General features: G+C 48.3%; 1 protein-coding gene across 2 annotated transcripts; it reads left to right on the top strand.

The window, feature by feature from the left end:
- The first annotated feature begins 8,797 nt into the window (after positions 1-8,797).
- On the top strand, positions 8,798-49,848 carry LOC138521315 (interferon alpha-1/13-like). Of its 2 annotated transcripts, none has more exons than XM_069634058.1 (5): positions 8,798-9,086; positions 13,923-14,006; positions 32,086-32,235; positions 32,319-32,414; positions 49,306-49,848. In XM_069634058.1, exons 1-5 carry the CDS (start codon positions 8,799-8,801, stop codon positions 49,426-49,428), a joined length of 741 nt encoding a protein of 246 aa, XP_069490159.1. In that variant the 5' UTR covers position 8,798; the 3' UTR covers positions 49,429-49,848. The 2 variants fall into 2 exon arrangements, with proteins under 2 accessions (XP_069490159.1, XP_069490160.1); XM_069634059.1 differs by lacking the exon at positions 8,798-9,086 and adding an exon at positions 13,326-13,798.
- The last annotated feature ends 19,438 nt before the right edge of the window (positions 49,849-69,286 follow it).

The raw sequence follows: 69,286 nt of genomic DNA, 5'->3' as shown, positions 1-69,286 counted from the left end.
ATATACGGACCACTGAGAAGAGGAGGAGATGGGGAGTAGTGAAGGTTACTCCTCCAGTAGCTCGGTATCCATTCCCTCTGAGTGATCTGCAACCTAATTTGTCATTTAAAATTGTTGAGAATACTTCTTAAAAAAAACATACAAAGCATCAAAATTGTTCTTAAAAATTGCTAAAGATGTTTCTTCAAACTCACCGTACAAAACTACTGACAATACTTCTTTAAACTCTGCCTACAAGTAGTTGAAAATTGACTTCCCTTTTTCCAACGAAAGACGTACTGCCACGAGAAAGCTGAGCTGAGTAGTGAAGATCAGTGATGACCGAGAACGCAAGCAGCGCTCTAGATGTTACAAGCTCATATTGGCTGGAGGGACATTTCAACTGGAAAACCAGCTGACACAGGAGAACTGGCTGGGGAGGTTGAGTCCTCTCTGTATTGACCGAGCGACTGCTGGGCGAGTACAAGGTCCATGGGGCCAGCCTGCTCAGGGGAAAAACCAAAGAAGGCAGATTGTGAAGGCTGGTAAGCCACAAGATCGCCAGAGGAAGAAGTATGACCTTCTGACACACAGCAGTACTGAAAAGTCACCTCCCCACCACCGTAGCGCAGGGAATCATGGAAAGGGAAAGCAAGATCTGTGAGAGAGACATGAACCACAAGGCAGAGGCAGTGAACCCAAAGGAGGAGAGCGGGACACCAGCGAGCCACTTCAGGTTCACCGCAGGGAAAGCAATACCAGCTACAGCAGACCGGTGAGTCCACATGAGGGAGATGGAAACACTGGGGCATTTCGGCAAGAGAACCTAAAGCAAGTAATAATCTATGAAGCAAATGAGATGGAACGAAAGTTGACATATTTCTTAAAGAAACAGACCAGAACGAGCATAAGAGATTGTCAAATTTGTGAATGTGCACGAGACGCATATACGAAAGTCATAGCAGCAGAGTATACCAGGCATTTCAAGTCACAAGTGTCTGTACAAGAGAACACTTGTCTGCATGGAAAGAAAAGGCCTGGCAGGAGAGTATACAAGGCATTGCAAGTCATAAGAGTTTTGTATGAGGAAAGCAAGTATTTGCATATGAGAGAATACTTGCAGGAGACTACAGGTAAGAACAGATTGATCAATCTATAGAATATGCTACGTGGAGTAAATCCTGACAAGGATACATCAGTAAACTACTCAAAGAGTGTAATTGAGATATTAAGGAGTAAGAAGAACCCTGGCAGGAGAGTACACCACACATTCTATCAAGTCAGCCAAGTTACTTTGTAAATGATGTTTATTTTGATCCAATGGAACTTAACAAACCGGTGTACAGCTGTGTGAAGCGAAAACCAGGGGAAGGGAACTACCCTCTGGATTTGAGAACTTTATTTGCATAAAAACTTTGTGTTGGAGTTAAGCATTCTTCTTTTGGAACATTTGCACACTTTCCAAGGCCAAAGATGTTTCCCTTTTTCACCTTAAAGTTGATTTTTAGAATGTGAGAGTCAGAAAAACTTTCGACACAGGACAGTTTGCCTTGGACATCTTGACAAAGGACGGGCCATTCATTTTGTTTTAGGTAGGGAAAATACCTCCTAGAGCAGGGACGGAGAGGCATTTTCTAAACCCATTCCTGTTTAATAAAAGTCTGTGGACCAAACCATGAATTACCTGTATCCGGGTTTCATTCCTGACTCCTCAGAGGCCTTTATGCACTTTTTCTGTCTAAGTGTGCCTTGGCATTATTCACTGAACCCACACCCAACAACATCACTTCTTTGTCGGCCATAACACACCGGTGTGCTATTTGGGACAGAGCTGTCTAAAACAGGAAAAAAGGGGAAAAGAAAGAAAGACCTCAAAAACCCTCCCTTTTGTATTGAACAGTAAAGGAGCACTATCCCTCTTAAGGGGTCCCTCAGAAAGCCAAAGACGGAGCAAGACCCTAGTGGGGCGATCACTCTTAAGTTATGGACAGGTCAACATGTTTTCAAGACTCATACACACAGAGCATGTCTGTAATGAATGCCTTCCTGTCAACCACATTCATTCCTTACCCACCTAACAAACATTTGACTACAAGAACAAAGTGCAAGTAAGTAGTGCGCCCAACAAGAGAATGTTGACTGTGTGGGCCAGGAGCTACTGCCCAAGCAAAGCAGAGCAGTGAGGAAATGCACAGAGCCCGGAACATCAGTGGCAGTGACTGCATATGCCAGGGGTGGATGCCGCGACCAGCATGCGTCATAGACTCACAGGTAGATTTAATGCCAGTAAGGCATGAAAGTAGAGGGCTGCATGGAGAGGCGCCATGAGATAAGTGGCTGAGGGTCTGTGGTGCAGGAGGTAAGTATCTTAATGGGTCTGTGGCTGACGCAGGCCTCTGGGTAAGGGAACTGGGGTGTTACAAGTTTCGAGTGCTCATGCCCGAGTGCCATTAAAGCCTGCCTTCCAGAAGTATGCAGAGGCACTCTGGAAATGGAGCCACTCGTTGGCCCTCGCATCGGAATGTAAGTGTGGCATCATCCATCATAATAATATTATTATTATTATTATTATTATTATCCTTCAGACTTGTTCCTCTCTTTGGTCACAGGGTTCCTGGGTGACTTACACTGTCTTAATAACCTACACTAGTGGGTACTTTATCTGATATATTGTCTTATAGTTCTGACATCTTCTGAGCTAGGGCAATTATATTACCCTCTAACTGCTATATCACAATAGAACGCTTATATTACAACCATCTAGTTGTTGCATCACAATCGATCTATTATAATTGTAATTCTCTATTTTTGATGTCACTTAACATTTACTTACCAATGACAAGAAGAAAAGGCTCCAGAATAGACAGCTGCAACTCTCAGGGACTCACGCTGAGCAAATGCACCCGGGAACATTTTATTGCAGATAGCTAAGGTTCTCAATATCATAAGTTAGCCTTAAATACTGCAACATTATATTCATAACTTCAATGAAAGCTTCAAACGTAGAATATCTTTTGACATTCTGCATTCTGGTATTGCATATCACATATTCGCACCCAGGCAAGGGAGCTTAGCCAAACAAGAGGCAGGAAATGTGAGTGAGAGCATACGGTGTATAGCCCGCATTTTCCTGCAACCCGATCCTCTTCCCTGGGTGGCACCATCTTGATTGTGGGGGGCAACAGGGAGCACCTCTCTGCTGCTTCACCAAGCCCCCAATATTGGCACGCACACTTCCCCCATCTCCCTCTGTCCCTCCATCCCCACTTACCTGCTGAAACAAAGCTTTGTGCTCCGGTCCAGGCAACCCCTTATGTCCTCAGGGTCCACCATGGACATATAAAAAGGGACTAGGTCCCTTTTATATTTACTATGACAGGGCCATCTTGTTTTTTTCTTGTTTTCATGGTAGATTGGGCACTCACAAAACATGCAGAGCCCGGTTCTCTCATGAAAATAAAAACAAATCCTATTCAAATAGCAATCACCCCCTTGTCGGAGAGCATACATAGTGCATAACAGCTCACAGCCCTCGCTCTGGCCTGACTAGGCTCAGGCTGGCGGGCTGTTACCACCCATGTACGCTCCCTCGACGCGGGGGTGATAGCCATAGAATATTGCACTGCCTTCAAATATACATTATACTTACAAAAATGTACCAGGGGAAAAAGGATTTGTCTGTGACCTCATTCCTTATTTATATGGTCCAGAGCTTTGCATTGGCTATGTCTAAATGTGTGGGTCATTGTTCTGTTACCAATAAAGACATAAATAATAAATAAATTAATAATGATAATAATGGGTTTGTTATTATGCATAGCAGCAGTGACATCAGTAGAAATAGTCGCAGTATGATATTAATAATTTTTGTTTTATTGTTATTGGTATTGTTTCACTATATTTCTTTTTTATTATGGTTAAGTGTAGTATTAGTTCATATTTGTATCCGTTGTTTATGCCTTGTGTCTCAGTTTTATTTGTATAGTCTGTAATGTAGTGTCAGTGCAAAGTCCCCGTCAGGGGGGGGGGACCGGAATCCCTCCCTACCTGGGGTGGGTCACTTACCAGGGTGTATGCCAGAGCCGATCCTACCTCAGAGGCGGGATGAGGAGAAGGAGTGGCAGTTGTTGCCCCACCCTGAAGTGTGCATTGTATATGTCTGCTGGTACTGCTGTCCCTTACGACGCTATGGCCCCGGGAGGATAGCTCAGCGGCAACGTGTTCGCCTTGGAAGCAAGACGACACGAAGCAACACAGGTTCGATCCCCGGGTCCGCACTTAGAAACCTCTGGGTATTTAAGCCGTTATAAATACGCAACTAAGACACACACAAAAAAATAAACACAATTACGCGTCTAAAAAAAACTTCCAGTAACAGCGCCTCGATGCCCGCGGGCTGTGTGAGTGCTTTAAAAATGCTAAATAAATAAATAAGTGTCTGTCAAACTCTTTTCTGGCTAGAGTTCTTCTGTCTTTTTCGGGACATCAACTGCCAGAATATAGCTGGGCCCAACCAAGAAACGTGAAACCAGAACTAGGGAAATGGAATCAAAACAGAAATTCAATATGTTGGGATTTTTCCTGCCAAACTGAGATGAGACACCCAACACCCAACCTACCCACACGCGATCGATCGCAGGTGAATGGTGGGACAACAGAAAATGCACTGAAAGTGAGAAGTGAGTGGATGGGAGCAGGAGACACGCAGAAATCTTCCTCAAACCAAATGTGAAGCAAACCTCACTACCACATGAAGAAAGCCACAAGGAAAATGAGTAGCATGAGGACATTGCTGCTACCCTGCGGATGGAGATGGACATGGGAGCAGGCTAAAAGACTTGTTCAATACTTCCAGGGATAGATTAGCTAGGGATTGGCCAAGGGGAACATGTGACCACCGGGGCAATCAGAGCCAAGAGGAGTGGTGGAAGGTGAAAGGCTTGGCTATAAAAGCCTAGCAAACGTAGAGGAGTAATAGGTGTTCGGTTGGGGTCAGGTGGAGCAGTGGTGGGTCAAGAGACCGGGCAGAGGGCAGACGGCGGAGTGATGAGAAGACTATGACACTGTTCGAAGAGAGTGCAGGTAAGGTTTTGTGTGTAGGAGAGAGTGGCGCCATTTGAGTGTAGTGTGTTGGGGGGTGTAAAAGCAGAGTGAAAGAAAGGGGAGAGAGAGAGAAAGGGAGGGGAATAAGTGTAGGGAGATTTAATGAGGGTGTGAGATTGAGAGTCAGTGATGGAGTGTGTTTAAACGTTGGTAAAAGGACTAGTAGTAGGGAGAGCAGAGAGAAGAAGGGAGGGTAGTTGGAAGAGACAGGCAGAGAGAGTGTGTAAGATCAGGAGACAGAGGAGTAGACATGATTATTATAAGGAGAGAGGTGAGAGGAGAGCAGTACAGGGAGTGAGAGAGAGAGAGGACAGAGTGAAGAGAGGTGCAGGCAGTGCAAGGGTGGCAGATGTGAGGGGAGTGGAGAAGGAGAGGGGAGCAGATAGGAGGAAAGCGGGTCGGGGGAGAAGTTAGTGAAGCAAAGAGGTACAGGGAGAGAGAGTGGGAGAGGAGGATAATTACAGAGGGAGGAGTGTGTAGATAGAGATAAAGAGATAGAAAGAGACTCAGAGAGAGAGAGAGAGAGAGAGAGAAGGGTAAAGAGTGGCTGAGAAAGCCCTGGTGACTTTGGGGGATACACCAGACCAGAGATATCCCTTAATAGGTTGTGGGGAGCGTGGAGGGGGTTGTTAGAAAAGACTGCAGCCTTAGGTTACTGCATCAAGATGAGAAAGCCTCAGATAGTAGGTGTTCCATTCCTTTAGAGAGCATGAGAGATTCTCAGAGTTAGGGATGCCTCGGCTAATATAGGGGGAGCCCCCTGGGAGGTCGCAAGCGACACAAGTACCCACTGTCTCAGCTCCTCCAGGCTTCCCAGACCAGCTCTTTAAGGCTTTAATAACACACTTTACACCTACTATCTTTGTGCATGTCTGGGTACCAACTCTGGTTGGGTGATACTGTATGTAAATATGTTCTATGTAAAGCACTTTGGCGAAAGCGCTGTATAAGTAACACATCATTATCTGCAACACCTGCTTCTCAAATAGATACATTGTAATGACGATAAGCAGTCATTTCATTTTTCAAAGTGTTTGCATCAGTGTGATTACTACTGGTGATAGTAGTACCACTGTGTTATCATCTCAGGAATCAGTATTTACCATAATTCGTCCAATAATACTACTACTTCTACTACTACTAATGAATATTATAATTATGATTGCTGCTTGTAGTAGTGGGAGTAGGCATAGTCGTAGTACCGTTTGGGGTGCTGCACTCATCATCTGCATTGTTATTAAGTAAAAGCAGTGGTCCCGGGTAAGTGTATTATTATTATTATCATAAACAGTATAAGACGTATCATTTGTATCGTTAAAACTATTGCAAGTTATTATTGTTATTACAATTATTGGAGTTGTATGACTATATTATTCCAAAAACATTATCATAATTAGTACTAGAATGCGTTGGTATATTTATTTTTTATTGGTTTAGCAGTTGTGTGTGTTGGTATCATTCGTAGTGTTCGTAATGATGTAATTGTAACCACTCTCGATTTAATAACCATTATTATTTAATAATAATAATAATAACAATCATAATAATCATCATAATAACAACACAGTGAAACCTATGATACTGACGCATCTCTCTGCGTGGAAAGGAAGGCTCCTGCAGTTCTCAGAGAGTGTCCCTGGTCCTTCTCGCAGGGAGGCCAGCCACATACACTGCCCATGCCCTCTCTGCAACACTACACCTGACCTCAATTCCACATTGCACCTGACCTCAATTCCACATTGCACCTGACCTCACATCCACATTGCACCTGACCTCAATTCCACATTGCACCTGACCTCACATCCAAATTGCACCTGACCTCAATTCCACATTGCACCTGACCTCACATCCACATTGCACCTGACCTCACTTCCACATTGCACCTGACCACATTTCCACATTGCACCTGACCTCACTTCCATATAGCACCTGACCTCAATTCCACATTGCACCTGACCTCAATTCCACATTGCACCTGACCTCACATCCACATTGCACCTGACCTCAATTCCACATTGCACCTGACCTCACATCCACATTGCACCTGACCTCACTTCCACATTGCACCTGACCACATTTCCACATTGCACCTGACCTCACTTCCATATAGCACCTGACCTCAATTCCACATTGCACCTGACCTCACTTCCATATTGCACCTGACCTCAATTCCACACTGTACCGCACATTGCATCTGACCTCATTTCCAAACTCTTCCTGACCTTGCTTTCAGATTGCACCTGACCTCATTTCAACACTGTACCTGACATTGCATCTGTCCTCATTTCCACACGGTACCTGACCTCGCCTCCACATTGCACCTGACCTCAATTCCACACTGCACCTGACCTCACGGTCACACTGCACCAGAACTCGCACCACTCTGAACTTGACCTTGCGTTCACACTACACCTGATCTTACTTCCACACTACACCTGACATCACATCCACACTGCACTTAACCTTCCACACTGCACCTGGCCTTACTTCCACACTACACCTGACGTCACTTCCACACTGCACTTAACCTTCCACACTGCACCTGGCCTTACTTCCACACTACACCTGATCTTACTTCCACACTGCACCTGGCCTTACTTCCACACTACACCTGACATCCCATCCACACTGCACTTACCCTTCCACACTGCACCTGGCCTTACTTCCACACTACACCTGACGTCACTTCCACACTGCACTTAACCTTCCACACTGCACCTGGCCTTACTTCCACACTACACCTGACGTCCCTTCCACACTGCACCTGGCCTTACTTCCACACTACACCTGATCTTACTTCCACACTGCACCTGGCCTTACTTCCACACTACACCTGACATCCCATCCACACTGCACTTACCCTTCCACACTGCACCTGGCCTTACTTCCACACTACACCTGACGTCACTTCCACACTGCACTTAACCTTCCACACTGCACCTGGCCTTACTTCCACACTACACCTGATCTTATTTCCACACTGCACCTGGCCTTACTCCCACACTACACCTGACATCACATCCACACTGCACTTAACCTTCCACACTGCACCTGGCCTTACTTCCATACTTCCCCGGACCTCACTTCCACACTGAACCTCTCTACACTTCCATGCTGCACCTGGCCTACACCGTACCTCACTTCCACACTGAACCTGCCTACACTTCGGCGCTGCACCTGACCTCACGTTTGAACCTGGCCTCCGTCCCTTCAAGCGGTGTTGGAATCCCCGTGCTGTCTAGGGAGGCAGGGCTAGGCGTGATTTAATAGAAAGGTCAGGGCCGGGGACAACCCGCCAATGGGCGAGCCGTGATTCGGCCTTGGGCAAGAAGGGGGGCGCACGCACTTTTACTGAAGGCTGGGGAGGGTGAGGGGGGGTGAGAAGCTTCCGCACCTTCGTGTGTGCAGCGGCGCAGAGCGCAGGAACTTCCTACCCGACTCCGAAAACGAAACCGGCCCAGAATTAGGGAATTCACGGGGAAGCGGTTGCATCCCAATTGCGAGGTTTTCACTTTTCAGACATGTTCGTTGTTTGGTATAAATGCCCCGCGAGGAGCAGAAGATGTCCGAGAAGAAGCATCCAGCGAAAGAGGAGAGCCTCGGTGCCAGGTGAGTGCGCACTCAGCCCTATCAAGTGGCCATTCCTTCAAGTGTGCATAATGGACGAGGAATGGGTGCCCTGACCTTGTTCCCATCATATTCTAGTGCTGATGACGATGATGACGCTGTCCCTGGGGAGTGTGAGAGGAGCGTGCCTGCTGCTCGGCTGGTGCTCAGTCGCCTTCTCTCTGCACTGCAAGTGGCTGCAGCCTGGGCAGGAGCGCCTCAGCAAAGTGATCCTGCTCAACTTCCAGAGGCTGGTGAGTGGGCACTCGGGGACCTGTGTGATCCAGGGGGGCGCGGGGTGCAGGCTCTCACTGGCAGGAACACAGTATCACTGCAAGTGGCTGCAGCGTGGACAGGAGCGCCTCACCAAAGTGATCCTGCTCAACTTCCAGAGGCTGGTGAGTGGGCACTCGGGGACCTGTGTGATCTGGAGGGGGGCGGGGGGATGCAGACTCTCACTGGCAGGAACACAGTATCATTGCAAGTGGCTGCAGCCTGGGCAATAGCGCCTCAGCAAATTGATCCTACTCAACTTCCAGAGGCTGGTGAGTGGGCACTCGGGACCTGTGTGATCCAGGGGGGTTGGGGGGTGCAGGCTCTCTCACTGGGAGTAAAAAGGTAGGCAGGCTGCGCCAATGAAGCTCAGCGTGCAGCTGCTTGCACAGGATGCTCTGGTGGACCGGCCACAGGCATGATGCGCACAGCTCCAGAAGGCATGATACGCACAGCTCTAGAAGGCACGATGCGCACAGCTCTAGAAGGCACGATGCACACAGCTCTAGAAGGCACGATGCACACAGCCCTAGAAGGCATGATGCACACAGCTCTAGAAGGCACGATGCACAATGCTCTAGAAGGCATGATGCACACAGCTCTAGAAGGCATGATGCACACAGCGCACAGCTCTAGAAGGCACGATGCACGCAGCTCTAGAAGGCATGATGCACGCAGCTCTAGAAAGCATGATGCACGCAGCTCTAGAAGGCATGGTGCGCACTGCTCTAGAAGGCAAGGTGCACACAGCTCTAGAAGGCATGATGCACACAGCTCTAGAAGGTACAATACACACAGCTCTAGAAGGCATCGTGTGCACGGCTCTAGAAGGCACCATGCACACATCAGCTCTAGAAAGCATGATGCACACAGCTCTAGGAGGCACGATGCACACAGCTCTAGAAGGCACGATGCACACAGCTCTAGGAGGTACGATGCACACAGCTCTGGAAGGCATGATGCACACAGATCTGAAAGGAACGATGCACGCTGCTCTAGGAGGCACGATGCACACAGCTCTACAAGGCATGGTGCGCACAGCTCTAGAAGGCACGGTGCACACAGCTCTAGAAGGCACAATGCACACAGCTCTAGAAGGCACGATGCACACTGCTCTAGGAGGCACGATGCACACAGCCCTAGGAGGCACAATGCACACAGCTCTAGAAGGCACGATGCACACAGCACTAGAAGGCATCGTGTGCACAGCTCTAGAAGGCACGATGCACACAGCTCTGGAAGGCACGATGCACACAGCTCTGGAAGGCATGTGCACAGCTCTAGAAGGTATGATGCACACAGCTCTAGAAGGCACGATGCACACAGCTCTAGAAGGCACGATGCACACAGCTCTAGAAGGCATTGTGTGCACAGCTCTAGAAAGCACGATGCACACAGCTCTAGAAAGCACGATGCACACAGCTCTAGAAGGCACGATGCACACAGCTCTGGAAGGCACGATGCACACAGCTCTGGAAGGCATGCACACAGCTCTAGAAGGCACGAAGCGCACAGCTCTAGAAGGCATGATGCACACTCTAGACTAGCAATTATTCTCTGGGTGCAGGTGACTGCCATGGAACAGTCGCTAAATCCAGCAGGCACCTCTGCAGCTTCGATATTCCGCCTGGTGCAGGTCACTCGGCAGGCACATTCTTACATGGAGCAACCAATATCCTGCAGGCATCATTGCACCGCCTGGTGCAGGCCACACTATAGGCACACAACCATAGACCTGCCATATCCACAATCCCAAAGGTTACAGTATCGTTATATCTCCTAGTGTAGTCACCTCTGTGGCATCGCTGAGGTACAGGCACACTCTGATGGACGGAGCACACTGCTCCAGACTGGTGCAGGTAACCTAATGGAAGTCAACAATGTCCTGCAGGCCCCTCTGGGGTATCGCTGGACCTCCTGGTGCAGGGCACTCTACAGGCACATTCACACAGAGCAGTCACTGCTGAGCTGCAGCACCTCTGTGACATCACTCCAGATCACGTCATTCTACAGGCACACTCACAAGGAGCAGTCACAGGTGTGCCACACCTGTGACATCACACCTGTGACATCACTCCAGGTCACGTCACTCTACAGGCACACTCACAAGGAGCAGTCACCGCTGTCCTGCAGGCACCTCTGGGGCGTCGCTGCACCTCCTGGTGCAGGGCACTCTACAGGCACAGTCACACGGAGCAGTCACTGCTGTGCTGCAGCACCTCTGTGACATCACTCCAGGTCACGTCACTCTACAGGCACACTCACAAGGAGCAGTCACCGCTGTCCTCCACGCACCTCTGTCACTCTACAGGCACACTCACAAGGAGCAGTCACCGCTGTCCTCCAGGGACCTCTGTGATGTCACTCCATGTGACGTCACTCTACAGGCACACTCACAAGGAGCAGTCACCGCTGTCCTCCAGGCACCTCTGTCACTCTACAGGCACACTCACAAGAAGCAGTCACCGCTGTCCTCCAGGGACCTCTGTGACGTCAATCCATGTGACGTCACTCTACAGGCACACTCACAAGGAGCAGTCACCGCTGTCCTGCAGGCACCTCTGGGGCGTCGCTGCACCTCCTGGTGCTGGGCACTCTACAGGCACACTCGCCTGGTCCAGTCCCTTCCTGTGAGTGTGCCCTTGGTGTGACCGGCACCAGGTGGTGCAGAGATGCCATAGCGGCGCCTATCTTTGCAGGCCCCTCTATGGCGTCCCTGCACCTCCTGCTGCTGGTCCCGCTAACGCCCTAATTCACAGAGCCTTTTCCAATGGGGGTTTGCCATTCTAAAATGCTTCTATGAATGAGTGCGCACTCGAGTGGCCCAGACACTGCAATCTTACAGAATCACGCGCAAGTCGACGGTGCACGCGCCCCCACTGCTTTCAGAGGGTGGGCTCAGTCTCCCCCCACTCCCAGCTAAAATGAGCAACACTGAATGTCTTCTTTGAATTGATAAATTAAAGCCAATCTCGGGGATGGAACCGACCAGGTGTGCAGGGGGGGCACGTCACCACTGCACTATGCAACCTGATGAGAAATAACAAGTACCTAAAGGGGACATTTCCCATTTCGGTACAACACGTTCCAGAGCAAAACTGTGGTGTATTGGTTCCTGGAGTTTAAAACATACATACTTTTAACGTTTTCAAAAACATGAGAAAACAATATCCTGTCTTGGTTTTGTGTGTGTGTTAATTTTAAGAAAGGCAAATGCCATTCGCCCTGTGCAATTTGGGTGCTTATGCAAAGTCAATGTAATGAATTGTGCATATTCCACCTTGATATGCTCATTTCCGGTGACGTCGCATCCCACTGCGTTTGTTGAGCCCCTCCACTTACATTTTTAGGACTTGACACTTGACGCTGCATTTCCTGGTGTAGGACACAGCACATGCACACCCACATGGACCAGCCGCAGCCTCCCGCCCCCCCCCCTCCAAGGCACCTTTAAAGCATCACTGGTGCAGGACACTGCACGTGCACACTCACACGTGCCGCACAGGCAACCCCAGCTCCTAGTACATGTGACGGTTTAATAACAGACCAGCTCCGTCCAGGGAACTCATCGCATCATCACTGTTAGTGCAGCGCCATCACGCGCCCTGCCTGTTGCCAGGGGAGTTGCTAGGTCTGGAAAAGACCTGGGGCTAAGCTGATGTCAGAACTATTGGGACTGGGGGCTAGCTAGTCTTTTGGCTGTAGCTCCTGAGATTCTATCCGGGGCTACAACCAAAAGATCAGGGGCTATAGCCCCCTTAGCCCCCCCCTAGCAACGCCCCTGCCTGTTGCGGTGCCACGCAGACAGCTGGACAGTAGTACCACACCCCCAGGTGCAAGCAATGGCATCCTACAGGGAGCTGTCCCACATCACTGCATCTCCTAAGACAGGACACGCCATCTCCCGAAAACAGACGCACACAGGGGGGCCGGACGCATGAAACGCACGCGCAGGCGCAGAGCATCACCCCCGCACTGCACCCCCGGTGCAGGTTAGGAGATTAGGCGCAAAGTGCAGAACAACACTGACAAGATAATGGCTGCGACAGTTAAACGCCTCTTTGGCGACGTTTGTGGAGTTTCTGATGTATGTCAGATGGTCCCACTCTGCCGAAATGTTGTATCATGTTGTTTTGGTGGAAATCCACGCAAGTGGAAGAAACGTAAAAAAAGTAAACCCTGGTAGTCCAGTGGGCTAATGCACTAACTGCAGCGATCTGTGTGGAACCGGCAGGTCACGTGTTTAGAATGAATGACCGCCCGTAGCTGTCCCTGTTCTTCATTGGTGGCCATCATTGAGCAACAGCAGCAATGCTTATTGCAGGGCTTGGTGGTTAACCGCTAGGGAAATTGGCGCCAACCGGGCGATTGCGTAGCTCTTTATAGACAACGCCCATTTCGCCTCTATAACATTGTCGGTAATTCTTTTCTTACCGAGAGGCATTCTATGCGGGCACTGTAATAATTACCTGTACACAAAGCTTGTCAGACCCTCCTAAAACAAGGAGACGAGGTTACAAAGGGTTAACACCCTAGACAGCCAGGTTGCTGTGCCATGACCATAGGGAGTCGCCTTCCAATCGTCTCCAGGGGTCTTATCTGCCTCATTCCGCACATGTCATTGTATCATTCCGAGCGGAGGGTTCATCCCCGCCTCACACTACAGACCAAAGCATCAAACGCTCGCCTGTTGCTGCAAAGGAATATATCCGCCACAGTGACGCGAGCGCCACCTGCTGGGGATATCGTGGGGCCGCACCCATCAAGCCTTCCCATCTCCCGGCCACGCCAGTGTGAGCAGCGGCGCTGGTGGGGAATGGCAGCTCTGTGGTATATTGTAAGACGTTAATATTTGCTGTCTGTCACCTCTTGGTACCATTGAATGACCTCGAAACGGCTGCCGCTGCCCCCCCTGATGCCGCCTGCTCATTATAACGCTGCTCATGTTTTGACATTTCCAGGGAGACGGCGAGGTCTTCCCCACGCAGTGCGTGAAGCAGAGCGGTTTTCCTGCCGACATCGACGCCGTCTACAATACGACAGAGGTAACGTCGAGGTTGAATGCTTGCACGAAGAGGGTATGGGAGAGGCGTTTAGGTTTCAGAGCAGCTATCTACTGCAGGAGAAATGTCTTTATGTATTTATTTATTTATTTATTAGCATTTATAAAGCGCTCACACAGCCCAGGGGCATGGAGGTGCTGTTACAGGAATATGTCTTAGTTGCAACAGAGAGGTGGGCGATGGGTTACATTAGCCCGCATACATGTATGGTTACAATGTTTAGGTGAGCGGGTTGGTTACAGTCGCCTTTCATTGGTTAGAAAAGCTTGGGTGGTTCTACCATTACAGTTACATTGTTCCAGCCTGAATAGCAGGCAGCAAGGTTACATTTGAGCTGTGGTCGTACTGTATCAACTTTTAGACAAACAGTCTGGTTTTGACGGCCTTGCGGAACGCGAGATGAGAAGGGTCACTTCTGAGGGAGTGCGGCAGTGCGTTCCAGTGTCTGGAGGCAATGAATGGGAAGCTAGCGCCACCGCCTCTTGCACGTTTAATTCTTGGGACTGGCAGTAGATTGGAATATGGGGTTCTAGGGTCTTGCAGCAGGAGGCAGGAGGGCTCTGTTAGAAAGGTAGGGCGGTGCAGTGTGGTGGAGGCATGTATGCGTGATGGCAAGTGTCTTGAACAGGATGCGCTGGTGGACAGGCAGCCAGCGCGCTTGTTGTCTGGCTTCAGAGATATGTTCCCGTTTGGAGATGCCCAATGCTGCACAGAGGGCGTTATTCTGAATAGTTTGTAGTTTGTCCAAGTTTTGTGCTGAGGTGGCTGTATAGAGTACATTACAGTAGTCTAGCCTTGAGCCTATGATGGTTCACGCAAATTGAAACAATTCCAGTCCCTGTTACTCGAGCTCGGAAGATGAGCAGCGTCACAGAGTTGCCTGAACGGCAGACGTGCTCTTTACAAATCCCAAGTAAGATAACACTAGCCAGGGCCAACCTCAGCTCTGGCAACACCCGGGGTGAAGCAAAATTTGGCTCCGACCCTCCCCTGTCAAGGCGGCGCTGGGGGACGGAGGGGACGCCAAATTTGGGGTTGCGCTGCCACACCAGCACACGGCAGCCTTTCAAAGTCTGCCCATGCTGGTGTAGCAGCAGCGCTATATTGAAATGAAAAGCGCCTAGCTCCCATGCTGGAGCGCCCTGCACTTTTGCAGAATGAGCCACACTTTTCTGTACATTCTGGTGCTTCTGAAATACAATTCTTGTTGTCAGCGGGTCCGAGTGTTGTTTGGAATCACACGAAATAGTTTTTTTCACGTTTTTGTCTTGCTCATTTTTGCCACTCTCAATTCTATCAAAACCAAAAGTTTTTGGCTGGTAGGTTTTGAATAAATCATAGCCACGGAAAGACCACATGCAAAGAGAATTCAAAAGACATGATTTGTTTTTGCTTTGTCACCCCGAGGGCCCAGACGTGGGTCCTGTGCCTGCTGGGCGTAGAGACTCAAGCTAGTCCTTACTGATGATGCCCTTTGCGGCTGAAACATGTCTGGGGATGCTTGTGGTCTCGTGCAGAAGGGATGTGACCTAGCAGTTCGTGCTGGACTACCCCCTTGCAGGTGGGACCAAGCCTGATTTGCATATGGTCTTTCCCCTTCTGTAATGGCTTGGCAGGCAAAGAATGATGGTTTGGAGGGTTTCCCCAGCAATTGCCAGAAGTTTAAGATTAATTCTAAACCTTCCAGGCATCACCTCTTTGTTTTTGCTTCCAACTCTATAACATTCGCTCAGTCCGTCCTTTTCTCACCTTTCCGGTGTTGGAGGCACTGATCTTGACATTGGTCTTCTCAGGACTTGCATGCTGGTCGTGCCTCCCTGCCTATACTCTTGTCCCACTCCGGTCAATCTATCACTTTGCTAATTGTTTTCTTGGTGGTCTTCCCCCGCACTCCCATTTCCTCCTTCTCTCACTTTCTTTTCCTATACCTCTACCCTTTCGCTCTCTCTGCCTTCTTTTCAAACATGTCCTTGAACTTTTCCTCCCTAGCTTTCTTCGTTTGTGTCTTTGAATATGCCTCACTGCGCTCTTCACCCCTTGCTGTTTCTTCTGGTCTTATCATGACTGCCTTCCTCAAAAGAGTCGAAGATGCTCCTTAGGAAGACTTTCAAGACATCCCAGCACAGAGAGAGGGCAATATTCAGGGAGATACTCCCATAACAAAGGCCTCTAGGATTCAAGGACCCAATCAGACACCTTAGACGGCCAAAATCCCGAGGAAGCTAGCCCCAAGGGCAATGGCTTATTTTAATATTATTGGTCACTAATATCACGCTTAATGCTGGACATTTTCAGCTTCTAAGTGTAGACTGGGTATTCAACCCATGTTGCACAGAATCATCATGCTCCCGGGGTGAGGGTGTTGCCCCTGAGCCATCCTCCCAGCCCCCTAATAATGCTTAGACAGCATGCTTATCTTCAAAAGGATAAACAAATAGTAAAAGTACAAACAGCTTGTACCAATTAAACCAAAGCTACATAATAAATATTTCTCTTTCATAGGTTTGTAAATAACAACAATGAATTTATGTAAGGACTCATGTTGGTTTAAGATTTTGGGTGGTAATCAGATTTTGTTTACATCAACGGCTATTTGTATTGGTATTATATATTAATTAAAACAGGGTATATATAAATGAATGTAAATAAGAGTTTGTACATTTTAGTAAATTGTAATTTTCTTAATTATGCAATTACATGCATATCAACAACAATGTATAAAAGGTTTCACATGAACCAAAGCATAAGTAAACAAATACATGAATGCATAATAGCCATTCGCAATGATCAGATAATCGGAAAAGAGTTACAACTTCCAGTACATCAATTCAGATTCCTTAAAAAAACACGTTGTTGAGGTTATAACTGAATACTTTACCAGATCCATTAGATTCTATCCATTTATAGAATAGTTAACTACATTTAAATATAAATAAATATTCCAAAGGGTCCTCTTAACTAATTGTTAATATCGTTATGGCGTGCTTCAAAGAGCTAGCAGAATGTATTTAGATCTTGAATTTCTTCCTAATCTTGTGGAGGGGTTTTGAAAATTGTGGCACCATTAGACGGTGTCATCATAAACATGGCCTTGTTGGACGTATCCCAGCCTTTGAATTCTGGAGATCTCTCTGCGTTACCGTGAGATCTACAATGTCCTCCCTCGTCCTTAATCAAAGGGCAGTGAATAGGTGACATAAAGGCGCTATTCCCCATGGAGCAGGCACAATAATCCTTGTCCACTTCCACTGAGACCCGCCTTTTTTTGTTACATTGCTGCTAAATCTGGTTTGATTGTCAATTGAATAATCAACAATTTTGACGTCTAGAGTAAGATACCCTAACAGTTAATTGTGCCTACTAGTCTTCAAATATAAGTGACATGACTGTTTGGCAGAGTATCTCTCAGATCGAAAAGCCCAATTACAGGCATATTTTCATGGGGCAATAATTGGTGCGCATCTGCAAAAACATGTAGAGACAAGCTCTATGCATGTTTTTCCCCGATTAGGGCCATTTCCCGCACGCAGGTGGAAAGGGTTGAATCTCTACGGATCCCTGCTTGCTTTTTACAACTGCAGTAAGTATGCAGACTCCATAGGAATATATTGGATTGTAATGATGGCCACCATGTGCGAAAATGGCCGCCACCATTCCTGAGTGTCAATGCTTTAGACAGCACATGATTGACTAAACACAGAGTCCTCCACTTATCCAAATGATCGCCTTTGGGAATAGAATGACCTATTCCCCTTGTTAGTTCTTTAAATACAATTCTTAAGCACCCGTGATTGCGACCCACGCAACACATTGGGAGCAAGCGCACCTTTTTTTTGAAGGGTGACCCACAGCGTCACTTAACAGTGGCTCTTCATTTTACGGTTCTATGTGATTTCATCAACAGCACTTACAGAGTGGCAATTTACTTTGTGGAACTTTATATGTGGCATTTCTTCTTTTATTAGGGGCCACTCATCCCCACACCACCCCGTTTCCCACCCCTACCGTTTTCCACCCTCTATACCCCTACTCTTCAACATATACCTTACAATTTTACCGGCATGAAGTTACTACCGCAAAATAATTTACCACTCAGTAATTCTGCCTATGAAACAACGGTACATGCTCATGGAGAGAGTGGTCATCTACCCAAACAGGGTTGCAGAAGCTGCGGGGGGACACGTGCATGCCATGGACAGAAGCCCTATTCCAGGGGAATCTGCCGCGCTTTGTACCATCACTATATGTTCCTGTCTCTGGCTTCCCAAAAATTGTTTCCAAGAAAAAGAAAATCACCAAGAAGCAATTGTGTGATGAATTGAGCACTGCTTATGCCACAACTCTGTGTTGGTACTCTTGTTCCAAAGAGAATTGCCTACCATTTCTGTGCTGAACTGCTCTTGGGCAGGACAAAGACTGATAGGTTGTGGATATTTCTCTTCTGTGTAAGGGACAGTGAGCTAAACAATCTGGTTGAGACTCCCCCGACTGAGGCCAGTTGAGAGACTCCCAGAAGCCCCTGTTTTGCATATTGAAAAACAACTTTGGATCTCACCCTAAATTACTAGGGTAATCCAGACATTGACCCCTTGCTCACTGTTCTAAGAGAGCCACAGCTCCACCTCACTGATGAGGCCCAGCCAGGCCAAAACACGTATCTGGGGTTGCTGTTGGCACTCTTGTTCAGAAGGGAATTGCCTAGCATTTCGGTGCTGAACTGCTCTTGGGCAGGACAAAGACTGATATGTTGTGGATATTTCTCTTCTGTGAAAGGGATAGTGAGCTAAAAAATCTGAACCCCCTGTTTTGCATATTAAAAAGTAACTTTGGGTCTCACCCTAAGTTACTAGGGTAATCCAGGAGTGGACCCTGTTAGGAAAGATTTCATTATTGTATGTCATTTTCCCTCCATGTGTCAACCCCCAAACCTTTTGCTGCTGTTTTACACCCTGATCTAGACTTTGCCAGAGAAGCACAGCCCTCAGCTGCACTCCTCTGGACTTTCGCTCACTTTTTATGGGGAAACTGACATGCCCTTAAGACAGTCAGTACTGGGAGACTTTGTTTCCCTTAGTCCTTTCCTCATGTTGCAACTTTTGTGCAACATGTAACAAGAGTGCAATGTAACTTACTTTACAGCACCCTTGGGTCTCCAGTCTTTCCAAAGGCCCTAAAAACTCTCGCTTGACTTTTTACGAACTGTGCAGATGTGTCATAGGCAGGACTGGTGGCAGCTATCGTTTTCATGTATTTTTAACCCTTTCTTGCCATGGTATCCACGCTTACCGCGATTAGCACACATTGGTGGCCTGGCTCCCAAAATGGCCATACCACAAGGTTCTTTCTCCTGTCCTTTGGCCATCTTGCCCCTTCACCTACCCCAGGTCGAGCCGACCCAGGGCAGTCCTTATTTGGTCATGCACTTTCCCGCGAAACCCAAAGCTTTCACGGGCTTCTGCATGCCTGGTGTGTGCCTCCAGGATGTGGGCTGGGATGTCTGGTACACATCCTGGGTGCCAGAGAGTCTGTAGTGTCCTGAATGCCTGGGACCACCGTGGTCCATGATTGGTCCACGTATGGTGTGCGTGTTTGTGAGCAGATTTCCCATTGGGTCCTCTTCATTTTGGCACGAAGGCAACTTTGGATAAGAGGAGGCTGTTAACACCACTACCATGTCGATCTCCTGAGTTCACACGAACAACGGATAAGGATCCAAGTATCCTGCAACAAGAAGCCGAGTTGAGGAACCGCTGATAACCCGCTGGAAGGTTTGGCACCCTGAGCCCGCTATCGTCCCGTGGGACCCCTCTGGATCTGATCATCCTAGAAGGTCTGCGAAGACGCTTCGACCCGTTGGAATAGTGGGATCAACTATTCTCAGCATCTTCAACAAACCGTGAAAGTAAGCCCCTTCGGAAGTGTCCCTGGGCCAACCAGTGGGCTGACCAGCTTACACGAGATGTTTGCTCTGATACCACCACCGTTTTGAGGAGGCCCTTGAAACTTGGAATACTGCTTGCTCTGTGTTCACGGCACCCTCACACCGAATTTCGTACACTATGCATTCCCAGGTCTGACGTGAGACGAGTGCGCCCGGACCGGAGTAAACGCGGTTACTGTGTTGCCCTGCTGTGGCAACGACCTGTGCAAGTTTGCTGCATTTGTGACCTCCTTGCCCCTGAAGCCTGCTGCAGTGAAGCTGGGCCGATTCCTCCTCCCAGAGCAGAGAAATCGCCACTGTCCCGTTTGGGAATCATCGCTTTATCTCTGAGTCTACACGGTGTCGAGACGTCCTGATTGTCGCATTCGAACCTGCCAGCGAAGTGGACTGTACTGGCGAAGTTTGGGTCTGCCTGCGTCGGGGACCGGTGAGTAATCCTTACCGCAACCTGTGGCCCCTAGCGCAGGAGTCCATTTTTATGCATGAAGTTGCCCCCGTGGGCCCCTTTCCTTTCCACAGCTATTGCGAAATAGCGACTCCATCCCACACTCTTAAACTGCCTCTGCCCTCAAGTGGAGGTCCTATTTGAATAGTGGGAACTTGTTCTTCATCGCCTCATCCACCTTCCTGAGCTGCTAGCGACCCTTGAAGAGACCCTATTTTGTCCATTGGCACAAGCGCGTGCATGTACTATTGAGCATAAGGCTCCTCTCTTCGTAGGGCTTGGACTGCCTCTTAGTGAGGTGCATTTCTGATGTCGAACTGGGTCTAAAGATTACCTGCACTGCCTGTTTTCCTCCCCATCTAGGTGGTCTACATATTTCGTGCTTATAATCCCTTAGACCCCTATGGCCTTGTATATATATGGTGTTGGTTGTGATGTATTGGTTTACTTTGGTATTACTGTGATTCTTTGCTATGGTCTATGCTACAAAGGCCTTGTATTAAATGTGTCTATATTTTTAATATAACACCTGTCTGGAGTAATTTGTAAGTGTCCTTGCTTTGTGTGCTCATTGAGGTCTTTCAGTCACCCTCAGCCCTCTTGAGACTTAGTCTTGACCGCCTGCCATAGCTACCCTGATTGGTCTGGCTTGTCCAGAGGTTGCCCTGTTCCAAGAAACTAGGCTGGCCTCCTGAACCTCTGCCCCTCCTGGTCAGAGTTCAGAAATCCTTCTTAACAAATTGGTGTACAGCGGTGGGATAGGACTGAAGGTATCCAGTGTTGCACATGAGTGAAGGCATTTCAAGTTATTTCAACCAGGACATGTAGTGAATTGTTGTGGTATAACTTTTAAAAGGCCATAGTCCTATCTAACAGTATGGAAACAAGTGCCTTGTTAACTTTGAAGGCTTCTAAATCCGAAACATTGAGAAAAATGTGTGCTGAGAGAGGTGTTCCCTCTCAAGGCACCAAAGCAGAAATGATCCAGAGAATCATAGATTGGCAATAAGCACAGCTTAGAGTTGGAGCTCCTGAGGACAGTGCAGAAGGAGGTGGGGCTGCTCTCACTGGTGGAACTGATGGTTATACCGCTGCACTGATCCCCAGCAACCATGAGGACATGGAGGATGGCATGTCTAGTGTTTCCTCTGCCAGTGTTGATGGGGAGGCCATGCTTGAAGTCAAGAAGCAAGAACTGCTGTTTAGGCAGAAGGTGCTTGAGTTCAATATGGCCAAACTGAAAATAGAGCAGGCAGAAAAACAAAAAGACAGAGATCATCAGTTGGAACTGGCCAAGCTTCAAGTTGCCAATGGATCCAAGGGTCCTGGACATGGGTCTGGGGCCTCCTCTCATCCAAGGTTTCCAAAAGATCTGCTCAGTGTGTATGAGGAGAAGAATGACATTATGGACTGGCTGAATACATTTGAGTATGCATGTGAAGTTCAACAAGTTGACAATGCTGATAAGATTGCCTGGTTACTTAGCAGACTGCCCCATTCTGGCTGCAGTGCCATTATGGAAATGTCGAAAGCTGAGAGAGCAGATTTTGCAATGTTGAAGCAGACTCTCATCTTAAAGTTTGGAAAGACTCCTGCCCAATACTTAAAGAGGTTCAGAGAGTATAAAAAGAAAGAAGGTGGTACTTGGGTATCTTATGTAACTGAATCCTTAAAAAATTTGACTGGCTGGGTCGAAGGTTATAAGGTTTCTACCTTTGAAGGTATGATAAGTCTTGTCATGCTGGAACATATTTTTGCATCTTCTTCCCCTGAGCTTAAGCAGCATTTGGCAGATTCAAAGGAGATAGATCATAAGAAGCTGGCCATTGCAGCAGATTTGTGGGTGTCACATAGAGTGTCCCATAAGGACATGACTCATCCTGGTAAGCAGGAGGAAGGGAAAAAGTCCAAAGACAAAGAGGGTGGGGAAACTGATAAAACGTCCTCCCATATAGGCCACAAAAAGAAAAATAAGTGTAAGACACAAGAGAACTCACAGGGAAGTGGATGTCAGCCTCCAAAACAGAACTCTGGTTATAATAAGCCTCCCTATGTAAACAGACCCAATGGATCTTGTTTTGCTTGTGGAGCAACTGACCACGTGAAGGGGGATCCCAGATGTAAGGTTAAACCTTTGGGGGTCCACTCTGCAAATCTGGCCTTCTCCTCCTATGAGGAAGAAGAGATTACAGGGGCATCCTTCTCCTCATACTCCTTCCCCAGTGGGATAGAAGCTGAGGTAGTTTTAGTTTCCCTGGGTTCCTGGGAGCCTAAAGTCTCAGAAGCCTATGCTAGGATTCCAGATAACACCAATCACTACTTTAAGGACAGTGTGCTGATCAATGGAGTAGATACTCCAGCTCTTAGGGATCGTGGGTGCAGTCGAACTGTAGTGGATTCTACCTTGGTAGACCCAGAGGAAGTTACCAGAGCTACTCTGATGCCCACTAAATTGGCTGATGGCCCACCTCTCATGTTCCCAGTAATGCCTGTAAATCTTGCTATCAATGGTACAGCAGTCAGGATTCCAGTGAGCATTCAGAGAAGTGTCCAAGGAAAGGTCTTGTTGGGCAATGATCTCAGAGCTTTAGGGCTTGTGGGAGACACTGCTGACAGACCCTGCACAAGGTCTCAAACAAGGGCAGCACTGGCCAAGACCACTGCCCAGCCAAAGGGGAAACCCACGGCTAAAGGAGTCAGAAAATCAAAAAGAGGGAAAGAAAATATTCCCCCTAACTCACCTACCACTGAGGTGGAGGTAGTTGGTCAATCACCAGGACCTGATGAGGAGGTGGTGATGCCTGAAGTATTGGACCCCAATGACCATCCTGAACTAAATGACTTATTAGTAGAAGGTGGTCCTAACAGGGAGGAATTCAGTAAAGGCCAACGTGAGTGCCCATCTCTGAAAGGCCTAAGGAGACAGGCCTGCTCCCAGCTTGAGGGTGAACCTCCTGGGAAGCATCGGATTTATTGGGAAGGTGGGCTCCTTTATAGTGAACCCACAGAGTCTACAGAAGGACACCATAGGAGGTTGGTGGTTCCCCTTGCTGTAAAACCCTTCCTCCTTCAGCTGTCGCATGAAGTGCTCCTTGCTGGTCACCTTGGAATTAAGAGGACCAAGCAAAGGTTATCCATGCACTTCTACTGGCCCAAGATGGGGGTGCAAATAGAAAGTCACTGCAGGAGTTGTGCCTCCTGCCAGTTATCTGGTAAGAGGGGCTCAACAATCCAAGCTCCATTGGTACCACTCCCATTTGTGGGGGTACCATTTGAGAGGGTAGGGATCGACATTGTTGGTCCCCTTGACCCTGAAACATCCTCAGGCAATAGATTTATCCTGGTGCTGGTCGACCATGGTATCCTGAGGCCATCCCATTGAAAACTATAACTGCCAAGTCAGTTGCAAAAGCTTTACTTGGCATCTTTACTAGGGTTGGCTTCCGTAAAGAAGTTGTGTCTGACAGAGGCAGCAACTTTATGTCCAAGTATATGCAGGCTATGTGGAAAGAATGTTGGGTCACCTACAAGTTTTCTTCCGCCTACCACCCCCAGACCAATGGTCTGGTGGAAAGGTTTAACAGAACCTTTAAAAAAAGTATGATTGGGGCTCTGGAAGAACCTCAGAGAAGAAAATGGGATCTTCTCTTACCATGCTTACTGTTTACCTACAGAGAGGTACCACAAGAGGGTGTTGGCTTCAGCCCCTTCGAACCTCTGTTCGGTCACCTTGTAAGGGGACCCTTAGCCAAAGTCAAGGAGGGATGGTAGATGCCCACTCCCTCCATCACTACTAACATAGCAGATTATGTGCTAGGGCTCAGAAAAAGGATGGTACTCCTGATGGGTCTGGCTAGTGACAAGTTGAAGGCAGGACAAGCTCTGGTGAAACATTGGTATGACCAGAAAGCTTCCACCATCAACTTTACACCTAGTGAGCAAGTCCTGATCATGAATCCCATAAGGCCTGGGGCTTTGCAGGATAAATGGTCAGGCCCTTACACAGTGGTGGAGTCACTGGGTGAGATCACCTATTTAGTGGACCTTGGAAGGCCTGGACAGGCTCCAAAAGTGTTCCATGTAAATAGGCTGAAGGCTTTCATCCAAAGAGTTGAAATCGCAGCACTGCTATTGGCTTCAGATGTTGAGAAAGAGGAGTCTGAACCTCTTCCTGACCTGTTCCCAGGCAGTCCTTCAGATACCTCCATTGAGGGTGTCCAAGTGGCCCCTCACCTGACTTCTGATCAACAGGCTGAGGTGAGAAGTTTGCTTAGGCAATTTTCCCCCCTGTTTTCACAGTCCCCTGGTTTGACACCTTGGTGCAAACATAACATAGACACACGAAACCGTGTACCTACCAAAAGTAGGGGATACAGAATGTCAGACAAAGTAAGGTCTTACATTAAGACAGAGGTCAACAAAATGTTGGATCTTGGGGTGATTGAAACCTCCAGTAGTTCTTGGTCCAGCCTTGTGGTTTTGGTACCAAAAGCAGGTACTTCTGAATTGAGGTTCTGTGTGGATTACAGGGCTCTGAATGCTGTCACCAAGACAGATGCCTACTCCTTGCCAAGAACAGATGAGCTGGTGGATACCTTGGGTGCCTCCAAGTACCTCAGCACGTTTGACCTCACTGCAGGCTATTGGCAAATAGCCCTTGCAGAACATGCCAAGGAGAAGACAGCTTTCTCAACTCCAGTGGGCCTTTACCAGTTCAGGGTAATGCCTTTTGGATTGAAGAATGCCCCTGCCACTTTCCAGAGGCTTGTGAATCATGTGTTGAATGGGTTGGATGAATTCTGTCTTGCATATCTGGATGATATAGCAGTTTTCAGTGCCACCTGGGAAGACCATGTGAAACACCTTGGGATTGTGTTACAGGCTCTTCAGAAGGCCCACTTGACCATAAAGGCCAGCGAGTGCCAGATTGGACAAGGATCAGTGGTTTACCTTGGACAGGAAGTAGGTGGAGGGAGGATACAGCCTCTACCCAGTAAACTACAAGCAGTTCAAGACTGGCCTACCCCCACTACACAAACCCAAGTGAGAGCCTTCTTAGGACTCACTGGGTACTACAGAAATTTCATGGCAGACCATGGTACCATAGCTGCCCCTCTGACTGCTCTCACTACTCCAAAGAAACCCAAGAAGGTAACTTGGACTGAAGACTGTAGGAAGGCCTTCAATGGCTTAAAAGACTCCTTGTGCCAGGCCCCTGTCCTCAGGGCCCCTGATTACCAAAGACCTTTTATTGTGCAGACAGATGCCTTGGACACTGGGATAGGAGCTGTACTATCACAAGTAGATGAGAAGGGTAAGAAACACCCTATTGGCTTCATTAGTTGCCAGCTTAAGGACAGAGAGCTCAGATGGTCCACAGTGGAGAAAGAATGTTTCTCTGTTGTGTGGGCCCTTAGGAAGCTGAGGCCCTACCTCTATGGGACCCACTTCACTGTGCAAACTTACCATAAGCCCATAAGCCAATGAACATGAAGGGAGAGAATCCAAAGTTGCTTAGGTGGTCCATAAGTTTGCAAGGCTTTGACTTCACTATTGAGCACAGGCCAGGTGTCCAACATAGCAATGCTGATGTGTTGTCAAGAATGTTTAACCGACCTGAACAAGAAACTCATCCAGGGGTGGATTAGTTCCCCATGTCCTTAGTCTGGGAGGGGCGAGTGTTAGGAAAGATTTCATTATTGTATGTAATTTTCCCTCCATGTGTCAACCCCCAAACTTTTTGCTGCTGTTTTACACCCTGATCTAGACTTTGCCAGAGAAGCACAGCCCTCAGCTGCACTCCTCTGGGCTTTCGCTCACTTTTTATGGGGAAACTGACATGCCCTTAAGACAGTCAGTACTGGGAGACTTTGTTTCCCTTAGTCCTTTCCTCATGTTGCAACTTTTGTGCAACATGTAACAAGAGTGCAATGTAACTTACTTTACAGCACCCTTGGGTCTCTAGTCTTTCCAAAGTCCCTAGAAACTCTTGCTGGACTTTTTACGAACTGTGCAGATGTGTCATAGGCAGGACTGGTGGCAGCTATCGTTTTCATGTATTTTGAACCCTTTCTAGCCATGTTAACCGCGCTTACCGTGATTGGCACGAATAGGTGGCCTGGCTCCCAAAATAGCAATGCCACGAGGTTCTTTGTCCTGTCCTTTGGCCATCTTGCCCCTTCACCTACCCCAGGTCGAGCTGACCCGGGGCAGTCCTTATTTGGTCATGCACTTTCCCGCGAAACCCAAAGCTTTCACGGGCTTCTGCATGCCTGGTGTGCGCCTCCAGGATGTGGGCTGGGATGTCTGGTCCCACTACACATCCTGGGTGCCAGAGTGTCTGGAGTGTCCTGAATGCCTGGGACCACCGTGGTCCATGATTGGTCCACTGTTTGGTGTGCGTGTTTGTGAGCAGATCCCCCATTGGGTCCTCTCTGTTTTGGCACGAAGGCAACTTTGGATAAGAGGAGGCTGGAAACACCACTACCATGTTGATCTCCTGAGTTCACACGAACAAAGGCTAAGGAGCCAAGTATCGTGCAACAAGAAGCTGAGTCGAGGAACCGCTGGTGACCCGCTTGAAGGTTTGGCACCCTGAGCCTACTATCGTCCCTTGGGACCCCTCTGCATCTGATTGTCCTAGAAGGTCTGCGAAGACGCTTTGACCCGTTGGAATAGTGGGATCAACTATTCTCAGCATCTTCAACAAACCTTGCAAGTAAGCCCCTTCGGAAGTGTCCCTGGGCCAACCAGTGGGCTGACTAGTTTACACGGGATGTTTACTCTGATACCGCCACCGATTGGAGGAGGCCCTCGAAACTTGGTATACTGCTTGCTCTGTGTCCATGACACCCTCACACCGAATTTCGTACACTTGGCATTCCCAGGTCTGAAGTGAGACGAGTGCGCCCGGACCGGAGTAAACGCAGTTACCGCGTTGCCCTGCTGTGGCAATGACCTGTGCAAGTTCACTGCATTTGTGACCCCCTTGCCCCTGAAGCCTGCTGCAGTGAAGCTGGGCCGAGCCCTCCTCCCGGAGCAGAGAAATCGCCACTGTCCCATTTGGGAATCATAGCTGTATCGCTGAGTCTACACGGTGTCGAGACGTCCTGATTGTCGCATTCGAACATGCCAGCGAAGTGGACTGTACTGGCGAAGTTTGGGTCTGCCTGCATCGGGGACCGGTGAGTAATCCTTACCCCAACCGGTGGCCCCTAGCGCAGGAGCCCATTTTTATGCACAAAGTGGCCCCCAAGGTCCCCTTTCCTTTCCACAGCTATTGCAAAATAGCGACGCCATCCCACACTCTTAAACTGCCTTTGCCCTCAAGTGGAGGTCCTATTTGAATAATGGGAACCTGTTCTTCATCGCCTCATCCACCTTCCTGAGCTGCTAGCCACCCTTGAAGAGACCCTATTTTGTCCATTGGCACAAGCGTGTGCATGTACTATTGAGCATAAGGCTCCTCTCTTCGTAGGGCTTGGACTGCCTCTTAGTTAGGTGTATTTCCGATGTCGAACTGGGTCTAAAGATTACCTGCACTGCCTGTTTTCCTCCCCATCTAGGTGGTCTACATATTTCGTGCTTACAATCCCTTAGACCCCTATGGTCTTGTATATATATATAGTGTTGGTTGTGATGTATTGGTTTACTTTGGTATTACTGTGATTCTTTGCTATGGTCTATGTTACAAAGGCCTTGTAATAAATGTGTCTATATTTTTAATATAACACCTGTCTGGAGTAATTTGTAAGTGTCATTTCTTTGTGTGCTCATTGAGGTCTTTCAGTCACCCTCACCCCTCTTGAGACTTAGTCTTGACCGCCTGCCATAGCTACCCTGATTTGTCTGGCTTGTCCTGCGGTTACCCTGTTCCAAGAAACTAGGTTGGCCTTCTGAACCTCTGCCCCTCCTGGTCAGAGTTCAGAAATCCTTCTTAACAGACCCCTTGCTCACTGTTCTTAGAGAGGCACAGCTCCACGTCACTGATGAGGCGCAGCCAGGCCGAAACACGTGTCTGGGGTTGCTGTTGGTACTCGTGTTCAGAAGAGTTTTGCCGAGCATTTCGCTGCTGGACTGCCCTTGGGCAGGACAAATACTGATATGTTGTGGATATGTCTCTTCTGTAAAAGGGATAGTGAGCTAAAAAATCTGGTTGAGACTCCCGGCGACTGAGGCCGGTAGAGAGACTCAAAGAACCCCCTGTTTTGCGTATTAAAAAATAACTTTGGGTCTCACCCTAAATTACTAGGGTAATTCAGACATGGATCCATTTCTCACTGTTCTTAGAGAGGCACAGCTCCACCTCACTGATGAGGCCCAGCAAGGCTGAAACACGTGTATGGGGTTGCTGTTGGGACTCTTGTTCTGAAGAGAATTGCCATGCATTTCAGTGGTGGACTGCTCTTGGGCAGGACAAAGACTGATATGTTGTGGATATTTCTCTTCTGTGAAAGGCATAGTGAGCTAACAAATCTGACTGAGACCGGTAGAGAGACTCCAGGAACCCCCCGTTTTGCATATTAAAAAGTAACTTTGGGTCTCACCCTAAATTGCTAGGGTAATCCAGACTTGGACCCCTTGCTCACTGTTCTTCAAGTGGCACAGCCAGGCCAAACCACGTTTCAGGGGTTGCTGTTGGTACTCTTGTTCAGAAGAGAACTGCCTAGCATTTCGGTGCTGGACTGCCCTTGGGCAGGACAATGAGTGATATGTTGTGGATATTTCTCTTTTGTGAAAGGGATAGTGAGCTTTGAGACTCCCGGCAACTGAGGCGATAGAGACTCACAGAACCCCCTTTTTTGCATATTAAAAAGTAACTTTGGGTCTCACTCTAAGTTACTAGGGTAATCCAGACATGGATCACTTTCTCACTGTTCTTAGAGAGGCACAGCTCCATCTCACTGATGAGGCCCAGCCAGGCCGAAACACGTGTCTGGGGTTGCTGTTTGGACTCGTGTTCAGAAGAGAATTGCCTAGCATTTCGGTGCTGAACTGCTCTTGGGCAGGACAAAGACTGATATGTTGTGGATATTTCACTTCTGTGAAAGGGAAAGTGAGCTAAACAATCTGGTTGAGACTCCCCCGTGACTGAGGCTGGTAGAGAGACTCCCAGAACCCCCGTTTTGCATATTAAAAGGTAACTTTGGGTCTCACCCTAAGTTAGTAGGGTAATCCAGACCTGGACCCCTTGCTCACTGTTCTTAGAGAGACACACCTCCACCTCACTGATGAGGCCCAGCCAGGCCGAAACATGTGTCTGGGGTTGCTGTTGGTACTTGTATTCAGAAGAGAATCGCCTAGCATTTCGGTGCTGGACTGCCCTTGGGCAGGACAAAGACTGATATGTTGTTGATATTTCGCTTCTGTGAAAGGGATAGGGAGCTAAACAATCTGGTTGAGACTCCCCCGTGACTGAGGCTGGTAGAGAGACTCCCAGAACCCCCGTTTTGCATATTAAAAGGTAACTTTGGGTTTCACCCTAAGTTAGTAGGGTAATCCAGACCTGGACCCCTTGCTCACTGTTCTTAGAGAGACACACCTCCACCTCACTGATGAGGCCCAGCCAGGCCGAAACATGTGTCTGGGGTTGCTGTTGGTACTTGTATTCAGAAGAGAATTGCCTAGCATTTCGGTGCTGGACTGCCCTTGGGCAGGACAAAGACTGATATGTTGTTGATATTTCTCTTCTGTGAAAGGGATAGGGAGCTAAACAATCTGGTTGAGACTCCCCCGTGACTGAGGCTGGTAGAGAGACTCCCAGAACCCCCCGTTTTGCATATTAAAAAGTAACTTTGGGTCTCACCCTAAGTTAACAGGGTAATCCAGACCTAAAACCCGTGTTCACTGTTTTTAGAGAGGCACACCTCCACCTCACTGATGAAGCCCAGCCAGCACGAAACACGTGCCTTGGGTTGCTGTTGGTACTCTTGTTCACAAAGAATTGCCTAGCATTTCGGTGCTGGTGTCAATTCCCTTCTCATCCTCTTCCGACCCAACGCTCTCCACTCCCTCCTCACCTGATTCACTGGAGTCCGAGCTGCTCTTGGTTAGGCGTCGTCTGGAGCGTTAGTCCTTTTCTTTTTTATGTAGAGCGGTCCTGCCTTAAGAGGAAGCCACAGTGGCCACCTGTGAGCTGCAGCCGTGTGGCCCCCTTCCTGAGGAAGGCTCGAAATGGGGAAAAATCCTGAGAGGCACAAAAACCCTGAAGGAACTGAGGACTGAAGCAATGGGGTCCGCTTTGCTGTAGAGCCAGATAGTGCCAATGGACTAGGTGTAGAATCCACCAATCCGTAGACAGACCAATGAAGTCCTGATGCAGAGAGATATGTGAGTCCGGAGAAATCCTTATGAGAAGGTAGGTGCAAGGCAGAGTATAAGGACTGAAGCAGCCCGAAGGTGTGGTAGGAAGAGCAAAGGCAGCAGTAACGTAGCAGCCAGGCAACGTAACACAGTGAGCTAGCGGCAGGAATGGAGACGCCATGGGAGAAAGAGCAAAGGCAGCGGGACGAGGAAACAGGCACCAGGAGGACCAGCAATAAAACAGAGGCTAAACAAAAGCAGAAACAGAAACCGGAGAGACCGGGAGGAAGTCTTCGGGGGGGAAAGTAAAAACAAACAAGGGAGCAAAAGCAAGAGCAGAACTGCAGGAAGAAAACCCACTTAGTAGCAAGCCGGAGTGAGGCCGGCAAGGCAGAAAAGGAAAGCCGGTCCGTGGGAGGAACAACAAAGGGGAAAACTAACCAGTGTGTGGCCGCAAAGGAAAACTAACCAAGCAGTTGCAACACGCCGTCTGCCGGGAGTTCAGAGGCTGAGAACCTCCCGGCAGCGGCCATGACAGAAAAGACTAGACTGCAATGCACAGAATGTGGGAGCAACGTAATGGGGTCTTTTAATGGCGGTTCAGCTTCCACCGTTGCCATAAGTGCCAATGGCCTGGGCGCATGACAGCTGGACTGCCCTTTGTCCAGGACAAATACTGATATGTTGTGGATATTTCTCTTCTGTGAAAGGTATAGTGAGCTAAAAAATCTGGTTGAGACTCCCCCGTGAATGAGACTGCTAGAGAGACTCCCAGAACTCCCTGCTTTACAACTCTGTCTAGACATATTGTGTGACTCCTATTATAGGATATGAATATGTTTAAACATTCAGATGACATAAAGAGGCCTGCAGGTATAATCGTTAGAGTGCACATTACACCTGACTTCTTACACTAGGGGTCAGCAACCTTTGGCTCTCCAGATGTTTTGAACTGTATCTACTAGTAGCCATAGCCGGCATAGTCACTGGTGAGGCGTCATGGGCGCCATTATCCAAACATCTGTTGAAGACCCCTGTCTTACACAAAGAGATATTCGACCCCCCAACAAAGCATTTTATACTGGCGTTACCAGTGATATTATTGCTGGTGAAAACATTGAAGACACTAAACACCCTCCTGAACATATTTTAGGACTGGTGTAATTATATAAACAAACTCCAGTCCTGGAATATTTAGGCAGTGTTGGATAGTGTCTTTAAAAAAAATATCGACTCACCCGCAATCTTTTTACCAGCGATAATATCACTGGATACCGCAGCTGGGATGTGTTTTTCCTCTTTATTGTAACTTGTGAAAGTGCTAATAAATACGATTCTATCATTTTGCAACAGATGTCCGTCTTATATTTTAGGTGGAAACAGCGGTCCTTGCACTCAGGGATGTGACACAGCGGATCAACAGGTTTTACAGCAATCCCCGCCCTTCGCTTGGACTCGACCGCCTGAGATTGGAGCGTTTTCTCGCTTCTCTTGAGCAGCGGACCAATGATCTGAGGGATTGTGTAAGTGACGTGTGGGGCGTGGCGATCAAGAGGACATGGGATCACGTGGGCAGTTCTTTATGGATAATGTTCATATTTTGCAGATTGATATAAATAGAATCAACGCAGCCCTACACTGGGAGACGAGTAAAGCTTTAGAGAAATATTTCCGAAAACTGGACGACATTGCCACCGAAAAGGTAACGTTGGTTTCCTATGAAAACTGTGAGCCACATCTGACATGTCTGCAAATGTAGCCCACATCATACATCAGTGGAGGCTTAGAACGTAGCAGCCATCAGCGGAGACTTAGCACATATCAGGCGTCTGTGGAGGCTTAGCGCATAGCAGCCTTCAGTTGAGACAGCACATATCAGGCATCCATGCATGCTTATTCCATAGCAACCATCAGTGGAGACTTAGCACATATCAAGCATCAGTGGAGGCTTAGACCATAGCAGCCACCAGTGGAGACTTTGCACATATCAGACATCAGTGCATGCTTAGCACATATCAGAAATCAGTGGAGGCTCAGCACATATCAGATATCAGTGGAGGCTTAGCACTTAGCAGCCATCAGTGGAGACTTAGCACATATCGGACATCAGTGAAGGCTTTCTTAGCACATAGCAGGCATCAGTGGAGACTTAGCACATATCAGGCATCAGTGGAGGCTTAGACCATAGCAGCCACCAGTGGAGACTTTGCACATATCAGACATCAGTGCATGCTTAGCACATATCAGAAATCAGTGGAGGCTCAGCACATACCAGATATCAGTGGAGGCATAGCACTTAGCAGCCATCAGTGGAGACTTAGCACATATCGGACATCAGCAGAGGCTTAGCCCATAGCAGCCATCAGTGGAGACCTAGCACATATCAGGCATACATGGAGGCTTAGTCCATAGCAGCCATCAATGGAGGCCTAGCACATGTCAGACATCAGTGGCAGCTTAGCACTTAGCACCATCAGTGGAGACTTAGCATATTTCAGACATCAGTGGAGGCTTAGCCCATAGCAGCCACCAGTGGAGACTTAGCACATATCGGAAATCAGTGGAGGCTTACACATAGCAGCTTTTAGTTGAGATTTAGCACATATCAGACATCAGTGGAGGCTTAGCGCATATCAGACATCAGTGGAGGCTTAGCACTTAGCATCCATCAGTGGATACTTAGCACATATCAGACATCAGCGGGGGCTTAGCACATAGCAGCCATCAGTGGAGGCTTAGCCCATCACAGCCATCAGTGGATACTTAGCACATATCAGCCATCAGTGGAGGCTTAGCACATATCAGACATCAGTGTAGGCTTAGAACATAGTACTTCTGAATAGTGTGTGCTTCACTTATACTTAGTACCGTTGTATAATTAGCTCACGTCTGACATCTTTGTACTATGTTTTGCTTTTTGACACCAGTATGTGATTAGCTCATATCTTGCGTCAATATAAGGTTACCACAAATCTGACAAGTTTGTGGCCAGCTCGTACATGTGGCCTCTGTTTGGGGTCAGCTAAAACATCTGGCATCTGGTTGGGGTCAGCTCAAGTATAATAGCTGTGTTTGCTCAGGTAGATCTGGCACAAGTGTTACCTGGGCCATATCCAACATGATTGTGTGATTATCTCATGTCTGGCTTGTGTGTCTTTTTAGATGTTGTCCAGCAGTATTGTGTGATCTTACCTATCATTTAATACCAGTGCGTGATAGGGCATCATATCTATGTTATATGTGCGCATAGCTAATTTGTAGCACCTGTATATGCTTCTCTCATATGTAAGATCAGTGTGCGCTTAACTCATATTTGCTATCAATGCGTGCTTAGTGCATAGTAAATCCAAGTGTGTTTAGTCCACATGTATTATCATATTGCTGTGTGTTTCCCTCAAAACCTGGCTCTTCACTGCGTAACCAGAGGACCGCCTACAGGTATACACACACGGCTAAAACCATGATGAATGAAGATACTGATCCCGGCCCCACCAAGCAATCGACTACAAACAGAATCTAAAGAAGACACTCCACGACATATCAAACCAGAAACTGGGAGATAGCCATGATAGGAGGACACTAAAGACTGAACACATAGGCAGACTAAGACGGAAGGACTAGGACGATCCATCAATAGTACCCTGACCCTGAACCACACCCAAACCCCAACAGACCTATGTCACCACAGTTAGCAAGGGAATAAAGGCATCTGAATCCCCAGATCCTATACTTCAGGAGGAGAATAGACATTCCCAATTACATTATGCAAAGTTCATTATAATACAGCAGGGAGCGCGCTGTGTCACGACAGTCAGACAGGAAAGAAAGGAAAGCAGCAACTAACCCCACCCTTAGGAATACAAACTAAATCGAAAAAGATGTGCCATAACCAGGATTCACACCCCACTAACCCAACCTTCAAATCTCTGGATACCTAACTCCCCTGAAAATTCACACAACCATCTCCCACCCAGCAAACCACACGCACCTTACCACACTGCATCAACAACAAACCAACAAAACAAACAACACCAACAGCACACGAGGTCTCGCCCCGGTCCAACACTTACACCAAAGCTCAGCGCACTGTGTATACCGAACTGAAGCCTCCAACGGCAAACCACCTCTCTCACTCTCCTACTCCCTCTTCACCCGACTAACCCAACCCACCCCCCTTCTTGTTTTACAGATCCGCCAGAGCGCCTGGGGACCAACTCCGTTGGTGACGGTGCGCGATATAAATACCTTTAACATTTAACATCTAACATTTTAACATCAATAAGTGCTTAACTCATATCTAATGTTGGTGTGCACATATGTGATATTAGGATGTGCCTGCCACGCGTTTAACATCAGTGAGTGCTTAGCTCCTAAGTGTGTGCTTAGTCCAAATTTACAGCATTCTGTCATATGTGACTGTGCGTGCATAGTTTGTTTTCAATTTAAATGTGTGTTTAGCCTGGACTGCTAATGCAAAACCTGACATATTGGGAGCTTAATATATATCTGCCGCTGACATGTTTGTAGTTCATACATGACATTGGCATGTTTACTGTACATTTAACATCACTGTGTGCCTAGCGCTTATCTGACACAATTCAGGTTTACTTTACTTTATATATGACACAGGCTTGTTATTAGCTCATACATGCGAAAAACATGCTTATCTCATTGACATTAGTGTGTGCCAACCTCAGATTTGGTTTCATTGTGAGTTCATTTGATAACTGATGCTGGAATGTCATAATATCATATTATACGTGGCAATAAATGGTTTAGCCTAAATGCAAAAGCGAAACATGCTTAGATCATGTATGATGTCAATGTGTGCTTAGCACGCCCGAAAACAAGTATGCTAAGCTTGTACATGACACATGCTTGCTAATTTAATTGCATATATACCATGGGGCTAAACCTCAAGGTGCTGATATGCACATGTATGCCAAGTTATGTTAAAAGTGTTTTGTACTATGCCAAAAGCCCACCGTAATAGTATCAAAGAGCCTGGGAGTGCTCTCGCCCGGGGTAAAAATAGACCACAGGTTTGAGAGAGAAACAGAAAAAGAGAAAGATAAGGGAATGGGGAAGCGGGTGAAGGGTGACAGAGATACATTAAGCTGGCATGCAGTGGAGGGCGGTGAAGGTAGCTGTGTGGATGCATGTGGGTCCTAAGAGAGGGCCGCGTAGTGGCTATTAATAAGGTATAATCCAAATGTGTTGGAATGGATTCGTAGGCTGACTATCTATGTCGGCAATATTAACACATAGTACTTACATCTATAGTGTTGTGATGTTCTGAGGTCTGCTGGATATGTCATGGGCTCAAGAAGTGCTGCAATCGCCCAGTTAAGTTGTTCGCCTGCTGATTAGGCACCATTGACAGAAATTGTCCTCATGATTTCCCTAGCTCGGCTTGGCTCTAACCATTTGGTGGAATGAATGCGGCTGGAGGGGGGCGCGCTGGTCTGGCCATAGCACTCCATGAGCTGCTGTAGGTCTAGTTCCCATGAAGAAGAAATACTTGGATCGGGGAAGTGGCACGGCATCATATCATATACCATTACCCAAAGAGGTGTGATTCTGGTCAATGGGTGGTGAGACTGCATTGGTATTTGGGAACTCCAATTGACAAGGCACAAATGAGGACCCTTATATACTTTAAGATTTGCTTTCTCAAACCCGAGGTGTAAACATATGGCAAGTATATAGTCAAGGAAGTGAATGTCTGCATTGGGTGGGGATGCTGGGGAGACAGATGCCTAGGTTAGCTCTTGCATCACTGGATGAGAACCTTTATGATATACAGATGGTGTCTTAGTCCTAGGAAGTGACTTTATTCAGGTGTGTCTAGTTTGGGCAGTAGTGTTTCCGAAGATTGATTGGTTGGGTAAAGAGCCCCACCACTTCATTGTAATCAGTCCTGGTTAGTGTTAGGCTGTCAAGGGTAGTTTGCGAGAAACCTACATCTTAACTAATATATGTATTTTGATCCAAGATGGGGATTGAGTCATCTGAAAGATTGTAAATTGTTTGCTCGTTAATGGGGTAAAGGGAAGGGTACTTTCTTAGTGAAGTCGAACATCTACCACATACCCATGGACAGCCTATCTTAGGTATCAACAATAGTCATGTGTTCCGAGTGTGTGGCTGTAGTGTATAATATGAGTGGGTATAGATCTTTAACTGAGGTCTGTCCAGCTGAGGGCCTTTGTTGTTTAGAGAGATCGTATAGGACTCATAAAGCTTTAATAGTAAAAGGGGAGCGATCCGAAATGGAGATTGAGGGCCCGATGGAAAAGGGTAGATCAACAGAGGAACAAACACTTTCTGAACTCGAACCTCATTCTCTTTCCTTAAGAGACTGGTGGATTGAAAAGCAATCTGACACTTAAGCAATAACCACCCGTCTTTCACGAGGGTCCCCGGTGCTGTTACCACCCGTTGCTATTAGCACCCGAGGTTTCCAATCCGGAAACTCGGGGTGCTAAGAGCATTGTATTTTGAGGCAATGAATGGGACGCCTCGTGGGGGCCTGTTCTTTGAATCAAAATACCATTTTAAGATGGCCGCCATGGATCTGGAAGACAGGGCTCCATACGGAGCTCTTTTTTACATTTTCATGATGGCCGCAGAACGGCAGCAGCCGCTGAAGAAATTAGATAAGTGGGGCTGAGGGTGCTAGGGACCGGACAGTTTAAAGGAAAGGAAGGGTGGGGGATGATGGCAGTGCAGGGTGGGGGAAGCAGATGTCAGGTTCCACGGAATGCAGACTTGTGTCAGTAGATTCCATCTGCGATCCAAGCAACCTGATTGGTTGCTCCCCCGCTATGGGTGTTAATTTAGAGGAATGTAGGTTATCCAGGCCTGAGAGTATGGCAATGTCCTTGGAGACCGTCATGAGTGCAGGCCTCTCTCTGCAAGAAGATTCTCCTCATCCTGCAGCAGTTTAACAGGGTTCAATAAAGGAGTGGAAATCCAGCACCTCAAGAGGTGTCGTATTTAGGGTGGCCAACTTTCTGGAATCTTTTTGCTGGACACTTGTCCGCAAGGCAGTGCTGAAGTCATGGCGTCATTCACCTTTGGCCCGCCCCCAATTGTTATTTAAACAATTGGTGAATGTTAATGCTCTAACACCTGGCTTATGCTCATGGTTTGTCCTTGGGAGGTGATGGTCACCTTTTTCAACTGTAAGCATGGCCGTCACAACACCATGAACAAAGCATTAGCATTGGAATTAAGACGTGCTGTTAACAAAGCGTTAACAGCACGATTGGAAGTGCAGCGGCAGCAGCTCGATCTGTAGGCCCAAAAAGGAGTCCTGGGTGAGACTGCTAATGAAATGAGCCAGGACTATTCACCATCCAGCACTGCACTGAGTGGTCCAGCTAGGCTCAGACTGGCCTATAGGACAATAGGCCCATGGCCGAACCAAAAACACAAAATGCTGGTGTGAGCCAGTTTTTTGGGCCAGATTGGGCCACTTCTTTTGCCAATTTGGGCCAATTGGATGAGTTAGTTCACTCTGCGGCGACAAGTGGTTTTGATGACCAGTGTTGCTGAATAAATATTCTTTAAAATGCACAATTTGCATCACACTTGATCACACAACTCCCCCTTGGTTACCATTCAAACAGTGTCATAAAAGGAATGAATAGCCATTTGCAACTCTGGGCCACTTTTTCATTGGTGCCCGAGACAATTTTATGGCCCAGTCCGACCCTGGCTCCAGCATGGGACAGTCCTGCAAAATACAGGACAGTTGGCCATGTTAGTCGTTGTGAGGTTAAAAGTGGCGTGCAGTGTTAACATTAGCACATGTAATGTGACACGGCCAAGAGAAACATTCCAAAACATACCTGAGTTGAACAGTCCCGCAGCATCGCAAGGAAATAATAAAAACGAGTGTAAAACCTGCTGCATCTGCTTGTCCCACGCTGCCTCCCTGCAAGCACGGCCCCTCCAGGCCTCTTCTTCTGCCCTGCTTTGAATTGTCAGGGGAATGCCCCTTCCCACACCAGATTCGGACATGGATTGATTCTGCGCAATAAGTGACATTCCTTCACGGGCTGGCACTTTTCTTATTTTACACAGGCCTCAAAATCACGCCCAGATTCATCTGGCAGGTGGTATCCTTCTGTGTAATTATGAGTCTGCATAATGGTGGTTCAGTATATAGCTAGTAACTTATTGTTGCAGGGCTAGGGTCCCTTTAAGAGAGAGACACGGGGTCACGTGGTTGACACCACGTGACTCATGACGAAAGGGTTCGATTTTGGCTACCACCCACTAAGCCTAAAGAATTGACTTGGGAATAGCAGACATAGGGGAGAGGGTGTGTGTGGTGGACACACAGCCTGTATATATTGTTTGGTTGTTTATTCTCCTTGTCAAAGTCCATGGCCATGCTAAAGCCTACATGATTCCCTGCCCCATCCAGGCCCCTCTATGCCCAAACCACATCCATTGTAGATTCCTTTACCATGTTGCCAATCAGCTGCACGTGTCACAGGCTCATCAGCAACCCTGTGATGTGCAGCTGATTGACACTATAGGAAATATAAAACTGAAATAGGACCTCACAGGTGTCAATCATTGACACCCCACCTGTGGGATCCCTGCACATCACCACCTATACCTGGATGCAGCAATGGCAGATGAAAATCCGTTACTTCCTTTGTTTGTTTTGACATTTATAAATAACATTTTTAGCCTCTATGCTTCGTTTGGTGGTGCTGGATAATTTGGTCCTTTTTTCTGAACGGATAGAGCTGCATTTTAGGGCATCTGGGGACTGGGTGGATTACGGAAAAATGGAGAAGGTTAAACTGATTCAATGTTTATCACAAAAATATACACACTGCCCCACACACACTGCCCCCTCACACACCGACCCCCTCCTACACTAACTGCCCCACATACACTGCCCACACACACATTTCACACTGCCTCACACACACATTGGCACACAGTGCCACTATAAACAATGCCTCCACACACCCACACTACTCCCCACACTCACACTACCGGCAGCCCACACACCATTCCACTCCCCCACAGACAGCCCCCACACATGCACTGCCTGCACACACATTGCTTACACACACTGTCTGCACACATTCACATTTACCACACATGCTTTGGCTATAAACACACACACACACACACACACACACACACACGCACACACACACACACACACACACACACAACACTGCCTTCCCATGCACACTGTTTCTCACACGCAATGGCCTGCAAACACTGTTCTATTTACACATAGACATTGCCTCCACACATTGCTCCCATACTCCGAATCACTGCACCTCCATTCATCCCACATGCACTGCTCATACACAATTTCCCCCAAACACTGTCCCCAATTACACTGCCACCCATGCAGACTGACTGCTCCACACTGCCACCATATACATTGCCCACACACACACTGTAAACTGCCCCATGCACATAATGCCCAACACACACAATGCCCCCACACATACTGCCCCCACATATGAACCTCCTAAGCACTGCCCTCCCAAATCCACAAAACCCCACATACACTGCCCGACACTTCCCCAACATAGTCACTGCCTACAGTTACAGTGCCAACACACACAAATACCCTTCTCCCCACAAACACATACTCTTCCTGCTTCCAACACTATCCGCCTATACACACACCACCACTCACCCAAGCACACCTCCATGTCCCTCACACACTGCCACCCCTGAAATATGCTGCCATCCTCAAACATGCACTTCCCCACACATGCACTGCCCCACTACACACCGACCCCCACACACACTGATTTCTACACACATAAACACACTGTTCCCTATACGAATTACCTGTACACATTGCCTGCACACACCCCCGCACACCCACTGCTTACATACCCACCCACTGGACCCATCACGCATGCACCCACTGCCCGCAAACACAAACATTGGGTATACAAGACACCTAGCATCCACACCTGATGTTCTCCCCCACAGTATTCCCCAAACATGCTGACACCATGCACTGTGCCACCACATTGCCCCACTACACACACCCACTCTGCCCCATGCACATTTCCGCCCACATACACTGCTCAACTCATGCAAAATGTGCACACACAAATGCACACATTGTCCCCACACCTGCCCACTCTCTTCCCTCACACACAGTTCTCCCATACTTTGCACACACACACTCTTCCCAAACACTCCCCATGCACACCCACTGCTCACACGCACATTTGCCCCTTCGCAGAGCCCGCATACATATGCCAAAACCACAAAAACGTCCTCACACATATTACCCCCTGCAGATTTCCCGTCATACTTATTATGTTATGTGACGTTATTGAGATTTAAACGGTGCACCACTGTCATTTTCATGATATCCATGTGCTCACATTGGCCAGCATCACACGTGCACACATTGCCCACACACACCGACACTGCCTCCCACAAACACTGCCTCTGCACACTAAGACTGGCCACACACACTTCCCTTGTGAATTCACACACACACTAGCATGCACGCATTGCCCGACACATATATGTCCCCCACACATTCCCATACACACTCCACCCCACCCACACACACACACACTGTCTACTCACACACACACTACTCTCACACACTCCCCACACAGAGTCATTGCCCACACACCATAACGCTGCTACCACACACTACACCCACACACTGCCCCAAAACCCACAGCACTTAAAAACGTACACTGCCCATTCACTCACAATCTCCTCACCCCCAAACAAACTACTGATCTCCACACACACTACACCCCCCCCACAAACACACACAAAACACACTGCCCCACAGACACATCCCCCTAAAAGCGCGTCCCTTACACACTCTCCACCCCCACAAAAACACTTCCCCATACCACAGCCCCCACTCATACTGTCCACTCACACCACTGTCCCAGAAACACACTCCCCCTCCCACACACATTGGCTGCACACACGCACACACATGCACTGCCTACCAACAGCACACACGGAAATACTCTTCCCCACACACTAAAATGTCCCATATCTGCACACCCACTGCCCACACATACACTGTTTGCACACAAATACAAACACTGCCCCAAACACACACTGCACACACACACACCACAGTGCACACACACACACACACACACACACGCATGCACACACCTGTATCATGTGTACCTCGGCATTTCAGGAAATGTGTGCCAATGGTTTGAGTACCTGGGCATTTGAAGTCAATCCCTGGTGATGGTGCAAGTGCTTGGACATATGTGGACAATAGCTGCCAAAAGGCACGAGTAGCTGAGCATAGTACCCGACAAATGCTTACACAGCACCTATTGAAAATTCAAAACGATTGGCTTTGCCAATGCTTCCTTTGTTATGTTTCTGGCATTTGCATAGAAGACGATTTCCGTTGGTATGGGTTCTACAGTCTTCAGTTTGAAAACTGTAAGTTGGAAAAACCAAGATTTGAAAATAAAATCTTGAAAAACAAAGTTAGTAAATATTCCTTAGCTAGCTATAGCTTAAGTTTGGCAATGTAAGCGTGGATATATATTTTTCCTTGCTACGTTCCATATGTTGGTGCCTTTGTCCTTTCGGTCCTCTCACAACCCCTGGCCCCATCTGTCCTCGTAATCACGTGCCCCACAGTGGACCTCGTTTTCATCAGGGCGGTGGCCAAGTCTAATCATGCCTGCAAGGATGGAGAGGCACATGGAGGGGCAAACATGCGACGTCCGTTTCCCTGCTCCAGTCAGGGAAATACACAGGGCCCCTTTGGACTGCTATTCCCAGACAGCGAGGGGGGGCATGGAGTGGGGAATACAGTCAGTCCACTCCTTGCCCTGCTCCATGCATGGAAAACAACAGCTTCTCCGCCATCATCACATGATGATGCGGATGGAGAGGCAGAATCCCTGTAGGATCGGCCGTCTTTTTTAGGCGTGAGAAAAGAAGGCGGAATCCATAGCAACCCCCTGTGATGATGGCCGCCGCTAAAGCCCTCATTACAAGTTTGCCGGGCGGAAACAACGGTGCTGGTAGGCTTACCGGCACTGTATTTTCTGGACAGGCCAACTACGAGTCTGCTGGCGGGTGCCGTTCCGCCCGCCAGGTCTGACCCTGGCGGGCGGAACGGCAACCACCGGCAGTCTTTTACGGAGGTACTGTCACCGTTATTAATGGTGCCGGTGCTTCCGTGGTACCCATTCCCATGGAGTCCTATGGAATTCCACAGGAATGGGGATCAACATTTTACCGGTGCCTGATTTACCGAACTGCTGGGGCTGTAATGCTCTGGTTATTCCAGCAAGTCAGGCAGCAGTGAATCATTACGGGTCCGGCGGCTACCTGCCGGTTTGTCCGGCACGGTTTCCGCCAGACATGTAATGAGGGCATGCATGTACGCATGATGATAATCAAAGTGCATTACCTGCCTGGGTAAGTAAAGAACATGGGGACCGCTAATATTGAAATTAGAGAAAATCCCCTGTTTTGTAACGCCCTGCCCTCCACTTACTAATAGTTTTTAGCCCTGCCCTCCACTTACTAATAGTTTTTTTAACAGCTTGATTCTTTTTTTTAAATGTTTTCTCCCTTTTGGTTTACAATTTTTGTCCCGTACCACAGTCATGAACGTTTTCTTTTTAGTTTGGGCTATTAGGTGGCGCTTGCTACCTATAAGCCAAAACTATTGTATTAGAGTACAGATAGGGAGACATGGCACATGAGAAGGGACACACAGCTTGTATGTGTGTTTTGGTTATTTCTTCACCCATTGACTCTCATAGCCATGCCAATCCCTATGGCCATTCTCACCCAGTTCCTGCCCCTCCCGCTGAAGATACCTCCTCATGGGAACTCTTTGAGCTCACTTTATTCAAGCCTTATCATCAAACTTTGCCCTCAAAGTGCCTGCCAGTGTTTTTACTAAGCAGTCTTCTGAGAGTTAATGACTTGATCGGAGTTGTAAACCTGCTGCTAGTGTAATAAAAATGTCTTAGCCAGGTCTGCCTTCAGCCACTCAATTTATAAGCACTATGCATGTCCTTCACTGAAGTCATGTTATAAACAAGCATTGGCAAAACCAACAGTTTTGAATTGTGTATAAGTATTACGCATTTGCCAGGCACTTCTGTTACATGCCCAGGTACTCGCACCATTGTGCACCTGCTACCATTAATGGGCAGTTACTACCACTATGGCAGTGCATGGCTGGTGCCTTTCCCATGCCTCCACAAAAGCCCAAACTGTTGTCATTGCCAATGCTTGTTTTAATTTAGCACTGCATAACTTGGTATGCCCTTTGCAGAGCTTTGAAACACATACAGTCACTATCTTTGATATGTTAGACAGTTGATGCCTGAGTGTCATGAGGCGTGGGACTGAGGTGGGGTGGTGTCCCATGCTGTGGGCGATTGCCCGCAATCTGCCATTGATCATGCCACTGTGTGTATTGTTTGTGCAGTTATTGCTTCCAAGTGTTCTGCAAAAGTAAGTTACGTGCAGACACAGTGTACATCCAATAAGCCTAGCCTACGTGCATGGTTGCACGCCTGCTGGCATGGTGTGTGTTACATGTCACATAATGTTTGCTCACATGCATGATGGCCAATTATGAGCTATAGACTGGTTCACCATAACTATTGCCACGTGAATGAGATTACTGAGAAGTAACGTGTGCTTGATTGAGGAGGGAGGTGGTGGAAGTGGAAAGGGGGTTAGGAAAGAGGGTAAATCATGAAGGGGAGCAGTGGGTGAGGGGATAGAGGAGGGGTGAGATAATGGTTGAGATTTCCCTCCTGGGGGTGTATAAATCCCCGTCTTTGGTGTCCTCGTAACAGGGTGTGGGACATATAGTGAGGACACTCCGCACAGAGATGGGAGAAGCAAGTCCAGAATCCTAGATCTGCTCAGAGCTGTCTTGAACCTAGATCAGAGTTCAGTGATAAAATCAGTGGGAAGACACTTGTGAAAGGAGGATTAGGGGTATGGTTACTAGATGACTCAATTCCACCTGAGACTCCTTACTCCAGTACTGCCCTTTAGGTTTACTTTACTTCCCCTTTCACCCACTTTATGAATTGAAGACACCCATAACTCCAACTCCTTGAATACAAATGATGTATAAATTAATGCCCTAGGCTGGGGCGTGGTGTCGCGAGTGACTTGGAGTAAACTAGCTACCTTAATCAGGGGTGTTTGTTCATGGTATGGAAACTGTAGTACCCACAGTTCCAGATTGGTGCAGCAACAGCTGGACCTTTCAAGCAAAAATGCAGGTGCACCTATATGTGGGGTGGCAGACACACCATAAAATAACAGCAAATCAGGTATACCGTGATGTAGGTTTGGGAATTACTATAGATCTTAGAAAATCAAGAAGAGTTTAACCAATTCCCTATGAAACCTAAGAATGTAAGAAACATTTGAAGTAATTGTGTTGCACTAATTAATTTAAGGAACAGAGAATCCCGAACATACCCAGAGGTGGAGTTGCATTGATCCCTTTTTGCCATTTTAGTACCATCCATGTGCGGTCCAACAAGGTCGGGTCAGAAAAAAAGTTATTGCCCAAAGGCCTCAATCTAGGACTTGGGAGGCAAGACGTACTGAACCACTTCCAAATAAGGAAAATTAGACCTTTGTTTGGGGCATGTCATATACATCAGAAGGTCACACAAAGCACTACAATTTAAGGATTAAGAATTAAGAAGCAAGTGAACAATTCTCAAATGTGATGTTGTGCCGAGCCGCTACTATCTTCTGAGGTGTGTAGTTATTAAGGGTAACAGATTAGTTCAGGCTTGGATTCAGTGTCTATGGTTGTTCTGCCACAGAGTGTGGTGTGGGATACAAGTCAGAGTTGGCTTTACAAATACCTTAGTCGTGTTTATAGGATATTGGGAAGGCATGCCATGTGTGCATTAGTCCCCAGCCAGACATTAGTTTGGGGAATGGGAAAGAAAGAATAGAGATAGGCAGAATAGGGGCAGGTGTTTAACCGTAATGTGAGTTGTCAAAGCTAATGCGACCATATGGTTCTGCAGTGATACATGGTTGTTCATTGTTGAGTTAAAATAATTAGTACTGCACATCTGCGCACTGCCAGATAAAGTCTGGTGCAATTAAGAAATCAGATAAATTATGCAATGGTTTATTTAGATGGCCAGCCGACACATGTTTTCGACCCTCCGGTCGTTCTCAAGGCTCTATATTGCTGAGTGATGTGCCCAAAAATGTAAGCTTCTCAAATCCGTTCTATTTTCAAACGTCTAATAGTCAGAATGAATGTTCTAATCATCGATGCTCTATTCATGGATGCGTGCCCTTACCAATATAAGGGATCAATCCCAGGCGCTGCGGCTAAGCTAGCACGTTGTTTTCTTGTGGCATTTGGGGTTCTACCACCTAGTACTGCTCCGCAGCCAGCCTTTGGAGGAGGTTTAAGGGCATAAGCTCCCCCAAACATACGGGTTGACCCCACATAGTCTTTAATCGTTGTTGATTGTTGAGGTAGTAACCAAGCAACAAAGACATGAGGGAGATTGTTCCAACCTGAGCGGATTGCCTTCATTTATTCCACTGGAGCAACCTATATCGAAAGGAGAGCGCAGCTAACTAATGCAGAACAACCAGCTGGTCCTAAGCAGTGCCTTTGATGATTCCGGTATGGGTTGCAGACGCGCAAAATTAGGGAGGCCACTGAATGGTGGGGTGTCCAGTCAAAGGGTCGAATTCAAAAGGGTTGAATACGATATGTTCGACTCAAAAGGATCGAGAAAAAAAAGATCGAATGCCTTTTTTTAAATGTATTTTTTTTTTGGCCGTGGTGTAGGTTAAATTTGTAGTTTTTGCCCAAAAAACAGGGATTTGGGGGGGACCCCCCTCCAAAAAAAAGACCAAAAAAAAGTGCATTCGATTTTTTTTTCCGGTCCTTTTGATTCAAAACAATTGTATTTCGAATCTTTGTATTCGACCCTTTAACCTACAACCGAATGGTGGCATACCACAAAATGCCCCTGCAAAATCTGTTGTGGGGACCCGGAGATGCCCATCACCTAGAGACATAAACAGTTCTTGTGACACTCTGCCCCAACCAATGTTGAAGAGGCTGCAGGGGCATCTGTTATGCCCCTGCCCTTTAATGCTAGTGTGAGTCGTGCTGATCTTTGTTAAGATATTTGGTTGGAAATAAGTGAATGAGAAGTAGCCAAAGGTGAGTGTTTAACATCTTAGTCAATAGGGTGGTGGTAAGGCTGAAGTGACCATAGCGTCCCTCCTCGCATCATAGGCCAAAACTGTCGGTGTCCTTATCAGTCTCTCGCCTTTGCAGTGGATGCCCCGGCTGTCTGCATCTGCAGAAAATAGATCACATGATACTACTCAGCCAGTCAAGGCCCTCTGTTTAAGAAAAGGTGTACCCTGACAAAGTCACCACAGCGAATCAACGACTGCCCGTAAACTGATATTTTTTGTCTTAGACAACAGACTGAAATGTGGACTAAGCAACAGTGAGTGATAGAGCTGAGCATGAGGTGAGTGGAGTGAGGTCTTTGAATGACACGGACGAGTGGAGTAATTGATGAGGTCGAGAAAGGTGAATGAATGAATTGCTGAGTGAGTGAGGGGAATGAAGTGGATGAGTGAGGAGACTGAGTGAAGTGAGTGAGGCGAGGTACTGAATGAGGTCGGGAGCGAGGTGACCAGGGTGATTTAAAGAGAGGGTAAGTAAATGGGTTAGTAAATGAGAAAGTGGGGGGGTGCAAACCAAACCACATATGCTTCCCAACACAGAGATGAATAATGGAGTGTGACAGAAAGTTACATGTCCTTTTGTCAGTGGTGTAGACAGGCTGTGGCCTCAGGGCCACAGATGCTATATGTAACAGCGCCTTGATGCCCACGGGTTTAGTGTGCTTTATAAATGTAAATAAATAAATAAATAAATAAGGCACAAGTGCACAGGAAACAGTAGACACCACATCCCCAGGGCTCCCCTAGCTCGGTTTCCTCCTTTACATAAAATAAAATGTTCTCCCCTATTTCCGTGTCTACCCTGAGTGGAAATGCAGTCCAGCTACAGGATTAAAGACACATGTTATTGGGCAGTTTTCTTTTTCCGACTGAAGGTTGCTCCGTGCTTTTTCTACAGTGTCCAAGTAGGTAGAGGACCTTAACATGGACACTGGGGGATCGTACAGTTATTGTGGCCCCTTTTCTATAAAAGAAAGCAGCAAGCACCTGCTGCTTCTAAAAAGTAAAGTCAAACAAGGCCTAGTAGTAAATGTGACTATACCCATTTCAGAGATGAGCACGAGACCCTAACTGTGAATCTGTTAAAAGGGCTTTTAACACTTGTAGTTTCAGATTTATAAATGTTCTGCACATCAGGCATGGTACCAATATACTTGCTAATGTCAAACAATGACTACACGCAGGTGACTCTCATAGTTGTCCGGGTTGGGTGTAAGTCTGAAAGTAGTAGAACCCACACGGTCATTTGAGGGGATCTCAAGCTCCACTATGTCAGGTGTCACCTTATAAACCAGTCCTGGCTTTTAGCCTCACATCATATTGCTTTCTGGTGCATCCAGGCCTGCATTTGTAATGTGGACAAGAATGCAGAATGGCATGTGCAACAAATGCCAGGACTTATGGAACACGATTTGATAGCTCTATTGGATATTTTTTTAAGAAACAGGAGTGTGCATAAAGTAGTAATGTTGCGTGAGAACGATAGATTTTTCTTTTTCAAATCACTCGCTTTGGAGCTTTCGTATTCACCGGTTACTTTGCATAAATTTCACAGTTGTGCAGAAATTGTGCAAAGAGGCATATGTTTCCATTCTGGCAAGGCCATCTCTTTCATCATAACGAAATTGATCAAATGAAAGCATTTGAGTATTGGAGAATTGCTGGTATTACCAGCACTGGTAATACCGGAGCCGGTAATACCAGCAGTTTTTGCCTGTGGGGGCCAGATTTACCTCCAGCTGTTTGCTGGAGGTAAATCAGCGACCCCCGCACCGGCAAATGCATAGTTTTGCGGTGCGGGAAAAGTGACAGCAACGGAATTACCACCACCTTTACCTGCACTTTCCCCGCACCACAAAACCTATAATAACCCCCTAAGACTTTTATCCTTCTGTGGTTGAGAAAATGGGCCTCATTATGGGTCCGTCGGTAACCGTGCCGGTGCTACCGGCAGGTTGTCACCGGACCTGTAATGATTTACTGGCACCTGACTTCCCGGTGCCACTGGGAGATTACAACCCTGGCGGCCAGGAAAGTCAGGCACCGGGAAAATTATAATTCCCTTTTTCCGTAGAGTCCTGTGGGAAAGGGGACCACGGAAGCACCGGTGCTTCCGTGACGGGTTTGCCTACCGTGGCCGCTCTGTCTGGCAGGGTCAGACCTGTCGGGCACTGTGGCTCCGGCAGGCAGCACCGTTGTTTCTTGACCGGCAAACTTAGAATGAGACCCAATGTGTAAACTTGAGAGAGGCAGCGCTCTGAGACTTTCCTGACTTGGCACTACATATAAGACAAGCTACTATTACTTGTAACGCTTTCCCATTCTTCCTGCAGGATAACTCTGTGTGCGCGCGGAACGTCATCCGAATAGAAGTGGGAAGGCAACTGCAGAGCGCAGCCCGACTCGCCACGAACATTCGGAAGATGCACATTTTACAGACATCTCTCTCACCTTGAATGGACATTTAGACTGGAAGTTTCTCTAAAAAACGTTTATTTATGGATATATTTATTGGAACTATTTGTTGAACTATGAAATGCACCCACAGTATTCGTGGGTTTGAGAAAATATTTATTTTTTAACATAAAATGCTGACCTCATTGTGAAATCAATATAGCAAAGGCACAGTTACATTTTTAATGCTCGCGCATGAGCAATTTATGCAGACATAGCTGTATATTTAATATTGTTTACTACATGTTTTAATATATTTGTCTATTTATATGAATATTTATATTTTTCACTTTGCATTTATTTTCACATTAGTATTTTATATTTATTAAAACACTGTTTGCAACAGGCGATCTAAGGAGTTACTGACTCAATATCTGACTGACCTTTTCACTGAAAACGGTGTAAATAAACTATTTTTGATATAACAACACTTGCTCTGAAGTCCCTTCTTTAAAATATAAAACAGAAAAAGCATCGGCGGAACCAGTCACAATTGTGTTAATGCGTTCTGGTTATTAACAGTTCTGCAAAAGGCGATGTAACCCTTCACTTCCTTTGGCAGCAGAGAATGGTACGATTTATCTGGAAATTCAATGGCCGTGGGAAGTGACGACCACCTTAACTCGGAGTCCCCTTCGTGGATGTTCTCCTTATGTCATTTGCATCTCATGTCAATCCCTGCTGTGATGTCATGTTTGTGGTCATTGGCTAAAGAATGGGGCGGGGGGTTCACAGCTAAAATGGTTGTCACTTCCCACAACCACTGAATTTCATGGCTTTTGTTTTGGTAAACTGGATCATCTGAACACTGTATTAAGTAAACCTTTTCTCTGAATTTCAAGGGTTTTGTTATGATATATCTTCGCCAGGTCCCGCTGGCCATGTCCTTCGGCCGCGGCCATTGTCCTTTCAGAACCAATTATTATAAAAGGTTGAGGCCCACGGGACAGTGGTCCCCGCCTGCAGTCGTGGCCCACATCCCCTTGCCTAGTAAGTAACCAGATCCCACCAGCCATGGGAGAAGGCCTTATCCATAAGCTGTGTCCACTGCCCACATTGCAACACTAAGGCAAAAAGACAGCCGGTGGTGACCTGTAGCCATGACCTATAGCCCCATTTCACAGCCAGTGGGCGGGTATTCCCACTGCGGCCCATATTCCACTCTGCTAGCTGTGAACCATAGACCCCTGCCTGGTAAGTTACCAGGGCCCACCAGCCATGGCTGAAGGACTTGGCCAGTGAACTTGGCCAGTGACCCCAGCCTTCGGCTGTGTCCACTGTCTACATTGCAAAAATGAGCCACGAATTCGCATGGGCCACTGCCATCAACCGTGTCCACTGTACCTGTTGTATCAAACAGTCTAAACAACTTTGATCATGGTCAGTGGGTCAGGCCTACAGCCAAGGCCCTTATCTCCCTCACAATTAAATGATCAAATCCCAGGTGCCATCAGCACTGTGCTAATGTTGGTGGACCCCTGCCTGTTTTACCATACATTTTGAAAAAATATTTTGGGCCTTTCCTTAGTTCCAGTGCGAATTTGCCCCGAAATAACCACGGAATTACTACAATTTTATTGCAAAAATGTCTCTCATTCATGGAAAAAGAGATGGCGGGTTACAGCGATAATGGGAAAATGCTCGACCATTTAAAGTTCTTTCCCATCCCCCTTACAACTCTCCTTGTAACCCACTTCTCCTTTCTAGGTCCCTTCCTTGAATAAATTCTCTCTGACCCTCTCCTATTATCCCCTGTCTCTTGCCAGCCCGTAATTTGCATTCTTTTCAAGGACGCTTTGCAGGATTCCTATGGGATTTATGTGGGATTGACCTGGCAAGACAAAAACAGTGTCTGGAAGAAATGGGTTCCCCAGCCCACTCACAAGATTCCCTCTACACATACAGTCCTCTTTCCTCCCCATCTCTACCCTGATATAAAAAGTCACACATGGCATAAAAACGCTCTGAGGCCAGAGAACTGTTCAAGTATTTATGTTTAAGTCTGTCTGTCCTAGGGCTGTTCCTCTCTCTCCAGTCTCCCTTGAGATTCCTTCCCTAGCCTAGGCATCTCTAAACCCAGGTTAGTGCTACTGAACAATAACCCATACTGTCAAATTGTGACCTTCGCCTGTGGGTGCTTCCCTAAAACGATGGCTCTCAAAACGTCCTCAGGGACTTCCTGGCTGTCCCTACTCTATCCAAATGTTAGTGTTCTATAGGTTTCTTTTGGAAGTTCTTTGCATATCCCCAGTAAGGTCTGTTGTGTTCTTGCACGCCCACTGTCTCCTTCCTTTCTTCTCTCCTCTCTCTACTATCTCCACTCCTCCCACCATTTTCTTCTCTCTCTCCTGTCCCTCCAAAGTCTTAAAGTTACTCCTCCCTCTAAATCACTACACTGCCCTCCAAACTAAAATTCCTCCCTCCAAACCACTATTGCACCCTCCAAAACACCACTCCACCCTCCAAACTACTACTCCACCCTCCAATCACTGCTCCACCTTCCAACCAATACCCCAACTCCAGCGCCCTCCCCTCAATCTGTGACCAGATGCTTCACTTACACTCCTTAACCAGGCACACTCACAACACAGTATCCTTGCATTCACTAAACCAACACTTCTCTTTCTCCAATCGATGCTTCCACAATCCACCACTTCTTCCTTCCTCCTGCTGGTCTCTTGGTCCACCACCTCTATCTCCTGTGACCTCACTCGGACAACCCAACACCTCCTCTTTCCTGTCTCCTCCTTCATACTTCTCCTCTTTCTGCCAACGGCCAGCTTTCCCTAACCAATCCTGTTATATCTGCCCCTCCCAGGATTTTTATATGGATAGGAAAGTCTTTAAACGGGGGCTAAGCCCTGCCCACTTTCTCCATGCGGGCTTGCCGTGTACCGATGATGGCAGCATTGGAAGTTCATTGTTCATATTCGTGTTTTGGGACCCTGTCTCCTGGGGCCCACAGTTAAGTTTGTTGAGGAGGAGTGGTCCCTTTTCCGCCACTTTGTCCCCAGTGGTCTAGGGTGTCAGTCTGTATAAGTAGAGGGCTAGCTGTGCTTATGAGTGGCCCTGCATAGTTTTTCTAAATGCCATATGGGTTGGGCCTCCGTCTCTGTCTCTCATGGTTGGGTTGCTCAGCATTTACTCACCTGGTTTGAGTGACGACTCTTAGACTTCCCAGCAGTGGTGGTTGTATTATTTATGGGTCTTTGTCCCTAAGCTGGTTTCTCCATGTTTTCTCTGGAAATTCTTGAGGGCTGCAAGTAAAAGAGAGACACTGGTAGGCATAGTGTTTTTGAGGTATGGTGTGAAACAAAAGCAAACTGCTAGTTTTCATATTTGCACAGAGGTAAGTTGTAAGGCGTAGGTCCCTCCCAGCCAGTGGAAACTGGTGAATTCTTTAATTGGATGGGTGTAAATATTTGCCACAAATATGTTGCAGTGTCTGAGCCTACCGAAGGAGACAAGCCACACAAAGCGAGTTTGGGGGCTTTTAACCCAAGAACATTTTTGGAATAAACCGTTACAATGGTGAATTATACCAAACACTTTCTGTGAAAAAAATGTGTCAAAAGCCAGAAAGTTTGCAATCGGTTTTGTAGGGTAATTAATGAAAAAATACAATTGATGCAAGTCACAAACAGTGCATAGAAGACGTTCCCAATACATTGTCATGATGCCTTTCAGCACTATATATGCAGTATAGCAAACGTTTTTACGCTGGCTGTGCCCATACATTTCCATGCTGGCTGCACCTATATATACCAGCATTTCAATATAAGAACATACTGTGAAGAATCCTTTAGATCCCTCACTGAAAGCCTGCCTAAAGTCTCCTCCCAGGTGGCCAGGGAGAGGCAGACGCTTCCTGATCCTGATTTTAGGGGTTGTGTACTGCGGGAGGATCACCTGGGAGGAGACAAGGCCCAGGGTGCTGAGGATATTCCATGGGATGAGACACAGTATTTGTTTGCTGAAAGGAAGTACCTTTCTCGGTTGTCAAAATAGGTAATGGCATATTATCACTATACTTTCCCTGACCCACGTATACAATCTCTGACACAGTAAAAGCTCTGTTAAATCTGAACCAGCCTTGTCAACATAAAGATATGTTGAGAATAAATACCCTCCTTACTCCCTAAGGTATAAGGTAAAAGGAGCTAGAGAAAATGCCTTAAATCCAATGTCTTCCTCTGTAACAACTAATCCTGACACTCCATCTTTTAATGAGATTAAGGGAAGTAAATCTGCCCTTAAAATAAACTCAATTGTTAAAAGAAACAACTTTGTTGAAGGGGACTACACGTCCCATAATTCCAGAAGTACTGGGATGAGGAAGAGGGCTGAAGAGGCATGCTGTTCCAGTAGTCAGACAATTAAGCCTAACAGCCCACACACTCATAAAGGCCCCATCAGGTGCAGGCAATTAGAAGGAGCTGGAACTGTAATTGGAATGCGAGCTGCAACAGAAGGAACAAGGCACAAGGCTGGCAAATCAAGCAGAAGTGGGAGAAAAAGAGGGACGGCGGAACATGGAGACAGCAGATTTCACCTGCTTATTCTGAGAGGGTCCTGTTCCCCCAAACTCTGAAGTGCAGAGGCTACACAGCGGAAGATGTGCAGGACAGCTGGTTTTCCCAATGTGTGCCTGATTGCCGTGGTTGGCGTACAGAAAACGTGCCGGAGACAGAGGCAAGGAGCAGTTGTCAAGCTGTGGGTCTGAGGAGCAAGAGGGGCTTGAGAAACATGTGGCCGGACTGGATATACCTTCACAGAGGAAGGGTGTAGGTTCTTAAGAAGTCAGAAGCAGTAGAAGTTGTGGCAGAAGTCAGGAAAGCAGTGCGACCCTCAGAGCAAGTGTCAAAGAAGCCAGTGAGTGAAGTACGGCGTTCTAATAACTTCCGCGAGCATTTCCTGTAACAGTATCCAGTTCCATATTCACTTGCGTATGGTTTAAAGCAGGAGAAGTTGTTTGTTGAAGCTGAAACATTGGAAATGTTGCACTCACATGTAATATGAAAGTCCCTTTTACTCGCGTAAGAATCTAACGCTGTTAAACCCATTGTTCAATGTTTAAAAGACTCTTACTACATTAAAGAGTGGTTACATGTCACTAATTAAGGAGAGCAAACGCTGCGAAGACCATTACCGAATACCTAACCTTGATAGTACAATTGTCTTGAATACAAAACCTTGAAAACTACATCAAGGAGTGGTTGCATGTGCCTTATTCTGATTCCCAAAGGAGGACTGAACTCTATCCTTCACTTTCACATAGGAATACAATTTAATAACAAGTCTTTAAACCATGAAAACTACTTTAAGAAGTGGTCGCGTGTACCAAATTCTTATTTGTAAAGAAAGCCTGAACTTTATTCTTTACTTTAACATGACATACCTTTCATTTATAAAAGTTAAAGTGTATAAACTAGTGAAGAAGAGAACAGGCATTGTCCAAGCCAAGAGCCTCCCCATATTAACAGTGAAACCGGCCGTTCTTATAGTTAAGAAGCAATTTAATGGTACTGTGAAGTTAATAACAGTTCATTGGTCTAAGGTACAAGCGTGCAAACATTACCTAAAGCTAAGAGAGTGGCAACAAGGCTTCTGGGTAATTACCTGGTATGAAACTAACGAAAAGGTGCAGGTAAAGTTGGGGAAGGGAAACTGGCTGTTTCTAAAAACTATTCTGAAGTTGACACAACCTGTAGTGCCAGAGACTGTGGAAGACAGAGAGGAGTGAACCTTTAAGGAAGACCTGCGTTGTAATTGTGGCTGATAGACAAGAGAGGAAAAGAGGCAGCCCCTTTTGAACAGTGATATTCAGAGGAAGAGTGCCTTGCCTACTTGAAGTTGTTGAAGTACTTTTAAGTATATCTTGTGGAGGCCTGTCTAGAAGCACAACTCACTGAAGTTGTGGTCATAGCCCAAAGTACTGAAGCTGTGGTGGTATATCTGGTTGTCAGTAGATGCAACATTGTAGTAGCCTAAACAAAGTGGAGTACTGTGAGACAAAGGTGACTGTTAAGTAGAAGTGAAGTAGTTGAAGTGTAAGCAATAGCACTGAGAAGTCATCCTGACAAATATACCATTGTGCATTCTAAAACTGTAACTAAGGAAGTACTACCTGTTATCCGAGAACTGTGTCTCACTGAGTTGTGGATATTGCATTTCTTTTGAACTGTGGCAAGTCTGACAACGCAGCGTGGCTGGTGCTATTTGGTGGAAGTGGAAAGTGGATATTTCACCAAGGAGAAGAGATTTGCTATCATTGGAACTTCGGTTTACAAACATTTACTGTGACTTTGAAATATCAAGAACTGATTTAAGACATGTCTTCCTTTGGTTGAACACTAATAGAACTGACCTTGAATCCTGGAGAAGGGAAATCGCCCAGGACATTAGAAGGTTATTCAGAGACTGTGGGGGTAATTCATAGAATTCAGCGCACAAGTGGCGCACGCGGCTGGCGCACAGTGTGCGCGTGCGATTTTCTGCGCCAGCCGCGTGCGCTAAAATCAATTTCTGCGCACAGCGTATTCATGGATTTCAACATCCAAAACCAGCCATGGCGCAGAGTGGCGCAGCGACCCTGCAGCAGTGCCAGTTACGCCCCCAACCCCTCCCCTTGCACCATGTACAGCGCACAAATCCCGTACATGGTGCACAGGCCCACAACCATGAAAACGCCTGTAAAACTCCCCACGCACCCCCCCGAATACACGTACCCCGCTGCACGGGTAGTCTCACATGCGATTGGGCCTGTGCGAGCGGGGTACGTGTATTACTGGGGTGCGTGGGAAGTTTCACACGCGATTGGCCCTGTGCGTGTGGGGTACATGGATTTGGGGGGTGCGCGGGAAGTTTCACACGCGGCAGGCCCTGTGCGTGCGGGCTACGTGGATTACTGGGGTGCGCGGGAAGTTACACACGTGATTGGGCCTGTGCAAGCGGGGTACGTGGATTACTGGGGTGCGCATGAAGTTTCACACACAATTGGCCCAGTGCAAGCAGGGTACGTGTATTACTGGGGTACGCTGGAAGTTTCACATGCGATTGGCCCTGTGAGTGCGGGGTACGTGGATTTGGGGGGTGCGCGGGAAGTTTCACACGTGATTGGCCCTGTGCGTGCACGGTACATGGATTACTGGGGTGTGCGGGAAGTTTCACACACGATTGGGCCTGTGCGAGCAGGGTACGTGTATTACTGGGGTGCGCGTTAAGTTTCACCGCGATTGGCCCAGTGCGAGCGGGATATGCGGGAAGTTTCACACGCGATTGGCCCTGTGCGTGCGGGGTACGTGGATTACTGGGGTGCGCGGGAAGTTTCACACACGATTGGGACTGTGCAAGCGGGGTACGCGTATTACTGGGGTGCGCGTGAAGTTTCACACGCGATTGGCCCAGTGCAAGCGGGGTACGTGTATTAACGGGGTGCGTGGAAAGTTTCACATACGATTGGCCCTGTGCGTGCGGGGGACGTGGATTACTGGTGTGCGCAGGAAGTTTCACACGCGATTGGGCTTGTGCGAGCGGGTTACGTGGATTTGGGGGGTGCGCGTGAAGTTTCACATCCGATTAGGCCTGTGCGAGTGGGGTACACGTATAACGCGGTACGGGGGAAGTTCCACACGTGCTTTCGCTGTCAGAACGGGGTACGTGTATCCAGGGAGGTGCGCGGGGAGTCCCACATGTCAATTGGCAGTGTGGGTTCTCACAGGTGTGCCCTCTACCCCCTCCACAGACCCTGCAGGCAACCCACACCACAGGGGACTACCCAGCACCCCTGGTCATGTTCCACAGGCAGTCCATCCACCATGGGCATGCCCCCAGCCAGGCCATATGTCACCTTGCTCTAGTGATCACCAACTCATGTCCCCAGCACCCCCACCCCACAGCAGTGAGGGGCACCTGCCAGCAGGCCCCCACTCATGTCCCACTCATGCCCCAGCACACCCCAGCAGTGAGGGGCACCTGCCAGCAGGCCCCCACTCATGTCCCCCAGAACCCCCACCCCCAGCAGTGAGGGGCACATGCCAGCAGGCCCCCACTCATGTCCCACTCATGTCCACCAGCACCCCAACCCGCAGCAGTGAGGGGCAACTGCCAGCAGGCCCCCACTCATGTCCCCCAGCACCCCCACCCCCCAGCAGTGAGGAGCACCTGCCTGCAGGCCCCCACTCATGTCCCACTCATGTCCCCCAGCATCCCCATCTCCCAGCAGTGAGGGGCACCTGCCAGCAGGCCCCCACTCATGTCCCCCAGCACCCCCACCCCCCAGCAGTGAGGGGCACCTGCCAGCAGGCCCCCACTCATGTCCCCCAGCACCCCCACCCCCCAACAGTGAGGGGCGCCTGCCAGCAGGCCCCCACTCATGTCCCCCAGCACCCCCACCCCCCAGCAGTGAGGGGCACCTGCCAGCAGGCCCCCACTCATGTCCCCCAGCACCCCCAGCCCCCAGCATTGAGAGGCACCTGCCAGCAGGCCCCCACTCATGTCCCCCAGCACCCCAACCCCCCAGCAGTGAGGGGCACCTTTCAGAATGGCCCCCACTCATGTCCCACTCATGTCCCCTCACCCACCCAGCAGTGACATGCCCATCTCATGACCCAAACCAAAAGTCAAGTATGTACATCAACACATGTCTGTCTCACACACACACACACACACGCACACACACTGGTTGCCATTGATTGAGTAAACCCACATGTCGACATGCATGAACCCAATGAGCGAATCCCACACATTGAAGTAAAACATCAACATGTATTAACATGAAAATCAATGTAAAGTAATTAAAGCATAAAATAATGGCAAACATGAAATGATATGCATGTCCAATTGAAAAAAAATAATTCCTCAAAAAATCCCAAGTAATCCAAAAGAAAAAGGGATTTTTCTGTCCACCAAACCAAATCCAAATGAAACGCAAAAAGGTAAATCCATTGATCCATGGTGAAATGAAATTAAAATGTCCAAATAAATCCAACGTCCAACTATGTACAATCCAATTTTAAAGGGTCCATGAGCCCAACGAAATAAATGAAACCTATCTAATAACCTACCTAACAAAAAAACTATATACAAAAGTGGGGGGTATAGTCCAAAAGCCCCAAAATAAAAAAAAAGAAAAGGAAACCTAACACTATAAACTATTTACAATGGCGGCGGGCAAGTCCTGCGGCTCACTCAGTGATGTTGTCGGCCAGGGCATCATCGAACTCCATGTCTATTTGCTGGAGGCGGCCCTCTGTCCTGGCCCCGAGGTCTCACAGGGAGGCACTCATGGTCTGTTCCAACTCCCTGCGAGTCGCCTCGAGGCACTCTGCCCGCCTCAATGCCCGACGCATGGAGAACTCCGCCCTGACCATGGTGAGCCGCGCCTCTTCCGCCCGCCGCCGCTCCGCACCTATACGCTGGCCCAACCGCAGCCACAAGGAAGACACACCATTCCAGGGTCCTCCTGCCCTCTGGCCGAAGCCTGCCCCCCTGATGTCGATGGCCCAGAGCCATCATTGCTCCCACCTAGAGCCTGCTCCTGCTGCTGCTGCTGTCCATGTGCCCTGTCCGATGATGCCTGCGCATCCTCCATCAGCTGGTCTCCAGTTGTGATGTCCGCCCCTGCTGGACCGTCGACTCCCGACTGTGGCAGGGATGGGATCTCCACCAAGCTGGCTGTGTTGGTCAGGCCAGGTCCACAGGCGGCAGGGAGAACGACTGGCGCATAGTCTCCACAGAGGAGGAGAGGTCCGCCAGAGTGCGCGTCACATGTAAGAACCCACCGACCAGGGCCCCTCCCAACAGTGCCACGTCACGACGCTGCTGTTCGTGATGGCGTGCGTTCTCCGCACAGGAAGAACGCACGTCATCACGAATGTCACGCGTGCACAACGCGACACCAATCAGGACGGAGCCCATACGTTCATGGGACCCCTCGTCTGCAGGTAGTGGAGAGGTAGATGACATGGCACTCTCCCCTACCTGCGGACGAGCATGGGACGGGGCATCCCTGCTGGTGCATGGTGGTGCAGTCACAGGGTCAAGGACAGCGACATGCACAGGCCCCTCCGTGGTGACCTGTGCTGCCTCCTGACCCTGGCCCTGGACTGCACCACTTGCACCAGTGGTACTACCCCCACCAGGCCCCATGTGTGGCTCAGTAGCGGGCTCCTCCTCCTCTGTGGAGACCACCAACCTGGATGTCTCTGCACCGTCTTCCGCCATTGCAAGCCCCTGTGGGGGCTCACCCGGCCCTTCCGCCACAGCCGTAGTGGCAGATGCGGCACCAGCCCCCTCGCTCCCAGATGATGGCAAGGCCTGGGAGGGCGGCTGGGCCTTGCGTCGCCGCCTGGTGGAGGCATCTCCGCCGCTTGGCTCCACAGCGCCGTCTCCGCCCTCTTCTTCACTTGACGCTGCGTAGAGGGAGACATAGAACACAAGCATCAGGGTACAGTACAATATTCCCCTAGACAGGAAGCAATAACACATGGGTGGCAGTGTCAAACGTCACTTCCATCCTGTCCCTCCACAACACAAGGGTGAATGCACGCAACACACATGCAGAAACAGGCACGGTGCCTGCAATCAACATCAGCATCCATGTACAAGGGCCTCTATTAACCAAAATGTTGCCTTCAAACTCACATGCATCATTGCTCACACTGATCCCATGTACACACATCACCAGATGGTCATAAATCATGGCTTGTACACCACAGACACAGTGTATAGACACAGTGCATACAACGGTGACCGCACTGCATGAGTGAATCTACACATCATCATGGACATGTGTCATGCATCCATGGCGTTTCAAAGTCACACACACACTTCTCAGACACACACACATGTGCACCATACATGTACATGACAGCAGCACCCATCCCTCACACCCCCTCCATGTCCAAGAACAGAGACTGGCATGCTTTCATGTGTGCATTTGGCATACAGCTCCCCATGTTGCATTGTAACACATGCACCAACCATGTGGTTCACACATTACTGGTCTCACATGCATGACCATGATGTCCCCGCACAAACACATCCATACATGGCCTATGTCACACATACAGGCAAGTATCAGACTACCAGCACACTTCAACATGCCCTGTCTCAGACAGCAATGCTTGGCCACTTACCGCTCATCTCCAGACGGGTCTTCATCCGAAGGATCTGGGCGTGGAGCGCTGGGCATACGCATTCCAGGACCCTCATCTGGATGTCACTCATGCTGACCCGGCCCCCCTCCACGAGGCGCCGGGCCTTGTAGAGGGTCCTGGACCTGAAGTCCTCCCAGCGCTTCTTGACGTGCTTGATGTCGGGGGTTGCCACCCCCTCCGTGTTGATGGCAACCACTACGTCGTCCCAGATCCTCTCCCGTCCTTCCTTGTTGGCGCGTGATGTTCCGAAGAGGGCATCAAAATGCCCCAGGACATGCTCCACCAGGACACCAACTTCCTTCACAATGAAGCTAGTGGCCCTCTGCCTCTCTGGCTGGGGGTCGCCAGTGGTCTCAGATGGTGTTTGCCTTCGACATGGCGACCCCCGAGGCAGGCGTGGGTGGGCAACTCCGTCCTGGGGCTGGGCTGTGGAGCGATGGTATCCCAGTCGGGAGTCTTCTGTTCCAGCAGGGGTGGACACAGCAACTGGAACCCTGGCTGACGTGCAGGCACCAAATAGCAGGGCACGTGAGCAGCAGGCAGGCAGCAGCAGATGGCAGGTGGGAGCGTGCTCGGGGCTCTGGGGGGCAGTAATTCGGCCTTTTGGGCAGGAGCGTGGTCTTCTGTGTGTTGTTGCGTGGCCAGCTTGATACAGAGTGATATGGCACGTGAAAATCTTGCACGTCTGAGTGTAATTCGAGGAAAGGCCCTTAGCGCGTAAGTGCGTCTGTGACGTTACACACATGGGTGTTTCCCTCGTGACGGGTGCATAGTGAATCAGCACGTGAATACATCGCACGTACGCAAATTCATTGGACCAAAGGCCCTTTAGCGCGTAAGCGCGTCTGTGACGTGACGCGCAAGGGCATTTCCCTCAACACGGGTGCATGTTCATCGTACACATCGTGCAAAAACTGCATGTCTGAGTGTCAGCTCGTGTAATTGGAGGACAGGGCCTTAGCGCGTACACGGGTAAGTGACGTTGTACGTGTGGGCCGGTTTAAAAGGTACGTGTAGGACGCCATTTACTTGTACGTGCTTTTTGTGGAGAGCGAGTGGGTGAATTTTGTACTTCTTGTCAGTTCACACGCGATTACTTCATAGCGTTTCAAGTTTGTACTCCCTGTTACCTCTGCCAGCGTTTAATTATTTGGTTGGCCCTGTTTCCTCAAACAGAGTTCACTTCTTCTTTTGTCCTGGTTCCTCAGACAGCGTACTATTCTTCTTTTGGCGGGGGTGTTGCCAACGCGCACACGCGCGTCTTTTTCACATTCTTTTTCCAGGCATACAGTGAGTCGCGCATGCATTTACCAACTGTGCTTGCCCCGTGTGTCGCGTACCCCTTCAGAGGTCATTGTAGGCTGCGTGCATTACACGTACGCTTATTTTTGTGTTTCTGGGTGCCACAGAGTAGTGCAGGTTAATTTTTCCATGCACGTTCATTTTTGTTTTTGGGGTGCCTGTGCATTGCGTGACCCGTCATCCTCCCCCAGGGGTCACAGACAGCCTTGCTAGAGCACTAGGGTACGAATTCCATCTAGTACCCTACCCCTTTCACCCCCAATTGCCCAGGACAATAGTTTACTGCTACTCCCATACGCACAACAACATCAGTGCCATGGTTGGGAGGCGACCAAACGGTAAGGGAGGCAAAGGTGGCCGACCTTCAAAAGGTGGGTGTGGTGGGCGCGGTATGGGACATGGCCAGGATTTGCAGGGTGCCCTTAGAACCCCATGTGTGGAGGACCAATCAGGGACACCCATGCCCCAACCCCCCATGGTTGTGGGAAACTTAGCTGACACCATCCCTGCTCAGCCCTTGTTGGACCGGCCCATTGTGGCACCTGAACCGGCACAGGAAGACTGCCAGGCTGACTTCCAGGTCAGCAAGTCTAAGCCACGTGTGGCGGTGCAAGTTGTTGTCACCAGGCCACGTGGATCTGGGGCAGCAATGTCATCTGCTGCCCCAAGTAGGCAGGGTGGGGAGGCTGCAGGGGCAGCTGCAGCTCTATCCACCCCAGCTCTGAGTCTCCCAGCCGGGACAGTGTCGGTCCAGGTCCATCAGACCAACGTTGCCCCTGCCAACATCACCCTGCAGCTAATGCCTGCACCAAGACCTATAGTCATTGTGCCTTCGCACACTCCTAGTACACAGTCCACCGGCGCTTCTGCCCCTACTGACCAGAGCGGCGTAAGCCACTCAGGATCCGCACCACCTTTGAAGAAGAAGGGTGATCTGGCACTACAGGCTGAGACCCCAGACACGGCTACACACTCCGGCACGTCGAGGAAGCCTAGCTTTAATGACGCCAAACTTGATGCACTTGTGGCCTATCTGTCGGAACATAGCCGCAAAATGGTGGTGACTGCAGGGTGCAAGACCACACCTGGTCAACATAGGGCACACTGGCAGACCATCGCAGACCACATTAGTGCCCTTGGATTTGTGAGGCGCACATCTGATGATTGCTACAAGCGGTGGAATGACCTGAAACGCAGAGCAAAGAACAAGCTGGCCTCAAATCATGCCTCTACTCTGGTGACTGGCGGTGGGTCTCCACCAGAGGACAACCAACTCACTGAACATGAGTCTGTTGCTGGAACCTTCGTCACAGAGGAACAGATCCAAGGCATGGGAGACCTAACTGATTATGACGCATTGTCCGATGAGTGCCCATGCATGTGTGTGTAATCCATGTGTATGTTGATTGGGTGACGGGTTCTGATTGAGTGCCAGGTGAGGGTGTGTACTCCAGAGTGGGATGGGTCACCCATGTGCTTACTCCAATACATTCACGTGCCTTGGATTTGGGTATGACAGTATCCCTTCTGCCCACAGTAGCCAATTAGCACCACATTACTGCAGTTGCCCTTGACCTGTCATCTTGCAACAACATTGTTCAGATTTTTTCAGTGTTCATTCTGGCTGATTGTTTCAATTCTCCCATTTTTGCTACGCATTTTTCAGCCCTAATGCCACATATGTGACATGCTTCTGTCATTGATTACACCCCACATTGGCCCACATTTGTTGCCTTGTTATGTGAATGATTAGACCATTCAGGCTGATTAAGTATTGGCCTGCTCACATTAATTTATGGAGCCTGTTTGAATGTGGAACATGATAGTTGTTTGCTGTCATGTTAAAGTGACCAACCATTGATGTGTACATCTGCCTTCAATCACTGTATTATTGTACACTGGATGTGTTTCAGTGTGTGGCACATGCATCTTTTGCCACACTATTTAGCATTTTTCATCTCATCATGTCCATCTCACATGGATGGGTGACAGTACTCATTCACTGACATATTGCTGTAGTTGTCTAATGTACCATGGCTATGCTACATGCCATCTGTGTGCTGGCATGTGTCATGTATGTGTATTGGACATGCCACTCACAGGCTAATGTGTGATGCCAGTTCTACCCACCATGCAGCAAGTGTGTTGCTTTTCCATCTTGGTGTCCTCAATGTCTGCTTTTTCCCTCCCCTTCCAACTCATTGACAGTGCATGCATGCCAGGGTTATAGTCATGTGGGACATGTGTAAATCATGTACAGGATCTCTGTCTTGTCAGGCCTATGTGTGTGCTATGGTGTTCATGCCTGTTTGCATTTGTTGTATTTCATGTTTTTGCAGGTGATGATGCACTTGATGCTGGTGAGGTTGAGGAGATGGTGCAGACCCAGGAGGGATCTCAGCCACGACCGAGCACCAGTGGAGGACGTGGTGTAGAGGTGGGTGAAAACCCTTTGTTACTGCAGACCATACTGCCCAGAGGTTCCTATGGGTGCACCTCCCCAGACTTCTATTCAGGTGCTGAATCGGATTATGAGACTTATGTGCTGTCGCAGGTGAGTGCTTCTGGCAGGGATTCTGTTCTGTCCAACCCATCTGCACCAGGGGTAGAACCCTCTATGGGGATGTCAGTGTTGGTAGATCCGCCTTTGGCGGTTACGGATGCAGGGTCACACTCCACAACATCTGTTCCTGTTCCTGGGCCAGCAGATCAGAGGGGGAATGCAGTCCTGCAGCCTCAGGCAGTGCCAGCACAGCAAGGTGCAGATCGCGTTGCCCCAAACAGGTGTGGTGCCCGCCGACGCGGTGGCTGTGCACCACCAGCCAATACTGTATGGGAAAACTCCATGTACGGTATGGCAACCCAACAGGCAGCATCAGTTGAAATGATGGCTCAGGCAATGGAGAGGGTGGCCACTTCCATTATCCCCCCTGAAAGGCAGATGGAGCAACAACAGCAGGCAACAGACTCCATTTGCCAATCACACAGGGAAGACATGTTGGTTTCCAACAGGGACCAACGGGCGGCACTGGAGACTCTGCGCGAAGCCATATCAATAGAGTCACAGGGCCACCTGGAAGCCCTGAGGGTAGAACTCCATAACATCAGGGAGACTCTGCTTGAACTTGAGGCTTCCTGAAATTTTAGGGCAGAACAGCAGCTGGAGCAGCTCACACGTTTGCTCTCAGCTGAGCTACAGGCAACCTGTGAGGAGATCCGGGCAGAGGCCATGCGTGCAGAAATGCAGGCAACCCGTGAGGTGCTGCATGGGGATCTCCGCACTATCATCCTCCAGAATCAGACCTTCCAGACCTGCATGCTTGCTGCCATGGAGAACCATACCAGGGCTTTGCGTGGGCTGCCTCCCATTGCACCACCACCTCCTGATGTAGCAGCAGAGGGTGAAGAGACCGACAGCAGTTCTCCCACAATGGCATAGCCGTGCAGGCCATGAGCCCCTGGAGGTATTTTTTTCCCAACATCCACGCAGGTGGGTGTTGGTGTGCACCCTGTCCTCGAACCTCCTGGATGCCCCCCCCCCTAATCCCCACATGGCCATTTTTGATTTTCTTTTTTTTTCTTTTTTTTACAGTGTGTTGCCTTGTGTGGCTCCCGTGGGCATCCACTGTGTATACCGGCTGGGCACATGCAGGCTTGTTCTGAGTTTGGGTTAGATGCTTAGGTTCGTGACACACACACCCCTCCTGCTTCCCGTTTCCATGGGCTTGCAAAGGTTGTGACCAAGTGACAGTGACTTACACGGTTACATTGGGCTCCCATGAGCTGTGTGGGCAGTCTGTAGTCAGTACTGTGTGGACATCCCTAGTGGGTATTGTTGTTGTATTGAACACTGCATGGTGTATTGATATGTGCTTGTGCATCCATGTCTTCCTCAAAATTTGCAGGTACCTTCTTCATGTCTTCACAAGGCCGTCTCCTTTGCAGATGGAGTTCATGTTGTATGCAGTACACTGACAGATTTGCGTGGCAGCAACACACTGCAGTTGGAAGGGGTCGATGTGCTGGCTTATTCAGGTTGTAAGACTACCACTACTTTGACTTTGTACTGTCAAGTTTTTGCAATGTTTCATGCTGTGTTGATGTATTGTGTTGGTGGTAATTATTTGGTCATGTGTGCTGTTTGTTATTGATTACTGGGAGCATATTGTCTGTGGGCTGTTTCCATTTGGGACAGTGCACTTTGTGACACTTGTGTCAGGTCTTGTGCATTGCTTTGTTTGCTTTCACATTGCATGACATGCCATGATGTGTTGGGTGGCGGAGATGGGGAGGGGTTGGGTGACATGGAGCTATTTTCATGTTGTATTTTGATAGGGGGTGGTCATTCGTGCAGCATGAATGTATGTCTTTTAATGACACAGCATTGGTTGTCTTTGGGTAGGTAGGGATGCACACAATGTAACACTTCCAGGTGACCAATCTCACGCTGGTATGGTTGTGACAGTTGACTGTCCCTTATGTCATCATCATTGATTGTCAGCTGGTATGTGCCAGGGCTGTGTGCACTCCACAGGGGTGTGATTTTAGGTGAAGTAATTAGCCACCAGCTGCGTACGGGCTGCCTCATCACGTGCCCTTTCCCCTCCCATGCGCAGTGGCAGTGCATGTGGTTGGGGATGTGGGGGTACCACCATGTCCACCGGCAGGCCCCGGCGTGTTGCAACGTTGTGCAGGACACATGCTGCCACTATGATCCTGCACACTACTGGGGGAGCGTATAGCACCTGCCCACCAGAACGGTCAAGGGAGCGAAAGCGTGACTTGAGCACTCCGAATGTGCGCTCCACTATGCCACGGGTTGCAATATGGGCTGTGTTGTATCTTACCTGAGGTGGTGTGGTGGGGTTCCGAATTGGCGTCATCATGTGGGTGCTCAGAGGGTAGGCACTGTCCCCTGGGGAGGTGATGATGGGTATCATTAGTGGGGTTGTGACATTACTCAGTATCTGACATGCATGCATGTGCAGTGGCATTTATACTCACCAAGCAGCCATGTATCGCCATGCCGCCCAGCTTCTAGGTCACGGTTTAGGGTTGACATTCTGTATATGAAACTGTCATGGGTGGACCCTGGATAGTTGGCATATACTGAGGTGATGATTCCCTTGGCATCACATACTACCTGCACGTTGATGGAATGCCAGTGCTTGCGGTTTCTACAGATGTGCTCTGATGCCCTGGGAGGACGTAGAGCCACATGGGTGCAATCAATGGCACCTAGCACTTTGGGGAAGTGTGCCACCCCGTAAAAATCCTGGACAACAGCCTGCCTTTCTGCAGCTGTTCTGGGCAGGTATGTGTGCCTGCGGACTGAGGGGCGTGCAGTCATGATGGCCAAGACCTGGCGTGGCCTGTGACACCTCCCCCACTATGGCACTTGTCTGCTGAAATGACCCAGTAGCCAAGATGTGCAGTACATTGAGCACCTTTTACAAGGGGCTCAATGCTTGGGAGCACAGGGTGGGTGATGTGAGGTCATCCTCCCACTCACTCACCAGGTCTAGTATTATAGTATTATGTGAGGTGGAAACCTGTACCTCCCATACACCTGGTCATCAGGCATCCCAAAAAGGCTGGTTCTGGGTGTAAAAACTCTGGCCCTGACTATCCTCCTCCTCCTCCTGCGGTATCCCACGACCACTGCTGCGAGGAACGGTATATTCATCGTAGCGTCTGAGCTTGTTTGTTGTTTGCGCGCACTTTTATGCTGCGCGGGTCCACGTACGCCTGCTTCCTGCTGGTGTATGTGTTTCCGGATTAGCGCGTCTTTTTTGGCGCACGCGTTAGCCCCGTTCGATTCCATGAATATGTGTTGTAGGAGCACGTGTGGGTGTTCCACGCTTTTGCCTCCTGTACTTCCCCCATAACGCCCACATTTTCACGCGTTGTTCCCCATTCTGCGTGTTACGCCCCGTGTTACACCTACTTTTGTTGTGTGCGCTGCGCTAAGTGCGCTTTCGCTGTGCACGTAGCGCACGCTGTTTGATGACGTGTGCGCCCGCCACACAGGATTTTAGAGCACATCCATGGATTTACACGTGCACGGACTTCCATGAATCGCTGTGGGCGGGTTTCTCTGCGATTTTCGCACTGGCGCTGCGATTCGCACGCTTGTGCGGAAATTTTCAGTGCACATTAATTCCATGAATCGGCCTGTGTGAATGTTATTAATGTTATGTTGTATTGCCCTATATCTTCTTTGTGTATTTGTTGCTTGGTGTGATGGCCAGTTATCCTGTGTTAGAGTGTTTACCCTTAACTTTGGTTAGGTAGGGAAATCCTCAGCCGAGTAGGGACAGTGGGACATTTTTCATATTGTCTTTAAGAATAAAATAGCATATGTTGATAAATCATCAAACAGCGGTCTGCCTTGCATTACTGACCCCTCACAGTACTTATGTTTGCTTTGCTCATATAGGAAGTAATTATACGGTAAGAAAACATGTCCAAGCTGGCTCTGCCACTATGTGCCAGGACCTGCATGTAAGAATATATTCTTGTTGGCTTTGTGAATAAAAATGCCATGCCACAATACAAAACCATGTTAAAACTGGCTGCTTTAATATAGAAAGTCTAATCATCTAATAACACTTATCATGTTTGCTTCATCAGTTGTCCCATGGCCGGGAGCCCTTTACAAATAAAATAAATACAAAATACAAATCATATATGCCCAGTAAAAAATGCCATTTTATAGTAAGATATTATTGCTAGACTGGATGCACCAACATGCCAGTCTACCATGGTAATAACGTTTATCATGCTTGCTTTATCATAGATTCAGAGTAAAACAATTTCATGCAACAGTAGAAATAGGTATAGAGGCTGCACCAAAATGTCATGGCTGGTGGGCCCAAAAGAAAACTATTGTTATAACATGGACAGTGGCCACGGCAGAAGGCCATGGCTAGTGTGCACTGAGCAAACTAAGGTATAGCAAAACCCTTGAAATTCAGTGAAAACCCATTTGTCAAGATAGAGTTAAGGTGATCAGATTTAAGAGAACAAAACCCCTGAAATGAAGCACTTGCATTTCAATCAAGTCCACCTTGGAGAAGAAAATGTGTCACATAACCAAACAGTGATAGTGGGTAACATGTACAGTGGCCATGACCGAAGGCCATGAGTAGTGGGCCTAGAAGAAATCTATTGGTGTAACATGTACAGTATCCATGGTGGCCAAAGGCCATGACTAGTGGGTCCAAAGAAACCTATCAGTGCAAGATGTAGTGTCCACTGATATAATTAGTAATGTCACCAATTATATCAGGCTGCGCAACAGGGGGTGCATCGTTAATGTGGACTTGCTCGAAATACGATTGCTGAATTTCAGGGGTTTTGTTGCATTGAATCTGATCACCTTAACTCCGTCTTAACC

Source organism: Ambystoma mexicanum, chromosome 13 (assembly GCF_040938575.1).
Source record: "Ambystoma mexicanum isolate Mex_15411 chromosome 13, UKY_AmexF1_1, whole genome shotgun sequence".
Taxonomy (NCBI): domain Eukaryota; kingdom Metazoa; phylum Chordata; class Amphibia; order Caudata; family Ambystomatidae; genus Ambystoma; species Ambystoma mexicanum.
The sequence above is the reverse complement of the archived record's forward strand: the minus strand, read 5'-3'. Positions and strand labels throughout refer to the sequence as shown.

What these genes read in the sequence shown, in the direction of transcription:
- LOC138521315 (XM_069634058.1), top strand. Translation starts at nt 8,799, where the DNA reads ATGATGACGCTGTCCCTGGGGAGTGTGAGAGGAGCGTGCCTGCTGCTC. An exon ending in CCAATGATCTGAGGGATTGT is followed by an intron (nt 32,236 to 32,318) that starts GTAAGTGACGTG and finishes CATATTTTGCAG; the next exon opens with ATTGATATAAATAGAATCAA. An exon ending in ACGACATTGCCACCGAAAAG is followed by an intron (nt 32,415 to 49,305) that starts GTAACGTTGGTT and finishes TTCTTCCTGCAG; the next exon opens with GATAACTCTGTGTGCGCGCG.